Here is a 72089-nt window from a genome sequence, read left to right as displayed (position 1 = left end):
AATATGACCTCTTTAAATTTCTATTTACTCATTTGCTTTATCTCAGTTTTTATGATTGTTCTTCATTTTAAATTCAGTAATAAATTATTATTAATATTTGTATCATAGCAATTAAGACTTATGATTATGACAAGTATGAATACTTTACTATCTCGGACTGATTCTTTGTTTTTAGTTAAATTTTGTTCACTGATCTTTCTTAATGCATTTGGTCTTCATTAATGTCACAGTGTGCCTGCAAGAACATTTCGGAAGTTTCTGAAAACATTTTAGAAACAAATTATCTTCAGTGAAATTCGTTTAGACATTTTGGAATTAAACATGCAGAAGTGAAGATCTTTGCTTAAGATTTCTAGCAGCAATTTTTCCTTCTGATAAGAACTCCTAGTATGTATAGTAAAAAGGTCCCTAGGATATTGTATAATTTATCATACTCACAACAATGATCACTTAATCATTCTGCACAACACTGGGTGATTCTGTCTCCATTCTAACATTCGAACCTAAGGCAAGAGAATCTGAAGAGAGAGAAATGTATCTATTTGTCATTTCATGCACGTATTTTGAAACAAAATTTTTATAATGTAGTTACATGCATGTGTATCCACAAGTATGTCAGGTAAAGCTTCAGTCGTCTGTGCCTGTCTGAAAAAGGCATGAAATACGAAAGGTACAAAAAAATCTCTATGCTAGGAACTGGAGAAAATGTGTTAAACCAAAACTGGAGAAAATGTGTTAAACCAGCACTGGAGAAAATGCGTGCCAATATGTGTCTATAAGCATCAAACTGCAACAATAAGTTAACTTGCGTGGGCGTAATTAGCCTCCTGATCTAAGCTAAACAGAAGAATGACTGAATTGTTTACGCATTGCATAATTTTTTATACAAAAATTTCCCTTTAAAAGTAATATAATAGTAATACGGTTGATGTTTTTGGGCGTAAATGTGTTTTGGCCCTCCTCAGAACACATTTTACAGTGTTCTTTGCTGTCCAACAACCTGTTCTTACATATTGGGGCCAATGTCGCCAAATATTGCCTACTACCGCCCAAGGTCATCGCATTTGAATTTTGCTGTAACATAACGCTTCTATGTCAACATCATTTAAAAGATACCAAACAGAGCATTTATGGCCAACCAGTTTTTTTATATAAACATACATTGATGATATGAATTTCGCGTCACCGGCGATAATATTTCACAATAAAAATATCGAAAAAAAATTCGGGCAAAAAAAGCCGAAAATCTGCCCCCTAGGTCCAATTTTACGTCAGAAATCGATTTCCGGGGTCAAATTTACCCTAGGGGGAAGGCATTAGGGAGTTTTGTCACATTTTGCAACCGCATGACAACATTCCGAGCATGCGGTAAGAATGCGCTTAGCAACAATTATCACTTAGAACTTATAAAATGCTATTTTCTCCGCTTCTTTTGCACATCCTACCCTAACAATTACTCAGAACTATAACAGAATGATAGTATGTGAAATTCAGACATTTTAAAGAACACAGAGCACAAAAAAAAGCGAGAAAATACTGAATTTCTAAAGTAATATGGTTGCTATGGGGAGTAATTTGAGATAACAAAGCAACATATTATTTGATTCATGTTTTGACTTATAATACAAATGCAGTTTATTACTATATGCAGGTTTTAAAATACTATTTAAATCGTCTTTTCAAGCTCTATCGTTTGGTGGTATTCCAGGGTCTTTAGTCCAAATACTTGCTGAGATATTTAATGTTTTGCTTTTCCCGACAATATTGTCGGGTTGAATATCCACCTGACGACAATGAGTTAAAGTGCGAGAAATGCAGGAGACCGAAGATATTGATGATTATTTTCGGATTTTTGAAATGACGGCTAAAACACAGAAAATTCCTCGGTCAGAATGGTTAGGAAGTTTGGCACCACGTTTAAGCGAAAAAGCTAAATCGATATTTTTGGAAATTTCAGAGCTAGATGCCTGTGATTATGATAAAAGTAAGGAGATTATACTGAAATCCTACCAACTTAATGTAGACCATTATCGGTTTCAATTTCGTTATGCCGAGAAAAAACCGGATGAAGATTTCGGGCAATGGGCTCATCGGACGAGGCGGTATTTGGATAGATGGATGTCAGTGGCTAAGGCAACTGGCGATCCTGAAAAGATTTTAGATCAATTAGTTATTGAACATTTATTACATAGTGTCGGAGCAGAATTACGTGTTTGGTTAAAAGAAAAAAAACCGGCCACAGCTGAGGAATTGGCGATGTTAGCCAATGAGTTTGTACAAATTAGGCAGGGTTCTATAGTAAGTGGCAAAGTTGAACAAAGGGGAAAATTTGACAAGTCTAAAGTTAAATGTTACTCCTGCCAAGAGAAAGGGCACTATGCTTATGAATGTAAGAGCCGGAATGATGACCAGGGTGGACACTTGAGTATCTCCTCTACCCCAGGTTATAATAATTATGATCACATGCATACTAAGGGGCAACTAAATGGGCAAGTCATAGACATGGTTATTGATTCAGGGTGTTGTAGAACCTTAATACATAAGAAGTTGGTTGAAAATAAATGCTATACGGGTGAATTTATGACTGTCTTGTTGGCGAATGGGGACCGGACGAATGTTCCATTAGCGTGGGTGGAAATTACCAGCCAACACGGAGTTCATAAAGAGTTAGTTGGTGTTATGGCTAATCTCCCTGTAGACTGCTTGTTAGGTCGCTCCTCGTTTGGGTTGTCGTTAAGTAAGGAAGATTTATTAAAACAATGGGACCAATGTGTGGGGTCTATGGGTAAGCTCGTAGACGTGACTGACGGGCAGGCATTTGTTCTTACCCGTAGGCAGGTTGCGTTACAGGAGGCTCAAACGCGACTAGATCAATGTATAGACGAACAAAATCAATTAGTCGCTGGGAAATTATATTGGGAGGAGAGTATGGATAGTAATAAACAATTAGACGATTGTAATTTAAGTGAGCTATTTGAGTCTGGGTCCAGATCTAATGATCCTGAAGATAAGCCCAATAAAGAAGGCGAGGTTCCGACTGAATCTATTGAAAGGAAACGTAATCTCCTTAATCGCAATCGTGCTCTATTAATTCAGGATCAAGCTGGCGATGTAACTTTAAGTAATCTAAAAATTTCAGAAAGTGCCCCGATAGAAACTGAGGGATTTTTCCGAGAAAATAATGTATTGATGCATAGGAAATTTATGAAATATCCGCATGATGGATTATTTCATGTAGATCGTATCGTTGTGCCGGAGATATATCGACCGGAAATATTGAGACTTGGCCATGCCATACCTTTAGCTGGCCATCTGAGACAGGAAAAGACCTATGAACGAATAGCTATGCATTTTTTTTGGCCGAATGTATAGCGAAGTAAAGAATTACTGCGCAATTTGCCCTCAGTGTCAAATTGTTGAACGCAAACATGTCAGTAATAGGGCTCCACTTCATCCTGTAAAAATAGTTATTGAACCCTTCAAGAAAGTAGCCATTGATTTGGTAGGGGAATTGCCACGAAGTAAAAATGGGTATAGGTACATTTTGACCTTGATTGATTATGCCACCCGATATCTCGAGGCCACTCCACTCAAAACAACCCATTCAAGGGTGGTTGCAGAAGCCTTAGTGAGTATATTTTCCCGGCTGGGGTTACCAGAAGAGATTAGTGAGCTTAAGCAAGTGACGTTTTTGACAACACGAACGGCATGAGTAACTTCCGGGGACTGGATCTAAAACGGCGGTTTAGATGTGAAGTTAAATATTTAGCTAACACAAATGTGCACAATTACGGCATCTGTAACGTCATTGTTTACATTTTTGTATTTCGCCTTCACAGACATAGCCGTTTTCATAAAAATGCCGTCTTTCAAACAAACCAGGGATCTTTTGTACGTAAGTTACTACAAGAAACTAATAACATCCGACCAGTTATTGCTTTTACTGGAAGAGAATACGTCTCATAATCCAGAATTTGATCACGGACAGTACGAAAAGTTTGACCTTCAAAGCATCCCAGAACCTGAATGTTTATCTTATTTCCGATTCAACAAGGCCGATATCCCTATCTTGGCAGAAGAGCTTGGTTTACCTGATACATTTCACTGCTATCAACGCACTACTGCCGGAAAAATTGAAGGTTTATGTATACTTCTTCGTCGCTTAGCGTTTCCTTGTCGCTATGCTGATTTAATTCCTTTGTTTGGTCGGTCTGTCGCTGAGTTAAGTTTGATCAGCAATAAAGTTATGGATGTAATTTACAATGCTCATGGACATAGAATGACGGAATGGAATCAGCAAATTTTGAGCCCTGAAAACCTCGAAATCTATGCAGACGCTATACATGCGAAAGGAGCAGCGTTGGCAAATTGCTATGGCTTCATCGACGGCACTGTCAGACCTTTGTGCAGGCCAGGTCAACATCAAAGATATGTGTACAACGGCCATAAACGACTACATTCAATCAAGTTTCAATCTGTTACTTTGCCAAATGGTTTGATTGCGAATATGTTTGGGCCAGTTGGTAAGAATCTGAGATTTATATTTATGTATTCAACTTTGACATATATAACAACCCTGTTACTATAACATGGGGTGCAATATAATAATTAGCAACCGATATCCAATGCAATATGATGCAATGCTATACAATGTAAAAGAAAATACAATATACAGTGCAATGCAATGCAATGCAATAAGCGCTTTCAGCAAAGCAGACCATTTCGGGTAATCAGGGCAAAACTGAAAAGAAATACTTGACTTGTGACCAATGCTCCTTTGAAATTCACTGCACAGGTCAATGATTTCCTTTAAATTTTGCCCTGATTACCCGAGATGCTCTGTTTTGGCAAAAGGGCTTATACAATATAATGCAAGACAATGCAAGACAAAGTCACATTTGGTATTTATGCTCATAATTTGTGCTATTCTCTGACCATGCATTGAGCAACAAGGTAGCTCTGATTGTACATTTAGAGGGGAAAAGGCACGATGCTGGGATGCTTGCAGATTCCAACCTTCTCGCATCTTTGGAACAACGTGCATACTCAACTGATGGACGTGCAATGTGCCTGTATGGGGATCCTGCGTACCCATTACGAGCCCACCTACAAACCCCCTTCAGAGAGGCTGCTTTGACTCCACACATGATGGAATTTAACAAGTCTATGAGTACGGTTCGAGTGACGGTGGAATGGGCTTTTGGCGAAGTCACAAGATCTTTCAGGTGCCTTGACCTAAAAAGCAACCTGAAACTTGGTCTCAGCTGTGTAGGCAAGATGTATTTAGTTTGTGCATTGATTCAAAATGCACTAACATGCATGTATGGGAACCAAACATCAAAATTTTTTGAACTAAATCCACCATCTGTTCAAAGATATTTTTCATAATTCTTGATTGCATACATCAATTACTGTACAAATTTGGTTAATCATAATTAATTAAAATTAACATAGTACAGTTGTAAATTTAAAAGAAATGAACCTTTCTTGTTCACTGTTTATCTGCAATTTTATGGTAAAAAATACCTCAACCAATTATTTGGTAAATTTTTAAATCTAGATCCTTTGAAATGGCAGTATCTAAAAAATTATGGACATTTGGCCTCATGAGAAAGGTTAATTTCAGTTGTATATAACAATTAAATTAATTAATATAATTTGTACAATTAATATAATTTGGTAAATACATTACAATGAAATTGAGTATTTTAATATAAATATATAATAATAAAGAACAACAATTTTGTCACAACAACATTTTTGTCATCATATATATTGTTTAACGGTCTGACATTTTTTCTATAATATTTAAAATGAGATTATTTTGTTGAACCATCATCATGCTAAATTGGTTCATATTTTGCTGCTGTATTGCCATCTGTTGGGCCATCATCTCCTTGAAGTCATTGTGCTTTGTTTCCTCTGCATCTAACCTTTCTCTTTCCAGCTCCATCTCTTTCTCTTTCATCTTCTGATCTCTGTCTGATTGCTTCCTCAAAACTCCATCGTTTCATTTCCTGATCTTCTCTTTTTCACTTTCTTTTCTTCCATTTCTTCGTCCTCAATTTTCCTTCTTCTGGTTTCCCCTAATGTCTCCATAGCTTTCTTCCGGACATCAATGGCATTCTCTTTATCCTCCATCAATTTCTTTGCCTGCTCTTCACCTAGTGATGATCAGTACATCACTGAGTATCATATCTTACATGCTGGAGGGCAGAATTAATACAACCAAATATTTACTTTACATGAATCAATACCTTCTTTCACCCTTGTCTCTTCAGAAGTCTTTTCTTTCTCCATTGCTTCCTCAATGAGCAGGTCGAGCTCTGTAACCTCTGGTGATATTCCTGAAGCCCTCTTTTCAAAAGAGAGCCTGGTACGATGCTTCTTGCAGAGCAAAGCATATCTATCTTGAACAGACCGCCTATTCATTGTGTCTTTGAAAGAAGGATCTTCCAAGCCTTTCAAATTGTTGATCACTTGCTGCCAATAATCAGCTCTTTGAGATGTTTTTTTCTTGGCTTGGAAGGGATTTACCATCAGTACTTCCTTTAATAGCATGGTATCGTGCAACTTTGTCCATGCCATTGGAGTACTATAAAAAATTAAATATATACTGTTGGACATTATTTCAGCTTATTAAATGACTTAGCAGTCATTTATAGACGTAAAAATGGAAAAAAAATTCTTCACAGGCAGTAATACAGTATCAACTAATCAAGGTTCACCTTGTGCAATACAAATGAAATATTCAATAATTCAAAGACTCGCGACGTTTGTATCAGAACTTTTTGAACGAAAATAAAATGAACGTTTAGGTCATATGACTTGATTTTCATTCCACATTTTTCTATAAATCCATAATTATGAAGCTTCGAGCCTTGGCAGTACGTTTTACCTTTGAACTCCTTGAGTATTTTCGGATGCCATCACAGTTTGTAAGCTTTCAATCGCTTTCAGCTGAAAGTAGTAATATTACTTTAATAATATGTCGACAAATGACAATTTTTAGCAAAAAAAAACACAAAAAAATTGCTTTTACCTGTCACGTTTCTGTTGAAAAACAAGAACGCCAAAACACTCAAGTTGCCGTCTGTTACTTCGCCTCAAAAACTGCTCACGCCATCAAAATCGCCAAATTTACTTCCGGTTCACGTTACAGATTAAAAACGTCGCTTGCTTAAGCTCACTATTGTTTCTGATTAAGAGGCAAATTTGGTAGGAAATTTTATGAAGCAATTGTATGAACTTTTAGGAATTAGGCATATAAAAACATCAGTCTATCACCCGGAAGCTAATGGGTTAGTAGAGAGATTTAATGGAACGTTAAAGCATATGCTTAAAAAATTTGTAGAGAAGGAAATTGAATCCTGGGATAAGTATATACCCTTTGTGTTATTTGCATATAGGGAAGTACCATGTCAGTCAACGGGATACTCCCCTTTTGAACTATTATTTGGAAGAACGGTAGGAGGACCTTTGGCTGTAGTTAAGAACACCTGGGTTTCGCCAAAAATAGCGGGCGATTGCTTGAAATTGAGGAAATTGTTTATGAGAATTTGGAAAGAACCCAAGAGAGGCAAAAGAAATTGTATGATCGGCAAAGCACTCTGAGGTCCTTTGTGGTTGGGGATAAGGTGCTGGTGCTGCTACCTACGCCCGGAAGTATATTAGAAATGAAATGGAAGGGCCCCCTATCGGGTACCGCAAAGTTTAATAAGAAGGGTAAATGAAGAATTGAGTCAAATGCTGGAAATGGGAATAGTTAGACCATCTAAAAGTCCATGGGCCTCTCCTGTAGTTATAGTACCCAAGCGGGATGGTACAATTAGGTTTTGTGTTGATTATAGAAGATTAAATAATGTCACTAAGATGGACGCATATCCTATCCCTCGCATGGATCAATTACTGGAGAAAGTAGCCCAAGCTAAGTACATTTCGACTCTGGATATGACGAAGGGATATTGGCAAATCCCCTTAAGTGATGAGTCTATCCCAAAATCTGCTTTTATAACTTCCCAAGGGTTATTTGAATTTACCGTCATGCCGTTTGGCATGAAAACTGCGCCAGCGACTTTTCAACGTATGATGAAACATGAGGTATTAAGCGGGTTGGAAGCATTTGCGGATGCATATATTGATGATGTAGAAATTGACACATCCACTACTTTTGAACAGCATTTATTGGATTTGCGGCAAGTGTTTGAGAGGTTACGAGCAGCTCAATTACGCGCGAAACCTTCAAAATGTAGATTTGCTATGCCTATGGTAGATTGTATTGGCCATAGGGTAGGGGGAGGTGTCATCACCCCTAAAGATGCACTTATTGAGACGATATTACAATTTCCTAGGCCGGAAACATAAAAAACAAGTTCGTTCCTTCCTTGGACTTGTCGGTTATTACCGCCGCTTTATTCCAAAATTTGCGGATATAGCCGCGCCACTTACTAATCTAACTCGGAAATTTGAACCCACTAAAGTGGTGTGGAATAACAAAGTAGAAAATGCTTTTTTGAAATTGAAGCAAAAACTTACTTCCCCTCCGGTTTTGCGGTCTCCATGTTGGGACCATGAATTTGTTTTGAAAACGGATGCATCCGGCTACGGTATGGGAGCAATTTTAAGTCAGTTGGATAGTAAGAAAGAAGAACATCCCATTGCTTTTGCGAGCCAAAAATTGCAGCCACAAGAATTAAAATTAGCAACAGTAGAGAAGGAATGTTTGGCAATTGTTTGGGCCGTTGAAACTTTTCGATATTACCTTTTCGGTAGAAAGTTTAAATTACAAACCGATCATAATCCTCTTGTTTGGCTAAACCAAGTTAAAGATAAGAATCGGAAATTGCTGCGATGGAGTTTAACTCTTCAGGAGTACGAGATAGAGTATGAGCATAAGGCAGGGGAAAGGAATGTGGATGCAGATGCGTTGAGTAGAATAAAGTCTGGTTCTCAGCATAGGAATCTACCTTCCCGATGGGAGTTTTTTATTTGGCTGCTCCTCTCTGCCGGTATGGGGGGTTGTTGCTGATGTTATGCACTCGTTAGACGTCTCAACCTTATGATCAATTACTGTCGTATTTGATCTTTGGTGGGAAGGTGTGAAGAATAGTTGGATTATAATTACATGATAATTGAGTTGTAAATATGGTAATTAATTAGGGGGATATTAAAAAAAAAAACTCGGGAGAGGGTGAAAAATCAAGGTCAGAGAGTTGAGACAGGACAAGTCAGCAAACCGGTCCAAAGAGTTAAAAAGAATCTTTTGAGTGGAATAAGCGGAGTATTGGGGTGATCCCGTCTAGAAATTACTACGCTATATCTACGCTATATTTGATAAAGTTGAAGTAAAGCCTTGAAAGTCAAGTATATTGAAGCGACGGGGCTACTGAAGCAAAACCCTGAAGTGTGGTGAAGCTGAACGAGTCAGTGTTGCAATAACCAAAACCGATAAAAGAAAAACCGTAAGAGACGAGGGTTTCCCTGAGAATCGCTTGGTGATACATCGTAACCAAAGTGTTGGGCTAGCCGAAGAAACAAGACAGACACTCTCTGGAATTAGGGTTTGTTTGAAAATACTGTAGAAAAATAATAGTTAGGGGTAGTTAATTAGAATAAAAGATTTTATTAATCATTAGAATACTTTTGTTGTTTTGGATCAGCGTTTGCAGCACCTACGTCGACGATAGAAATCGTCACACAGACCTATATCCATCTTACCTGCATTGTCAAAGGTCTTTGGAAAACTAATCCTTCAGCAGATGTCAGCATACCTTAACCAACAAGACATCCTCCAAAAATCAATGGCAGGTTTTCGAAAAGGTCATTCTACCTCAACTGTTCTTTTACGAATACGAGACGACATCATCAAAGCTATGAAGAAAGGCTTTGATTTCTCCAAGGCATTTGACACAGTCGATTACTCCATAATATTATGGAAGCTCCATGCCATTGGCTTTTCGCCTTCATCCTTGAATTGGGTTTTGAATTATCTGACATCTCGAAAGCAGTTTGTTCAGATAAATGATAAACAGTCAGATCTTGAAAGCGTACATTTTGGTGTTTCACAAGGCTCAATCTTGGGTCCAGTTCTTTTTAATCTCTATGTTAACGATTTACAAGAATTGCCTCTGATTGCTGTTGCTTTCAATATGCGGATGATAGGACCGTGTACAACCATTGCTCGCCAAAAGATCTCCGCCCAGGTATTCAAAGTATAACTAACACTATACGCAATCTGCAACTATGGGCAACTGATTCAAATCTCCTATTAAATGGAGAAAAAACTAAACAGATGCTGGTAACGAGTTCACAAATGTCTAGAATACATGATCTAGGTGAGATAGTACCCCCTGTTGTTGTCAAAGGAAAGAAACTCAAAAGAGTCAAAACATTTAGGCTGTTGGGGACCTGGTTCAATGAACATCTTAAGTGGTCAGACCATGTAAAGAAAGTTGTATCATCATGCTACGGCATCCTTTTGATCCTGAGGAAAGTGAAGAATATGGCCCCTCAAAATGCAAAGAAACAAATAGTTGAAAGCCTTGTATTATCTAAGCTGGGTTACAACGATGTAGTGACCTACCCTCTACCTGCCTTCCTGCAGAAAAAAATCCAACGCGTACAAAATGCAGCTGCCAGCTTTGTTATCAACCAATATTCCACTGAGAAAGATATGGTGAAACTGGGTTGGCTTCCCACTCTTGAGAGAGCACAATTTAATTTACTTAAAAGTGTCTATAAGTCAATGTATAACCCCTTGTGGCCTAAATATCTGCCACTAGAAATACATGAAACATCAAGGTGTTTACGCTCCAGTGCTGCCAAGACAGTGCAGCAACTTTGTTTAATAACTTGCCTGCAAACATTCGATCATGTGTTGACGAACATTGTTTTAGTCGTCAAATAAGATCAATTTTAATGAATAATGCAAAGGAAAGACTTGGCTTTTTAGTTTTTTGATGTTTTTACCTAACATTTCCTACTCTAAATATAATAAGTAAATATTTTAGTAATATAGTTAAATTAGTTAGATTCACAAATGTAGAGCTACCCTGTAGATATGCTGTGATTAAATCATTATTATTATTATTATTATTATTATTATTATTATTATTATTATTATTATTATTATTATGTGTTCACTCCTCTACATGATAGCGACCTTTTTAACTGCACAACAGTGCATTGTTCTATTGTTTCCCGGAATATGTTCCTCGCTTAATGGAATAATTTCGTCCATTTAACAGTATATTTGTTTTTATTTCAAACTTGCCCAAGCTTGTCCGTCCAAACAATCCATAGATGCATTGCGAGTCATGACTAGACCCAGTACCTTGCTCGATTGGGAAAAGGCTAATTGCTTGTTTTGCCAAGATTAAACAGTGGTCAACAGAGTCAAAAGCTTTTGCAAAATGTAAATAAGTCATGTGAGTTTGTTTGTTGTAGTTAAAGTTTTCTCCAATCTTGTGAACAACCTGTAGCATTAAGGTGACATTTCAATGGATGAAGGATTTTACCTTTGTCTTCATTGTACAATCCACTTTTTATATAACCTTTAACTCTACAAAAAAAGCCAGCAAGGATTTAGTATATCGGCAGCGGTTAAATTAAGGAACAGTAAATTTTGTGACATTTCTGCAAATATACCTATTATTAAATTCACCAAGCTATGTATTTTACTTATCAAATTAGTAATTTACAGCCCTTAATTAAGTTTCGGATTAGCACTTGTATTGTTATTTAAGTTTTGTTTGCAAGGGTTAAAATATATCAATAAATATGCACACATACTATTAATATGGTAAATACCTGTCGATTAATATTGCTTTTACTCCTGATGTGTTCGCTCCTCTACATGATAGCCACCTTTTTAACTGCACAACAGTGCATTGTTCTATTGTTTCCCGGAATATCTTCCTCACTTAGTGGAATATTTTCGCCCATTTAACAGTATATTTGTTTTTATTTTAAACTTGCCCAAGCTTGTCCCTCCAAACAATACATAGATGCATTGCGAGTCACGACTAGACCCAGTACCTTGATCGATTGGGAAAAGGCTAATTGCTTGAGTTTTGCCAAGATTAAACAGTGGTCAACAGAGTCAAAGGCTTTTGCAAAATGTAAATAAGTCATGTCAGTTTGTTTGTTGTAGTTTTCTCCAATCTTGTGAACAACCTGTAGCATTTGTGTTATATCTGATCGGTTTTACAAGAATCCATGTTGACTGAGGGAAAGATATCTGATTACCTGACCATAAAGTTGTTTGCATCAAAACGCTCCACTATTTTAGTGGTAATGGGCAACAGAGATATTGGCCGGTAATTTTCCGCTGGCCCTCTCAAGCCTTTCTTGTAACCTGGTTTCAAATTAACTGCTTTCCACTTAACGGCCAGTCGTCCAACACACAAGGATAAATTAAACAATTCACAAAGTCTTGCTGCAATACCACGACTACATTCTTTAGGAATGGGTGCTGATATTCTGTCTGGGTCACAGCCTTTTGTCGCATCTAGATTTCTAAGGTGGTATTCAACTTCCTGCACACTCAATTGGAATTCGCCAGTATTCGTCACATTTGGGAGGTCTTCATGATTCACCATCATTGATATAACCACTGGGGATTGGGGACTTTTGAGGATAAAATTATTCATGGCCCAAAGTGAACACAATGTTTCACATAAGTTATTCCTGGGGGCTTCCACTGTCCATAATGACAGGTTATTTGGTGGATAATACAAAGAGTAAAAGGACTGATTGGAATGCTGTACACTAATCAATAATAACTTGTTTACTAACATTTGGTGGATACTGTTTGAATTTGACATTCTCTTTAATACTGTAGTTTAATAAAGTGGAAACACTGTTTGGTAAAGTGGAAACATAGTCAAAAAAAAGTTGTTGTAGTTTTTGAAAACCTCGTGGATATGATTTTTCATACGCTATTTCGACATAATTTTTGTTGTAAAAATAAACGAAATTTAGAAATTATCCAGTATCCTTAGTGCGTTAGAACTCACAACAGTCAAAATAGTTCGACTTGGGAACGGAAAGGAAATTAATATTGCGCAAAATATACACAATACATGAAAGATTTCAAACACATTCAAAACAGTGATACGTGGAAAATAAAGGATATTTGAGGAAGAAACATCAACCATTACCGAAAATAAAAGAAGCAAGAAGAAAAAGGAACTCAGAGAAGAAAAAGTTCAACGACGAAAGTAAGGGATTCATAATCGTCTTAAAAACAGAACTGAAACTATCTTGTTTAGAAGAAGCCTTTAATGAAGTCAAAGGAAAATACTAAGCAGTAAGGGAAATTCATTATCAAATTACCGATTTAATGTCTGAAGCAGAAGTTGACAGCGCTGATTTTGCCAGCGCTGATTTTGCCAATCATGATACATTTATTCAAGAAATAATTGTGGCATATGGTGGTTTACTTTTACAATTTGAGAGGTATCGAAAGCATGTTGTAGCACAAGCAGCATTGGAAGAAAAATCGAGTGTATGTAGTAGTAACACTGAGGTAAAACCGAAGTCCAACCTTGAAAGAATTAAAGTACCCCAATTCTCAGGTAACATTTAACAGTATTGGACATGGAAGAGAATTTTCAATGATACTATGCAAAGAAATCATGAAGATGGAGCAAGTCAATTAGCCAGATTAATTGATGCAATCCAACCCCCTCTGAAATACGAAGTTGAATGCTTTACCACCACAACTGCTATTTGGAAGTACCTAGACAACCTATTTGGTGATGACAAGGAGTTGATAATACTGATGAATGATATGAAAGTGATGAAGCCTCTTAAAACCAGGGATACTAAGTCAATTAGAAATTTTGTGGCAACGATCTAAGACTTGATTTTAAGGATGGAAGATGTTGGAGCTGCTGATGAAGCTAAGAGTCATGTTTTTGCTGATATCCTAGCCAAATTAACAATTGAAAATCAAAGAGCTTATGGACAGAGTATGATTGATACCAAGAAGACTGAAAACTTGGAATCGAAGTATGAATGCCGTGGAAGCCTGGACATCCCAATCTACCAAACAACTGGCCGACTGCCTATCAGAGAATGGTGTCGAAAGAAAAACAACTGGTAAAGAAAAGGAAGTTGGAAGCATTCAACAAGGAAGTGAAAGCTTTTGTCGACAGAGAAGTAGTCGTCAAGCTTCAACCTGATGCGGTAAAATCGGATGAACCTGCTTGGTATCTACCAGTCAGTGAAATCGAAAGCCCAGATTAGAGTACAAAGTATAGATTGGTGTTCGATTCGGCTGCAAAGACGGAGGGGTTGTCGCTCAATGATGCACTTGAGAAAGGCCCGTGACTTATGAATTCCCTCTTTGACATCTTGATAGGATGGCGACAGAAAGAAAACGCCTTTGCAGGAGATATCTCAAAGATGTTCAATCAAATTGCTGTCCATCCCGACGACCAGAAGTATCATAGGTTTCTTTGGAGAGATGGAAAAACCGATTAAGAGCTGGATGTGTATCAGTGGGTACGTCTCAGCTTTGGGGACAAGTCCGCTCCAGATCTAGCAACCAACACATTCAATCTTCTGGCCAACCAAGCTAAGGACGAATCACCTGAAGCAACGGATATCCTCAAGAGTAACACCTACGTGGATGACATTGCCGGATCCAAAGAATCTCCAGAAAAAGTTCAAGAAATCACTAATTCCATAGATGAAATCCTGGGCAAAGGCAAGTTTACAGTCAAATCGTGGAATAGCAATAGCGAAACCTTTGATCAAGCCCCCGGTGAAAGTTCAGTAAATTTATTGGGTCATTGCTGGAACAAGAAAACTGACAAGATTTCATTGAAAAAAAAAAGCTGTGAAAGCAGATCTCGAACAGTGCACGAAATGAAAAGTCCTCGGTTTAGTCTTGCAGCTCTGGGACCCCCTAGGAATGTTTGCGCCTGTTACTATTCGCTTTCGTACCGACCTGTAAAATCTATGGGCAGCGGGACATCAGTGGGATGAGACATTGTCATCAGAAGAAAAATCAAAATGGCTGAAAAATCTGGAGATCATGAACGACCTACTAGGAACCCAACTAAAGATGAAGATCAGAATGTCAAAGGGAAGTTACGAAAGGCCGATAGCAAAGTTATGTCTGATTGCAACACAGAAAGAACTCGAACAGAACTAAACATTTTTATGACATAGTTAAAGATACTAATTTTATAAATTTATAAATAATTTTATAGAAATTTATAAATTATCCGGTATCCTTAGAGAGTTAGAACTCACAGTAGATATTAATCTTTTGCTTTAAGTATATATTACGGTGTTTGAATGGCTTCCAGTTTCATTTGGTTGTGTTCATTAACAGGAGAATTTTGGTATCATAGGAATGGATTGTTTTGTCAGGATTATTTTTTATTGCTTTTAGTGCATCAGTTATAGCATCAGGTTCAAACAAAGCTTTGTTTTCTTCCACAATAGCTTGAACGTCAGGTTCATAACATTTGTACGTATATGTTTGATCGGAAATTAGGAGCTGTTTCGTTTCTCCAAGGAAAGTACAGCATAAGCAAATTATGGAAATATAACTCTAGTTCTTTTCTTTTATTTGGTGTATGATATCTTATAATAGCTTGAACCTTCCTACACTTCATAGTTTCATTTCTGTTCATTAATTTAATTTTGGGTGGAAGAGATTGTTCTGTATCTTCCTTCGAGTGATGGGATTCAAGCAAGTCATCATTTAAAACATCAGGTTGAGAATCCTAGTTTCAACATTCCTTTTATAAACATAATCTATTGACAACAGGAATCCTTTTCGTCTTAGGCTATAATGCTCAATTATGTTGGATTTGTAAATATCTGTGCTGTCGTGATCAAGTTCATCAAGCTCACTTGGAGTTTTAGTCATACAGTCTCTTTTCTCTGGTAAATCTGTACTAACAGAAACAGTCTTTGGGAATATATTTCTCAACCACAGTTCAGGCATACATCTATATACACATTCTTGTGAACTAACCTCTTTTGTAGAAAGAAAAGCAGCACCATTTTTTTTAAAGTGTCTCTGATGTTCATGTTGGATAATTTAGCTTCCTTTGAAGCGTTAAGTATAGCCTAAGAACATTCAGATTCATCCTTTGTAAAATATGAGCATACATATGTTATGCATTTGTAATGATTAAAAACTTGTTGTAGGTCAAAATTTGCTGCAAATCCCTTAATCCCAGCAACAGAATAATTGTTAATAAAACAACTATCTACTGGTCATTTAAGATGTAAGTCGAAATCAGAATCTGGTGAAATCGAGAGAGCCCAGTAATATTCATATACCAATTGAATCTAATATATCTTTTTCAGTAGCAGTTGCAATATAGTTTTCTTTTGACGATGAATTCATTACTTCGTCAATTTTGTTTTTGACTAATATTAGGATTTCTTTTCATCTATTAAATATAATGCATTTGGCTTCCTAATCCATATTCTCATTGAGAGGCTCAGCTATAATTGTTTGTTTGGTAAAGAACTGTCCAAAATTAAAACGACATTGAAAGTTTTTGTACTTTCTGTAGGTTTTCGAATAGTTATGTTTTTGATATGTTTTGACTAACTCGGGCTACTCTAGTTCATCTTGTTTATTAGGAAGGTTAGCCTGCACATGTTCATCAATAAATGCAACATAGGCATCCTTGCTCTCAGAAGTAAGTTTTGGACACTCAGAAGTCCATACTAATGCATCTAAGTAGGGAGATCCTCTCATTTGAAACTCAATTCGAAGAGCATAATAAGTTATTTTGCCTATTGGGTTACAATGACTAAGAAGGACTTCACTAAAAAATGTTTCTACTCGGTGTTGAAAGTGTTTTGCAACAACAACAGCATTAGCATTCAACATTTAACACCTTTCCACATACAATAAAGCTTCAACTTCTTCAGTTATATCTTTTCCTTGTGTTCTATTTGGGAACAGACATCTGGGTTTGCTCTTGCCCCAACATTCCCATTTGGGCCTGAAATAAAGTATTATTTATATGATACTGCACAATGTGCTGCATTGTAGGGTCTAGTTTTTTCATAGACTCTATTACAAAGTTTCCGAAGGCTTCAGACTCTCCCTCTTCAGGTTTAGCCTTTTTTTTTTCCTTATTATTTTGAGCAATTGAAGAGGCTAATCCCTTCATGACTTCAAATTCTTCCTCTGCTAGTTTCCTCTTCAGGGATTTGGGCCTTGGCTGTTGAGGTTGCTTTGTTGACCTGGGTGTGGTTGTATCATTTACATCATCGAGCAAGTCATCACCATCTGGGTCAAGATCCCCCAAAATGTCACCAGTCTCATCATTATCACTGTCAGCTACATCAGTTGGTGTTATGGGAGCTGTCTAATAAATAATTAAAGTAGATTATTAAATAAACAGTTTCTAGAAATACAGTAATACATTTGAAACACATACTTTTATGATATACTTTTTCCAAATTAGAGAAACTGACATTTACTAAGGTCTACAATGAAAACTTTATTTTTCAAATGGGTATGGTGAGGTCCAATTTTCATGCACAGATAGATTATCTAGATAATCTGAAGCTCTAAATAAATAAAGATGCAGAGCTAAAGAAAATATAAAACTATTTCTATAGGTCCCATCAACAGAAGAAGAGTGGCTAAAAATTGCTGATGAGTTCCAAGCACAGTGGAATTATCCCTGTTGTATTGGGGCATTAGATGGAAAGCACATTGCAATTGAACAACCTGCTGACAGTGGTTCAGAATTTTTTAACTATAAACACTTCTTTAGTGTCCTTCTTCTTGCCCTGGTCGATGCCAACTACAAGTTCGTATATGTGAATGTTGGAGCTACTGGACGTGCAAAAGATGCAGGTGTATTCGCGGATTGTTCTTTAAAGAAAGCTCTGGCAAATGAAACACTAAATCTTCCACCACCAGAAACTATTGCGGGTGTTTCTGGAAAGATTTGTTATCATATTGTAGGCGATGATGCATTCCCTCTGACAAAGAATATAATGAAGCCTTATCCACACAGAAAACTAGATAAATCAAAGCGAATCTTTAATTATCGATTATCAAGAGCCAGACGAGTGGTTGAAAATGCATTTGGCATCTTGGCAAATCGATTTAGAGTGTTTCTCACAACTATCAACCTCGGACATGAGAAAGTGAATGACATTATTCTTGCAACCTGTTGCCTCCACAATTTTATGGTTGCAAACAACATGAGCAACTACACAAGCTGTCAAGATATTGAAGATACCGATAATCAGCAGTTCATACCTGGTCAATGGAGAAGAGATGCCCAATTGCATGGAATACAAACAACATCAGTTAGAAATTCGTCAAGAAGTGCAAAAGAACAGCGAGTGGAATTGACAAATTATTTTGTGTCCGAATATGGCTCTGTTCCATGGCAAGACTACATGTGCAGTCTTTAAAAAACTATGTACTGTACTAGACAAACCTTCATATAAGTAAAACATATTTTACATGGATTTATGTAGTTTATATCATGTGTATTTTAATTAGTTTAAAAACAGGCATCCCAGCGGGCACACAACGTTGTTTCGACGTCGAATTTTGGTTGAATTAAGGTCGCGACGTCGATCAACCAAGAATCAACGTTGTTTCGACGTTGTTTTCACGACGTTGAATCAACGTCGCTGATCAACGTTGTTTCTACGTTGAACGAATGTTGATACCTGACGACAAAATTTTCGGGGGTGGTTGTATAAAGAAGTGATTAAAGTTAAGAGTATTTGAGAGTTAGTCATTATTTCATTATACAAAATAGCGATTGAAAAGTGATTAAGACTTTTATAGGACCGGTCCTGTCATCAATTATTCCGATTTACCCAACAGTTCAGCAGTATATTTATGAACAATTATTAATCGACTGAATATTTTTGTCCTGAAATAAACCCTTCTATTTGAGAATAATATAAGGCAATATATAGGCTGAGCCGCTGAGGTGCCCTTATAACTTATAGGCTTATAGATTATGCAAAGCAGAAATATCCCTTTATCTACTTATTTGGTATCTAATACCTTATATGGTGCACGGCCACGCGTAAGCCTGGTGCGAGTCGGAAGCGGCACAAACAATTTCAATCAAAGCGTTTTGTGTTGCGGCGTGTTTACAAATTTCAATTTTCAAGTGCTTTTTAATAAGTGATTTGGGCCTGAGGGTTTATATTTTATTGATTTGTTCGGGGGATAATTGAATTGGTGTCGTGGTAGTTGAATTGGTGTCGTGGTAATTGAATTGGATCATTGGATTATCAAACAAACAGGTTGGTGTCATTATTGTTTATAGTGTTTTGTTCGATCCAAGAAAATAATAAAAATAGCGCAAGAAATATCTTATAAGGCCATACTGGTCGCGCGGGAATACCTGTAGTTTTAATAGATAATAAAGGTGATCTTGGATAAATTTCCTTATTCATAATTTCATATCCTTATTTAAATACTGTTGGCGAACGGCATCCATTGAAAGCTTACCGGCAACACTTCGTCTCGCAAATTGCAATCCGTCCCATATCTTAGGAATCCTTTCATTTAATGTGTTACTTCTTAGTATTTCTTGATGCTAAGTGTTTTTTATGGTTATTTCGTATAAACTTATTGTGTGTAAACAAATAACACACCTGAAATTTATTGTATGAAAGACGACATTTGGCAGTGACTTTGTATTATATCCTACCCTTTGTGCCATAAGCTAAACTGCTAAAACTGCTTGCCCTTATCTACAGCACTGGTAAACTGTAGTTTCATACGTGTGTATAAGAAATTGTCCTTGGATATATATTGGGACAAATAATGTCGAGTCACATATCAATGAGAGATATTTTCTGTTTAATTTATAATTCAATTTTTCCATAGTCTTCTCTGAGAGTGCATCAGGCCTGTAGTTTATGTGAAATTGGTGTAGTAATGGGTTTTCTCAAGATCCCCATTTTGTACTATCCTTGCCCAGCAGGAATTAACCATTGAACAGTGGAAGGGTATTATAGGCATGCTTCCCCTGTATATTTTAGATACTGTGTAAGTATATGTAACATAATGGGAGTATGTTCTACAATAGAAACAACCATTTTGAATATTGTAGGACCTTGAATCTATGATATGGCTTATTGGCGTAGTTACAGAAAGTTCTCTGCTGAAGCAATTGCTCTTGCAGCGTCTGAAAATGAAGACAATCCTGAATCTTTAAGTCATGCAAATGATCTTTTGCAAAACAGTTGTAGTGATGAGTCATCAAATTATAGTGATACAGATAATCCTGAACTGATATATAGCTCTGAATCAAACTCTGATACTGATTTTTCAGAAAATGAGCATGAAGGAAATTTACCTCCTAATGATCCTTCACTCTCAAATACTAATGATCCATCACTCCCATCGGAAACATTGAGAGGGAAGCTTGCAACCTGGGCAACAAAAAACAAATGCCAACGCACTGCTGTAAATGAGCTACTTCAAATTCTTCGAGGGCAGGGACTTTGCCTTCCAAAAGACAGTCGCACCCTTTTGCAAACCCCTCGTGAAGTAATTACTTTATCTAAGTGTGGCGGGCAATATGTATACCTGGGGATTGAAGCTGGCATAACTGATATTCTTTCGAAAAATGCATCTTTAATAGAAAAGCACACCACAGTTGATTTGATGATCAATGTGGATGGACTGCCATTGTTTAAATCTTCCACTTCCCAGTTCTGACCTATTTTAGGTTATTTCAATAAGGTTGAAGTCTTTATTATTGCACTCTTTTATGGTAATTCTAAACCAAGTTCTGTGGATGATTATCTTGATGATTTAATCGAAGAGCTTGATAAGTTAAAAATTCATGGTGTAAATTTTGAAGGAAGGCAACTTGCCTTTAATCTGAGGTGTTTTTGTTGTGATGCTCCTGCAAGGTGTTTTTTAAAAGGTATAGTTGGTCACACGGGCTACATCTCTTGTGAGCGGTGTAAAATTAAGGGGTAATGGAATGGCAGAGTTGTGTTTAATGATGATGATGTTTTTTGCACCAAGGACTGATGTTGAATTTTCGAATTTTAGTTATCATCACCACCAAAAAAGTGCTTCCTCCCTAGCTTCACATGGTGTTTCATGCATTAAGCAGTTTCCACTTGACTATATGCACCTTGTATGTTTAGGTGTTACTCGGCGCTTGCTCACTTTCCTTAAAAATGGGCCAAAAATTTGCAAGCTGTCTTCCAGACATATACTGCAAATATCCGAGAGCTTGATGTTGTTACATGGAAACATGCCAAGTGAATTTGCAAGACAACCAAGGTCGTTGGTTGAACTTGATCGCTGGAAAGCTACTGAGTTTCGCCAGTTTCTTCTTTATACTGGGCCTGTTGTGTTAAGAGGCATTTTACCAGATAGACTATACCAGCACTTTCTTTCTCTGTCTATTGCTATTTCCATAATGCTTGACATGAATACTGCCAAGCGAACCTCGTATCTGCAGTATGCAAGAGAGTTAATAACTAATTTTGTGAGTAACTGCAAATCTCTGTATGGTGATACCTTTGTGGTGTACAATGTACACAACCTTCTGCATTTGCCTGATGATGTTGACTATTTCCATTCTTCATTAAATGAAATATCATGCTTTCCCTTCGAGAACTTTATGCAACAGTTGAAGCGACTTGTTCGAAGTCCCCAAAATCCTATTGCCCAGGTTGTTAAAAGACTAGCAGAACTGAAGCACTCTGTGCAAAAACACCAATGTGATTGGCGCTACACGCATATCTCTACCAAATTGAAGGATAGCTGTTTTATGGTGAAGGACAACACTTATGTTTTTGTTGTTGACTGCGGAGATCAGGGTGAAAGATTTGTCTGTGAGGTAGTATCAGAACGATCGACTCAGAGCTTCTTCCATATCCCAGCTGATTCGAAACTATTTAACATAGTGTATATTGATAACTCGTCACGAAAAGGAAAAAGACGCCTTGTTGAGAAATGCGAAATTCTACAAAAAGCTGTTTGCCTTCCATACCGGTCAGGATTTGTCATTTTCCCAATGCATCACGGATTGAAAGATACCGATAGTCCTAACCCTACTCCAGGTAAATTAATGCAGTAGACGTGTAATTATAACATATCACGTGATTATGTAATTGCCATATAAGTGGATTCCCCAGCTTGGCCTTTACTGCAAAATTTTTATTTTTGATGAAAAAGTACATTGCGTTTGACTTAATACTGTTATATCAAAAAACCTTAAGGTTTAGGATCCCACAGAACTATAATGTAAAGTAGGTGTTCATGTTGGTATAGCTTTATGATAAAAGACTCCCAATTTACGGGTCAAAACATTTCTTTTCTGTTAAAGCTTGTCATATACTGCACATGTACACAGAATAGTCTGTCTCTATAATCAAAAGTCAGTAGGTCCATATACTTATTTTTTTTTTCTCTTTTAAGAATGTGGGTAAGAGCTGTTTGGCAGGAGGGAAAAAAGCAACATGAAGGCGTTGTTCCAGATGTGTGGATTCAGAACAACAATGTAAGATGGCCATCTGGATTGAATGTAATTAAACCTCATGCTGAAAGACAAACACCGTGTGCAGACTGGAAACCTTTCCACTTATTAAAATAAAATGTACCGCAGGTCAGTAATTTTATTATTGATATAAACTATTTTCCTAAACTTTCCATTCCTAATGACGATATTGTGGATATTACTTCATGAAAAAAGAAACAAGTGGGCGGTATGATAAATAACCAAACAAATAACGTTGCAGCAACAGAGTCATGCATATATGCATTTCAAGGCACGTATTTCCAGTTGTTCTCTATTTAATTTGTATTTTTGTAAACCAGATGAAAAACAAGTTTGTGAAAGGTACGATTTTACGACCACTGCCGAAGTAAGTGATGGTGATGAGGATCATGAAGTATATAGGAAAGAGAATTTAATTCGAAGGAAAAAGAGTCGAAAAGGTTAGCAATTACAACATACATCTTTGTATAAAGTATTTTTGTATTTGGCGTACTTATTCTTTCTTGTATTTTGTAGGAAAACAAATTGTGCATTCGTCAGACAATAATTCTGATAGTGACGGTGCAAATGCTAACTGTATGTATCAGAGTCAAAATCTAATCCATCGAGTATACTTTGTCCTTAATTATTATATTCTATTTTTTTCGCTCTACAGTATGCGTAATAATGTAGTGTTGCAGTTGTATAAAACTTTTACTAGTTTTAGTAACAATAATTTGCCGAAGGCGAGGTGATTATCACTTTCAATAATCACCTTTGTACTTATACTAATGAGGCTTATTTACTTGTCAGCTATTTCAGATTTCCCACCTCCACCAAAAAAATTTATTTCAGCAACGAACGATTCGAGCATCCATTTCACGTCGATGATTCCAAGAACACCACTGTCAAGATCGAGAAGCCCTCTTCGAGAAAAACCGAATAGCAGTAACAGACTACGGAACAAACAACACAATGAGCTTGTCACAATGAACAAACGTAAGCTAATCATTGCATTTAACTTTTTGTAAAAAATAGATACTCTAGAGATCTTCATTTAATATACTACAGATTTTAGAACCAAATTTTCTTTTAAAATCTTATTTCTACTACTTTGTTTCTACTAATTTTAGACTTCTCTTCATCATCATCCAAAGCACATTCTGCATCGAACTGCAAAAGAAAGTCAAAACCCAGAATGCGTTCGAGATCGAAAACAAGATCAAGGTCGAGGTCCAAACCTTCTCGGTCAGAGGAACAAAGTTTATCTGGAAAGAAAAAGACCCCAGAATACCTTAGATCCAACGATGGACCATTACTTTCGGAAGCTGCAGGTAAAGCAGTAATGATGTCATGATTGTATGCCGAGGCATTAAAACTTACTTCGTTTGCTCTTGGTATTTATTTACGTGACAATCAATATTTTCGTCTTAAAGTTTAGAGCACTATTCTTAAGCCTTATTCCTCGGACAAAACGCCTCTTACGCAGCCTGCTAAAAAGCTTGTTTCCTGTGCTTTTCAGATATTCTGGCATCAATATTCCCTGATGCAACAAGAAGATCACGATCAAAAACCAAGTCTAGATCACGATCAAAAACAAGATCTAAATTGACTTCCCGATCAGAAAGAAATGACAGAACGAGATCACGATCGACGACAAGGTCAAGATCCAGAACGAGATCCAGATCAAGGTCCAGACCTTCTCTGTCAGTACCAGGGGTAAGAAGGGAAAGTTTGGCTGAAAATACTATCCCAGAAAAACAGCATGAGCGAAGTTTTGGTATTGAAAACACCGTTGCTAGGAGTAACAGTGGATTCCCCATATCAGAAGCAAGTAAGTACACATGCTCTAAAATATGATCACCCTAGTCCTCTTGCCAAGTTGCCAAACGTGTATAGCTATTCCATGGACTATAATCCCCATTTTTAGGCATTGAAGAGATTTAAATTAGAAACTGCTAGAACATGTCTTCACTTGTGAAAATCGCTTGAGTTTTGTTGCATTGTTGTTGAGTTTTGTTGCATTGTTTTTTTCAACACATAGAATTTCAAAGGAGAGTTTTGCAGCTATTAACCGAAATTCGTAACTCGGTTGCCCAAGTGGGAAAAAGATGTTCTCCTGCCAATTCTGCAGTTCATATCGATCAGGCAACGAGCTTGGAGGAACTGATCGCATTAGAAAGCAGCCTTGCTGATAAAGACACCAGAGATGTATTGGTAAAAATAATCTAAAACCTGTGCATGAATTGTTGACTGGTCAATGTAGTTAACTAAATATAAAACTGACAACAATGATGGAAGAGCTTATCAATAATTACGGAAAAATATCTTTGTCTTTGACAATCCTCCATTCTTGTGGTCGTTTATATAGTCCTAATATACTTCTCTTATTGAAGATTTGTATTAAATTTACTATGCCAGAACTCAACTTCTGCTTACTGTAAAAATGAGTCCAAAAATTAATACTATTTCTCTAATTAGTCATGCGTTTTAATAAATCGTTATCAATTCGACATGTTTAGTTTTTGGCTCTATGTACATGCCATGTTACACATGGTCTGCCTTAGCCATGACATGCCTGACCAATTGACCATTGTTTTTCAGTTATCACGAATCATTGATATCGGAGGACTGAACGTCAGAGAGAATGTCCGCAATGTAATGCACAGGTATTAACCATAGAAGTATGACTACCCAGAGTGTGCTACACTGCTAACTAGTATAATGTAGATTGAAAGTCTCTGTTCTCAACATTTTCAATATTTTTTAGATTGATGAATAATGAAGTTATGGCATCAATGAACATGAAGGGAAAGGGTTCGAAATATGCGTTTGGGTCTACCAAAGTATTTCAAGCTGTTGTAGGTATGTGAAACTGTTCTCTTTGTGGTGTATGTTTCTGCAATATATATACCGCATTCGTAAGAATTTTTCAAGTAAACGTTTGCTGTTTTGTTGTATCTACTTCATTTCATATTAATAATTAGTGATTACTGATTTGCTTGCTTATCAAAAGAAATTAACATGACATGAATTATTTTTATTATTTCTCTAAAGAAGAGTTTTGGATGATTTTGTGTTTGTTTTTTACTTGTTTTGCCCGCACGATCGCTACTTAATCATATCGCATAACTTCATGTTGCTTGCCAAATAATGAAACTTTATCGTTAATATTGTGCTACGTATTATTCTTAGAATGTGTGGTTAAAAATCAAAAAACGTCAGAAGCGGAGGTGAAGCAAGCTGTACAGCAACTGCTGAAATACGCACCAGATAGGCAAGGAGGAGGTGGACGAAAAGACACCGCTAAAATTTTGAAAACAAAACACTTAAATAAAATTTACTTGGCGATAACAATTATTATATAGTTTTTTAAGTATTTATATGTCTGTTTTTTATTGTATATTGGATTATTTTGTAATACGCATTATTCTATTGTATTAAAATGAAATAAAGTAGCAATTTTATTACCGAAATATGATGCTTTTTCTGCTGTCTTATGTCTCAAGGCTGGTTTCCACTCAGCCTGCAGAGCTATATGGATGCGTCGTAAATATTGACGGTGATTTTAACTTTGATAATTGTGGTCCTTTCAACGTTGAAATGACGTCTTTTTCCGACGTCGTTTTGCGACGTCGTAAAACGACGTTGATCCAATTTGCGTTTTCAACCTTATTTCGACGTCAGATCGACGTCGAAGATCGACGTTGAATCAACGTTGAATCGACGTAACTTTGCCCGCTGGGATACCTCCTCCATGTTAGATGTTGTTGGTCTGCTAGCAACATATGCATCTAAGAATTGAAGTTTATCAAGGATCCAGGACGTTCGTTTTGTTGGGTTTCGCCGTGCACTGCCTGATGGCGGTGGTTTTCGTGCTTTTGTAAAGCTGTTTCTCAGTTGTCTAAGTTTACTTTTTACCCAATCGACTGTTGTACGAAAAAATAGAAAATATACTAAATTATAACCATATTATTTCAATGTATCACGATGTATGGTTGCCGAAATCATCGAGATGTTCATATCAACGTTGTGTACTTGTGTTCATATTCAGTATAAAATGTTAATTTACACACCGTTTTGAGAAACTTTTCGAGCAATTTCCTCCATGGCTTGTTGTCAGCTATCTCTGTCTTTAAACTCTGTTGACTTTACATCATATAAACAGGGGTAATCCGGCCATATTTCAACTAATTTCTCCTCTGATAACAGCTCACTTAGTTGCTCGCTTGTGTTTGACACCATATTGATTCCGCGATTTCTTCTCACGTGAGAAAACAAAGCGTTCTTATTGGCTTATTTTCGTTGATGTGTGAGAATTTTGCCTCGTGTGAAGAAAAATATACGGAATTTCGATCTGATAGTAAAATAATTTGGCAGGTTCTGCTTTTTCTCCTTGTTTACAGTACCTCTTTCCAGGATTATATTCTTCAGAACACAAGTTACTTCCAAAATCACAACTGCGAGACATAGCTCCGAGTATTCCATTGACTATGTTTAGTGAGCAATCGCGTAGAGGTTGACCGAACACGCTTTCAGTCTGATTCCATGGCATAAGAAGCCGCTTTTCTCAATATTGTTGAGAATCTTCATGCCCGTAGGCATAAACCACCTCGTACATGCCATTGTCGTATTTGTAGTTAAAGGAAACGGTGGAATTTATAAGAATCAGCCGTATAAAGATAGATAAAATCAACAAAATAGAGCAGCTGAAAAAAGCACGACCACCCATCATCACCACCCACAATACAGGAGTAAAAGCAATATTAATCAACAGGTATTTATCATATTAATAGTATGCGTGCATATTTATTGATATATTTTAACCCTTGCAAACAAAACTTAAATAACAATACAAATGCTAATCTGAAACTTAACTAAGGGCTGTAAATTACTAATTTGATAAATAAAATACATGGCTTGGTGAATTTAATAATAGGTGTGAGAAACTGTAGTATGCTACTCCAAACGTGACAAAATATCAAGTTCATATATATACAACAATTAATCCTTTTTTTGCAATAATTCTGATTATTTCACAGTCAAAATGTTATTTTTTATATCAAGTACAATATTTTACAGTCAACGTGTTTGTTTTTATATCAAGTTGTGCTGCATGTTTTCATATCAACTCATTGTATTTTACATCAAGTATTACACATTTTTATAAATCAAGTTTGCTCATGCATATTTATATATCAAGAAGGGAGAAGGCATATTTTGATCAGGATATTAAAACAGGGGGAGAACCAAACGGGGAAATAATTTCGTCCGCCCGGGGGAGGGAGAGCGTTAACTATTCAGCTTTTTCCCGGGGGGGTGTTGTGTGTATTTAATTTCCCGCCAAAAACAGGGAAAACAATAATTAGGCGGAAAATATGGCCGAACAAAATGCGAGCATCGAGAATATTGTCTGACGAATTTTGAATTCAGTTCAAGAACTACCTCAACAAACAGCTTCAGGGAGTGCCTCCGAAGGAACAGGGAGCCGCAGAAGCGAGTCAGTGAGTTTGACGACAGCTGAGGAGGTTAACAGAAGATTTAATATTCCTCGAGCGGCAGGATCTTCATTCAGTTCGCAGTCTTCGCCTGTTGTTTCCCTGGCGCAACAATATAATCCAAGCCAGAATTATGGCTACACAAACTATAACGCCAGTAACAGAAGGTTTGTGCAGTTTAATTTGTTAGATTTCTAGGTCTTCTACTAAAAAAGTTACGGATTTCAGGGGTTCCATGATCGAAAATTAATTAATGGGTCTTTGGCTTGGCATTGCCCACAATATAATTTTTACACTTAATTTAAAAAGTGGTCTCAAGCATATATTTTTGGAAGAAAATAATCTCGGAAAATTCAGGGTAAAAATCGCCCCTAACTTGTAGGATGCTGTTGATGCATCCTTGGAGAAAAGCCAAATATTTCTATCGAGTGGATCAATATAGTTTTTATTCTAAGGACAATGGGGAAAACCTTGTCTGTGCAGAATCTGAATAACTAGTTTTGAGTTCTTTGTATTTAAAGGTGTAATAATTGATTATCATTATGCATATGATGCAGTTACAATTAGTTGTAGCTTTTCCCTTGCATCCATAGGAGGTAAATAACCAAGTGAGTGACAAGCAATAAATTTAACCCTACAATAATATATAGAGTGCAAAGAAGACTTGTATCAACGCCATATACACGCAATCGAAGGAGTGCTTCCAACTCATCAACCACCACTACATCAAATGTAGTGACCACAGTCATGAAGGAAGTTATTTTGCTGAAAAACCCTAATGAGACTGACGTTCCAAAATATGGGAAAAAATCAGACATGCACAGAACAGGTTTCATTATGGATGCTGTCCAAATTGATAAAAATTGGTCTGAGCAGGAGCTGAGAACTAGACTTGGAAGCATATTTGCAGATAAACTCAAATCTACTGGGTAAGTACAGTAATTGACATGACTTGGTAGGGGCTGGTGAAGACCAGAAGATGGCCATGAGGTAGCAGTATACAATCAATTTAGAAGGATATGTAGTAATACCACAGACAAGTAGTTTCTGATTAAAATATAATTAATTCATTAAGGCAGCTTACAATTACAATTTCTTAAAATTTTTTGCCTATATACATTACTTGCTAGGACGTTTAATGGAATATAAGTAGATTACTTTAACTTATTTTTCATTTGTAGCTTTGATTTTGTGAAGTCTATTGGGAAAAACCTCAATGATATCAACCTACCAAAAGGAACAGAACTAACAGGAAAAATATTGTTGGGTGTTGTGAAGCAGGGGCTAATATATTTATTGCCCAAAGAGGCACTGGTAAGTGATATACAGTATGTACCAAATAAGTTGCTGTCTTTAAAATGTTGATTCACAAGGATGAAAGAGTGAATTTAATGCAAAGAGTGTTTAATTAAAAGTAATATTAAGTGTTTGTTTATTTAGGATGAAGAACAGTGGAATGATGACCTGTGCCATGATGATGAAGATAGCAGTGATAATATTTTATTGAAAGAGACATTAGGTGACAACAGTAGCCATAGCACTACTAGTGAAAGTATATTGCCTTATCTAGTCAAAGATGATGCATCTTGTGATTTGACAGACAACTGCAAAGAAGGTACAGTGCTATACCAATTTAAGTCTGAAACAGCTGTTTAGGTTATCATGAGATTACAACTTTAAACCTCAACTCAAAGTTTGAAAGTTCATTTAATAATTATTATTTTGCCTGTTGAATAGTTGGTAATCTTGGCCAGCTGATGTTAATCTTTCCTAACATGACTAAGGAGCAAGTGCAACAAAAATATGAAGCCTGTGGCTTTGATATTGATCTTACAATATCTGTTATCCTAGATGGTACCAGCAATAATAGTAAGTGTATTATATATAGTCAGTGGCGTAGCCAGCCTGACGATTTAGTCATGCTATGCAAATTTTATGTTATTAACATTCTTCATTTCTTTAGAAATTTATTGTTTCCACAGTCATTGAATACCAAAATATTAGCATAGCATGACTAAATTGTCGGGCTGGCTACGCCACTGTATATAGTTGATCTACATGTAAATGAAACCATAACGGTGTTACTTCTTAATTCTGTTTAACAATCATGGTACTGGCTAGTTTGAAGCTTGTTCAACATTGATTGAAGAGCTAAGTCAAAGTCTTATTTAATTAAGCTACAAAACCAGTGATTAACTTGTGAACTGCCATTGCTATTTCAGGTGTTGTTCGTAATGTTGTTGATAACCTGGCTGGCGACATTGCACAAGATGACAATGTTACGGAGGACATGCCATTGAACATCACACAAATGTCACCAATACATGCAATCACTACATTTAGAGATAAAGCCATTGACTATAGTGCACTGGAACAGCGAATTGTAGCCAGCCATGATTCATCATTGATATTACGGACAATGTTCCGACTGATAAAATCTGGAAATTTCAAGGTGCGAGCAAAACCAGAAGTTGTTTTCTCAGATGAAGCTGGAATCGATGCAGATGGACTGACTAGAGAACTCTGCCATATGATAATGGCATCTTTGAGGGATGGCAAAGGTGGTATTGCACTATTTGAAGGAAAAATTGACCATTTGATACCTATCCACAGCCAGGAATATGTTGCCTCCAAGTATTTCATATATGCAGGGAAGTTGATTGCACACTCGGTCATACATGCAGGCTTTGGTCTGGTGGGATTATCAAAAGCCATAGTAGAGTATCTAATTGCTGAAGATGGCATGCAAAGTTGTCTAACTTTCTTGTCTGTTGAGGATGTCCCAGATCTTGATATACAGGAAAGAATTAGAGAAGTAATATGCAATTTCCTGTACTCTAACAGATATAAAAGTTAATTGCATAAGTAAACACTACTTTGCTCACAGTACAAGTACAAGTACTACATCTAAACGTTTATGTTAAGCAACAACATTTGGCATACTTTTTGTATCCTGCATCGATTAGCCTGAGCCAGTCAAACAAATTTGTATACTTCTTTGTAGATTTGTCTGGCTTAACTATGTTCAGTACATTATGATTCTAAAAAGTACAGCATCCTACAGTATAACAAGTTCTAAGACGTGTTGTATCATTTAGATACAGGATGCAGAAACAGAAGAAGCATTGAGTGATGCAGTTAGCAAAAATGATTCTTTGTTGCTGTTGGCACAAGCAGGATTCAGCAATGAGCTAGTCACTTTAAAGAATAAGCACAGGGCTTGTCAGTGCTTAATAATTCATGTAGTATTAAAAACAAGAAATGAAGAGTTGCAACAATTACGGGAAGGTTTGGAGAGTGTTTCCTTATTGCAATTTTTGCAGATGTGTCGTAGCTGCACTAAATATGTTTTCCCTTCGGTGAATGATGTGAAGCTTAAAGCTTGTGATGTTTTTAACATCATAAACAAAGAATGGCTGAGGAGTCTTGTTGGTGAAGAGAAAAATGTCATGAATTGGTTTCAACAATATATCAAGGAAACAGAAGAAGGTGGAAGCAACACTGGTAATGCAAATTTGTGTCAATTATCCTCTGGTGTGATTTTCTGTGGAAAACAAACTATCGATCTATAAATTTAAACAAATCATGAGTTAAGGCTTACACAAAACATCAGTAAATTTCACAAGAACATTGGTCCTTGGTAGTTATTTGTCAGGTAATTTTTATGTAGACTACATGTTATGCATTTTAATTGTAGGAGCCACTCCATCAAACCAACAAAACGATGGTGTATTATCTGGTCTTCCAACTTTAAGTGAAGTTGTACAGTTCATCGCTGGGCACCCATACCTCCCATCATCCATGTTGAAAATTTCATTCTCATCCAGTTCTACAGCTATCTACCCTGATGCTGATTCGTGCTTCTTTAGTGTTCAGCTGCCTCTCTGTCACAGCAGTTATACTGAGTTTCGAAAAGCAATGAATGTAGCAATATTTTCACAATACCAGGGATATGGACGAGGCTAATTTGTACAATTCAAGAATGGAAACGTACCATTTCAAAACTTACATGTGTTTTCAAAAATAACAAGAAATGTTTTGTATGTGAGATAAGATTGTTTTGTTGGCAGACAGGACTCACATGAGCTACAATCCTGGTCAAAACATTGACGACACTCAGTGTTAATTGCCACTACAGTCAGTAGTCACGGAATATATTTCAAAATTCTCCCCCTTTCCCCCACAAATCAATGTTGGGTGATGTGTAAGAACTCATTCAAGTATTCAGCATGGGCTCAACATTGATTAGGGGGGCGAGGGGGGAAGTCGAGACAGAAATGTTGATGTTTTGCATAAAAAACTACAAATCATTTTGAGTGTAGTCAATGGTTTTTGCCAGGATTGTCTGAAAATATGCAAATTGGCAAGATATATATTTCGCTGGCTACGCGTCAATGTTTGCCCAATTTAATACTAAGGAGGTCAAATGACGTCATATACTAATGATTTAATTAACTACCTCATCAATCTGGTTTACTATATCTAACTTTGAGTTAAACATGTGTGGCAAGAGTCTTCCTCCAGAGAAAATTGCATATCTGTGCCTATTACTCAATGAAAAGGATTTGAGTGTTAGTGAAATAGCTCGAAAGCTAAAGATATCACGTTCTTGTATATATAAATATAAAAAGGTTGGAATCTCTAGTGTTCAAGGGAAGAAAATAAACAAAGGAGGTAGACCAAAAAGATTGAATGAAAGGGATAAGAGAGTCTTAGTAAGGACAATTAAAAAATTACGTGAAAGAGATGGCACTTTTACGTCTAAGAGACTTGCTAGAGAGGCTGGAATAGATCTGACAAAAGTTAGTATGCGTACAGTTTGCGGGGCGATGAATAACGCCGGTTTTAAATATTTGCAAGCAAGAAAAAAGGGCATTTTAAAGAAAAGCGATTTAAAAAAGAGACTTTCCTTTGCCAATAAAATGAAGAAAGAATATCCAAACAATGTATGGGAGAGAGACATAAACTTTTTTTTAGACGGTGTTAGCTTTGCATACAAACGAAATCCATTTGATCAAGGGAGTTCGCCTAAAGGACGAATTTGGAGAAAGCCAAGTGAAGGTCTTGATTTTGGGTGCACAGCAAAAGGGAAGAAGGAAGGAAGTGGCTATTAAAGAAAATTAGTAAAGCTTATGGTGGCTATATCGCATGGGAAAGGTGTTCTAGATTGCGAACAGTATGATAAAATGTCCGGTTCCTACTTTCAGGACTACATAAATCGCAAGTTTCCAACTTTGTTTCAAAAAGCTGATAAATGGCAGTCTAAACTGTGGATTCAAGATGGTTGCCCTTGTCAAAATAGTAAAGCAGCGAAAATGGCTATGAGAGAATCAGGGTCAGATTTGCTTTCAATACCACCTAGAAGTCCTGATATAAATCCGATCGAGAATCTGTTTCATCTTGTGAGACGAGAACTCGACAGACAAGCAATCAGCGGATGTATAGTACAGGAGAGCTATAATGAATTCGCCACGCGAGTTATAAACACGTTCAAGTCTTTTCCTCTCGAGTGCATTGATAATATAATAGGGTCAATGGATAAACGAATGAGCATGATTATAAGTAGAAGGGGTCAAAGAATTAGGTACTAAGTAGCTGTATATTTGACTGATTAATACAAAGTAAACATATATTGCATATTTGCAGGTCGAATTATTGAACTATCAGTGAATATAATAAAAAAAAAATTATTTACAGGAGTATATACTATAATGAAGTCGATATATTATAATTACAAAATTCAATGCGGTGTCGTTTTAACGGCGCACCAAAGAGCGCGCTAGAAAAATGCAAAATATCATTCAGAACAATAAAAGTAGAAGAAATCAATCGTACTGTCTTTAAGCTATTTACAATGCTATTAACTGTGATGTATTTTTCGCGCAAATTCTTTAATATTTTCAAAATCACAAGGGTTCACCATTTCTGACATAAAGTAATTGAATCATCATATCTTATATCACTGTACGGTGCACCAATGGTGAACCGTTGAATAAGTGTGTTTTTTTAATGCACTCGCTAACTCCTAATGTTTGTTTTTAAATAATACAAGTAGGCATGTTGGTTTTTTAAATAGCGACATGAAATAAACACGTACAAAGCACCTTAGTATATTACGCTGTAAACTGTATTCTATAATATCATTAGCATGAGATATAGCTATTCGCGTATATAGAGTTGATTTCCGGATATTGCGGCATTATTGTTTTACACATTATGCTGTTCGTTGCATACTAGAGTTGCAAAGCAACGAGGGCAAGGTTTGATCCTCATCGGTTGTTCTTCTGGGATCTGATGAGTGAGTGAAAATAGCTTCCAACGAACCGACATCATTTCCGTCTCCCGCTCATCGATTGTCCCCCCTCTGACGTATGTCAATCTACTTTTGCTTGTTGCAAACACTGGCGTATCAGACTCCAATAAAATATCTTCAGCGTAGTGGGTTTTGGGTGCAGAAAAGTGTACAGGCTCGCCCTCGAGTAACAGAAGCAGGTCATGCCAATTAGGAATCAATTTTTCATTCCAACGGAAATCGTTAAGAAAAATGCACTCGGCTTCTTGGACGCCAACCCATGCGAAGGTGCCAGTAGCGGGATTATTGAAGGTGTGATAAAGCACATTTAAGGGCCTGAGCAAAAAGGTTTTGCCCCAATCAGCCGGGCCGACGAGCATGACATTTCGATATTTACCCCGTCCCTTTTGTAACAGTGCGAAGATAGAATTGGCAAATTCAACTACATTTATACCGTTAGCTGCTAAAACTTCTTTGGCGCATTGCAACCAACGACCTTCACAGTTCTCAGCACATTCGTGTGTCCTTGCTTCCTCAAGTAACTGGATGCGTGTTTTCCTGCTTCTTTCAAGTTTAGCTTCCGCATTCAACATGTCCCATGTAGTTTTTAATATATGGGCTACAACTTTTGGTTGTCTGTTCATGATGAACTCCGCAAGATCAGATTTACCCTTAGCTTTTTGCTTTTGCGCAAGAGCAAGCAATTCTGTACGAGTCTTAATGGACTTCGCTTGCACTATTTCAGACACTTCCAAAGACGTCAATCTCTTCTTTCGTTTTCTCGACCTTTTGGACGTTGATTCCCCGTCGTCGCTGCCTGATTCATCTCTGATACCATTTGCTATTGTCACACTAGCAGAATCGGTTTTCGGTGGCTCACCATTCGTCAAGTCCGGATGACCAGGACTTTGAATATATTCTTCGTCAGACTTAGTGACGTATTCCCAGGCACTGTAGTAGTTGTGATGTGACGAGGAAAAATGTACTGAAACATGAAAGTTGTCTAGCAGAAACCGTTTAATTCTTAGCCATCTTTGCCTACGTTCAAGCTTGATTGCAATATGATAGTGCTTGCCACCATCTTGACAATTTTCGAGACAACAGCACCACTGCAAAAGTTTATTGTCCTTCTTAAATGCCAGAACTAATGCTTGGGCAAAGTCACTTCTTGAAGGAAAGATTGTTAGGTCCGCTTGGCTATATGTTATCATATAAACTTGTCTAACGTCGCGCGATCGTAGTGCTTCAGTCGCCATTACAAATAATTTATGACTATTACACGATAACATGTAAAACTGTTTATAAATATGACCACGTGCGTAGGTGTTGACAGTTTAATGTTTAAGGAATATACCAGAGCCACCTTAATAGTATGTTAACTTTTGTAACATTATACTTGCAACAGTACAATATTAACTTACGACAAAGGAGAAAGTGAGAAAAGATTGTTGGCTGTTTATATGAGACCAATTTAAGAGATTAAATAAATCATTCTTTTCAGACAATCCTGGTCAAAACATTGACGACACTCAGTGTTAATTGCCACTACAGTCAGTAGTCACGGAATATATTTCAAAATTCTCCCCCTTTCCCCCACAAATCAATGTTGGGTGATGTGTAAGAACTTATTCAAGTATTCAGCATGGGCTCAACATTGATTAGGGGGGCGAGGGGGGAAGTCGAGACAGAAATGTTGATGTTTTGCATAAAAATCATTTTGAGTGTAGTCAATGGTTTTGGCCAGGATTGTAGTTTAAAAATGCATTAAACTAAAAATACTTGGTGTTACTTAGCATGACAGTATCATTGTGTAACTGTCAAAATGACAATGAATAATGACATTATGATTTGCCATTGGGTTGTTCCAGAAAAATCCATACTCCCCCCAAGGAGGAAATTTGTGCCGTCCAGAGGGGAAATTTGTTTCTGACAATAGTAAGTGTATCAGAACATCCGAAGGGGATAGGGGGGTTAACTTCAAATTTCATCCGTGGGGGAGGTATGGATGTTTTCTGGAATGATCAATTTTACATTTGTCATATTTAACATAGCTTCTATTAAAGTGTTTCATTATGTTTGTACATAAATTTAATCAAGACCATTTATTCTTTCAATTACTTGCAGAGCTGCAATATACGAGGTGATTCCATTCTCATTTGAAGGAATAGTGCTAAGTGCTTGTTGAATAGTTCTCTCATCCTCCACTGAAAGTTCTATAGTAGACTGTGGTACAGTTACTACAGGTGGATGCAAAGTAGAAACAGGACCTTCTTCCTCAATGCCAAAATCTTCAAAGTTCACAGAATTGTTGCACATGACATCTTGTACTGCAGTAAGATTTGAATATCTCCTTTCCAACATTCCTTGCGACCACATTTGTCGTGGACTTAAGTTTGATTCGGTACTTACTGGATGATCATTCCACTGAGCAATTAGTTCACTTAAAGAAGCATTAATTAATGGAAGGGATACTATGTGCAGGCAGTAAAGATGGGCTTCATTAGTTGGTATGAAATTCCCTGTGTTTTCAAGAAACAGGAATATGTTGAGAAATCGACTCACCACAATACGATTAACTTCACGCCAAAGCCTTTCTATTCTTTGATTATGGACAGAGTTTCCAGTAATTATGCTACCTCTATTTAATCCTCTTGTATTTAACATAAATCTTGCCACATCTATGTTTTCTAGGCCCATGTCACTTCGGACTCTAGAGGGAATGTTGTACGTTGTTGTTGCCTGCAGAAAGAGTTGTAAAACGGTTTCTGCTCGGTTATTGGTGGACGCCCTCAAATAAACTATTAGTCGGGAATAACCGTCAATACCTCCGTGTATAACAAAACGATATGGTTCTATAAGTTTGTGATCACCATCAATATGCCTGAAACAAGATAATACATACATGATTAGTTATAGGGTCATACCGAAGTTATAGGGTCAAGGCGTCTCAAACTTTCCAGCACTCAACGTCGTTGTACCCTTAATCCTCTTGATCTTAGTGCTCCTAGGACCAATCCAACTCCTGATTGTGGTGTGATTGACAATATTTCCTGCACAAGAATATCTAATTCATTGTCTGTTAGGGATGAAAAGTTGTGTTCATGTCCGACAGACATACCAAATTCTTGTCTGCGACGGTTAAGTGTTCTAGAAGACACTCCAAAAATTCTGGCAATATCTGTCCAGTTAAAACCAAGATTGTGTCTAAGAATCTCTACTTGCTCTTGTGTTATCTCTACACGGGGCCTGCCAACACAACTGTTACCGTTGCGTGCACCAAGTGCTTCATTGTTTTCATGTAAATCACTTTGCTGAAAATGTTCGTCATTAAAAAGAGGTTCAAGTCTTTCTATTCTCAATCCAATCACATTAATAAGTGTTCCCATGTCCTCGACAAGTTGTTCGGTAACTTCAGTTGAGTTAAGTCTATATTCTCTTAGTCGACTGTACATTAAACCTATAGTACGCTGGTATTCTTCTAAGTGTCTAGTGCAAAACTCTGCTGTATCTCCACGGATATCATTTGCGGCACTCTGCCGAAGAAGATCAAGGAGAGCGTTAAAAAATTCGCCAACATCTGGGATAAAAAAAAATCTGTTGTGGAAAGCCGCCATTTTGAAAAAAGCATCAACGTTCTACCCCCCCCCCCCCCGAGAAAAGGTTTATGTATCAATAGTTAACGCTTCTCCGTCCCCCGGGCGGACGAAATTATTTCCCCGTTTGGTTCTCCCCCTGTTTTAATATCCTGATCAAAATATGCCTTCTCCCTTCTTGATATATAAATATGCATGAGCAAACTTGATTTATAAAAATGTGTAACACTTGATGTAAAATACAATGAGTTGATATGAAAACATGCAGCACAACTTGATATAAAAACAAACACGTTGACTGTAAAATATTGTACTTGATATAAAAAATAACATTTTGACTGTGAAATAATCAGAATTATTGCAAAAAATGATTAATTGTTGTATATATATGAACTTGATATTTTGTCACGTTTGGAGTAGCATACTGTAGATCGCATATTTATATTTTGTTCACGTGAACACTTATACACTACATAGTGGATATTTATAGAACAATTAGTTTAATTGTATGTCCTGTCAATCATGTAATCATATTGGATATTGTACGGTTTTGAACAGATAGTGTACAAAAATTGTGTGCTCGATTGAAATATATATAGTGAGAGAGTTGTTTAACGAAAACGATTAAATTTAAAGATCAAATATACGAAGCGAACCCTGAACGGTAATTATTACGTGGCGCCCAACGTGGGGCAGGCTTTTTAAGAATATTAAAAGTCTGCTATTCGAATAAACTAGAAAGGCTACGAGCACGGCGAGGTCGCCATCGCGGCATGTCTACCAAACTTATGAAAGAAGCGACCGAGTTGCTGAAGACTCCTGAAACAGAAAATATTGAAAGATGTGAAGTTATAGCTGCTCAGCTTAAGGAAAAGGTGACATTATTAGTTAAAATTGACGAGGAAATTTTAAACTTATGCGATGTAAGCGAAATCGAAACGGAGATCGAAGAATCAGCTGGGAAACGAAAAATCGACAAGCAAATAAACGCTATTAAAAAATACGATGTTATTTTGAGCGTAAACGATGCAAATGCGACTTCAAGCTCAACTACAGAGCAGGAAAATGCGACGAATACAAACAAAAGTTCAACGAGAACAACGACGACGAGCGTGGGGAATGAAAACGAAGGAAATACGAGTTTAAATTCAGGAAACGATTCACCTTTAAGACAGCAATCAGCAATGTCAGCTATTGGTACAAATATTTCAGCAACGTCATTAGGACATTTCACATCAAGTTTACCAAAACTACTGAAGTTGGAACTCCCCAAATTTGGAGGTAAAGTGATTGATTGGTGTTCTTTTTGGGACTTATACAATTCATCGATTCATAGCAATCAAACTATTTCGAAAGTTAATAAGTTTAACTATTTACATTTGTTACTCGAAGGGCAAGCAGCGCGAGCAATAAAAGGTCTTACATTGACCAGTGCAAATTATGACGCTGCGATAACAATTCTGCATGAAAGATTTGGGAAATCTCAGCAGATTATAGCGGCTCACATGGACGAAATTTTGAAGGTACAAGCCTGTACCAATGGCAAAACAAATCAGTTGAGATATGTTTATGATCAAATAAGAGTTCATGTCCGAGGCTTAGCGTCTATTGGGGTTTCTTCACAACAATACGGAAGTATGTTAATCCCAATCATTATGTAAAAATTGCCCAGTGAAATCCGTCTCGAAATTTCCCACAAGTCGACTAGCGAGGTTTGGGAAATTGATGAGCTGCTTGACACAATAAAAACGGAAGTTGAAGCACGGGAAGTAAGTGAAGGAGTTCAGTCAAATCTTCAAGGTAAAAAATCGGGTGCCCCACTCTACTCCCCTAGAGTACCCTCTGCTGGTGCATTCACTGCTCAAGACCGAAGTGGTAAACAAATTCAATGTGTTTACTGCAAGGAATTTCATTTTTCGGCATCATGTGATCGTGTGACCAACCCAAATGAACGCAAAGATATATTGAGGAGAGACAATCGCTGTTTTGTATGTTTGGGAAAAGGTCATCGGAGTTCCCGGTGCGTGTCAAAGAAAAGTTGTAGACATTGTAACAGTCGACAGCATCAATCGATATGTGAAGCCTCTAAGCCCCCTAATGATGTACCACCTTCCTTCTGAGTAGATAAATCAAACGCATCCCATGGAAACGAAGAGTCAATTCCAACAAAAGATCCTCAAAACACTAATACCACCACTGTGATAAATGGTAGAGACAAAATGACTCCCCCCGAGAATTCTATTGGGACAGATCAGGCAACTGGTGCAGATAATTCAATGACGACTACAACCAAAACCCGAAATAAAGTCCTACTACAAACAGCAGTTACATATGCGCAAGTAAAGAATGGTTCAAATTCAAAACCAGTTCGTTTACTTTTAGACAGTGGTAGCCAGCGTTCTTACATCACCAACTCATTGAAAAAATGACTCGAGCTGTCCCCTATTCGAACCGAGACCCTTAATTTGAATACCTTTGGGAATTATCACTTTACAAAACGACGATGTGATGTAGTCCAGTTAGTACTGAAAGGAAACAGTGGTCGCCGAAAAATAGACGCACTTTGTTTCCCAAATCTTTGCTCTCCTTTGACAAGCACAATCGACCTTAGTTTATATCCCCACCTACAAGATTTACAGCTTTCAGATTCCAACATCATCGAAGGCGTAGAGACGTCAGAAGCAATATTGATATACTCATTGGTGCGGATTATTACTTTGATATTCTTACGGGTGAAATGATACGTGGTGAAAGTGGTCGATTTCACACCAAGAGAAGACGAATCCGAACTTTTGAGTTGCTTACGTAGGTTCTGGGAAATTGAATCAATCGGTATTGCGGGGGAAGAAGCTAAAAAAGAAGAGTTTTTAAGGGATATAAACTATCTCGAGAATGATGCAAGGTACGAAGTTAGTTTACCGTGGAAAGACAAGTGCGTTCCAAAATCGACTGGGTATAGTATGTGTTTGAAGCGACTTTATCAACTCAAGGCTCGTCTCGATAAAGACAAATCTTTACTCGAACAGTATGACAACATAATTAAGGAACAATCGAAAAGTGGAATTATAGAATCTGTAGTTGAACCTGGACAACGCAGCCATTATTTACCTCATCACGGAGTACAAAGTGAAGATAAAGAGACTATAAAATTGAGAGTCGTATTCGATGGTTCAGCAAGATCGTCCAAAGATGACGTGTCTTTGAACGATTGTCTTGAAAAGGGGCCGAATTTAGTCCCACATCTGTTCGATACCGTAGTAAATTTTCGTGGCTATCCTATCGGACTTCTCGCCAATATTGAGAAGGCCTTTCATCAAATTGCAATTGCTACTGATGATCGAAAGATGTTGAAGTTTCTTTGGTTCGAGGATATCAATCAAGATTCCCCAACTGTCAAGGAATATGAGTTTCGACGCCTGCCATTTGGTTTAACCTCAAGCCCTTCTATCCTGTCCAGCATTATAGCTCATCATCTTTCAAAATATAAGGAAATCGAGCCAGAAATAGTCGCCTTGCTACTTGAGTCCCTGAATGTGGATGATTTTGCTGGAGGGGCTTATGATGACGACGAAGCACTGGATATCTATCGAAAGTCTCAAGATCTAATGAGTAAGGTTGGTTTCAAACTTCGAAAATGGCATTCGAACTCTGAATACATTCGAAATTGCATCTCAGCACAAGAAAATGCTATCGAAGGCTCAAAGGACGAACTGCCTAAATCAAAGTTAAAGCACAGCAGTTGCAATACAAAGAATGACACTGAAGAAAGCTTTGTCGAAGATTCGTTATCATGCCAAACATCACAAAATCCCCTGGCGTCTAAGCAGAATTGCGTAAACATTCTTGGGACAAGTTGGAATGAGTACAGCGATGAATTTTGTTACGATCTCAGTGAATTAGTTGAATACTCTAATTCCCTTCCCCCCACTGAACGGTCTGTGCTCAAACTTTCAGCCAAGGTCTTCGACCCTATCGGTCTTTTCGCTCCATTTACAGTAACCATGAAGATATTATTTCAAACCCTCTGTTCTGGTAGCTTAGATTGGGATGACGAGTTAGACGGCAAAACATTAGCAAGCTGGAAGTCTCTTGTGAACGATCTACAAGCCCTGAGTGATATACCTGTGGCACGCTGTTACTTCCACCATACAGACGAATTGTCTCGAAACCATGAGATTCACGGTTTCAGTGATGCTTCTGATCTTGCGTTCGCTGCTGTCGTTTACCTTCGCACAGAGTATAGTAATGGAGATGTTGAATTGTCCTTGATCGTGTCCAAGACAAGAGTTGCATCTATTAAAAGACAAACTATACCGAGGCTCGAGTTGTTAGGAGCAAATATACTAGCCCGATTGGTCGACACGATTATCAAGGCACTCACGTCAATCAAGTTAATAACCAATGTTGTCTTATGGACGGACTCGTTCACCACTTTATGTTGGATTCGAAACCATAAGGTATGGAAGACTTATGTTCAGAACCGAGTAAACGAGATAAGAGAACTAACAAGCAACTACGAATGGAGACATTGCCCTGGGGAATTGAATCCTGCTGATCTGCCATCTCGTGGTTGCTCGGGACGTGAACTAGCAGAAGCTGAAACATGGTGGAATGGTCCAAAGTTCTTACAGACTTCACGGGAACATTGGCCACAGGATCCTCAACCTCCAAGTAAAGTCAATGACGAGGTTCTAAGCGAAGAAATGAAAAATCCAACTGAAATCGTACACTTGTTGTATGATAGATCGCTAAATGATTTTGTCCATATCGAAGAAATCATTGACCCCAAGAGATATAGCACTAAGATAAAGTTGCTTCGCGTAACAGCACGAGTAATTCGATTCATACGAAAGATTAGTAAGCAACTACGCACAACGTCAATTGAATTAACCGCTGATGAATTAATAGAAGCTGAGAAATTATGGATAAGAAGTATTCAATCTATCGCATTTGCCGAAGAAATCAACAGTCTTCATCACATCGATCGCAAGAATGCATGAGCGCAACAACTTGGGTTGTTTCTTGACGAGGATCATATTATTCGTTGTGACGGTCGAATTAATCATTCTACGATGCCTGACGAAGCAAAACAACCGATACTTTTGCCATCGAAGCACGAATTTACGAACATGGTTATCCACGAAAGTCACAAATTAGTACATCACGATGGAATCAGGGAAACCTTAAATTGCGTGCGTGGAAAATATTGGGTTTTACAAGGACGAGAAAGAGTAAAGAGTGTCTTAAGACAATGTGTGACTTGTAAAAGATTCGAAGCGAAGCCCTTTGCTGCAGAAAAGGAACCTGTTTTACCATCAAGTAGAGTAAGCGAAGAACCTCCATTTTCAAACACAGGCATTGACTTTGCAGGCCCCCTGTATTCTACAAGTAATGGGAAATCAGAGAAAGTATATATTTGCTTGTTTACGTGCTGCTCCACGAGAGCTGTCCATTTGGAACTTGTTCCAAGTTTGAGTGTTCCTTTATTTCTTCAAGCATTTCGACGATTTGTATCTCGAAGAGGTTTACCTTCACGATTAATAACAGACAATGCTAAAACATCTAAGAGCGCATCAAAGGAGGTAAAAAATATCTTGAGATTGGTAGAAATTCAACAAGAAATGGCTTCGAAGGGAATAAAATGGGATTTCATCATAGAAAAAGCACCATGGCAGGGAGGATTCTACGAGCGAATGATTCAAAGTACTAAGAGATGTTTAAAGAAGATTCTTGGACGATCTTCGGTGGATTTCGAATCTTTAAGAACACTTTTAGTTGAAATCGAAACGACTATAAATAATAGACCGCTCATGTATATGTATGACGACGAAGAGGGAATCTCGTACCCACTAACACCTTCACAATTAATCTATGGAAGACAGATATCACTGACACCTAGTGATCGACAGTTCGATATCATCAGCACGAACAACGTGTTGACCAAAAGAGCAAAGAAACACCGACGCTTACTCGAGCAATTTACAACTTGATGGAAAACAGAATATTTACTGAGTCTACGAGAGACCGCTCGCGTACATAAAGGTCCATCACGGGATTTCGTAGCGGTTGGCGATGTGGTTGTTCTGAAAAATGACTAAACTTCCCGTGTGTTTTGGAAGTTAGCGCGTGTGAAAGAGCTCATAAAGAGCAAAGACGGTGTAACTCATGCAGCAAAGGTTTGCGCGTTAAACTCTGGAAGATCTCGAGTGATCGAACTACGTCGACCTATTCAGCATTTAGTCCCCTTAGAGTTGACATTGAGACAAGATACAGAAACGGTACAGCACGAAGATGGTATAGCTGCCCGTGTTGAAGAAGTCTCAACCAATCAACGAACGAGAAGAACTGCTGCAGTAGTTGGAGAACTTTTACGAAAGGGAATGATTTAAGTACATTATATTAAGGTTAACAAGTATATTTTGATCACTCTAGTGTGATCAACGCCGGGAGTGTGAGAAACTGTAGATCGCATATTTATATTTTGTTCACGTGAACACTTATACACTACATAGTGGATATTTATAGAACAATTAGTTTAATTGTATGTCCTGTCAATCATGTAATCATATTGGATATTGTACGGTTTTGAACAGATAGTGTACAAAAATTGTGTGCTCGATTGAAATATATAGTGAGAGAGTTGTTTAACGAAAACGATTGAATATAAAGAACAAATATACAAAGCGAACCCTAAACGGTAATTATTACAATAGGTATATTTGCAGAAATGTCACAAAATTTACTGTTCTTTAATTTAACCGCTGCCGATATACTAAATCCTTGCTCACTTTTTTCGTATAATTAAAGATTATATAAAAAGTGGATTGTACAATGAAGACAAACGTAAAATCCTTCATCCATCCAGATGTCACCTTTAATGCTACAGGTTGTTCACAAGATTGGAGAAAACTTTAACTACAACAAACAACGTGACATGACTTATTTACATTTTGCAAAAGCCTTTGACTCTGTTGACCACTGTTTAATCTTGGCAAAACTCAAGCAATTAGCCTTTTCCCAATCGAGCAAGGTACTGGGTCTAGTCATGACTCGCAATGCATCTATGTATTGTTTGGAGGGACAAGCTTGGGCAAGTTTGAAATAAAAACAAATATACTGTTAAATGGACGAAAATATTCCACTAAGTGAGAAAGATATTCCGGGAAACAATAGAACAATGCACTGTTGTGCAGTTAAAAAGGTGGCTATCATGTAGAGGAGCAAACACATCAGGAGTAAAAGCAATATTAATCAACAGGTATTTACCATATTAATAGTATGCTTGCATATTTATTGATATATTTTAACCCTTGCAAACAAAACTTAAATAACAATACAAATGCTAATCCGAAACTTAATTAAAGGCTGTAAATTACTAACTTGATAAATAAAATACATAGGTTGGTGAATTTAATAATAGGTATATTTGCAGAAATGTCACAAAATTTACTGTTCTTTAATTTAACCGCTGCCAATATACTAAATCCTTGCTCGCTTTTTTAGTATAGTTAAAGATTATATAAAAAGTGGATTGTACAATGAAGACAAACATAAAATCCTTCATCCATCGAGATGTCACCTTTAATGAATTTGATTTTGGACATACAACTGAAGTTCAATTGGATATCAAAAATCAGAATGATGCATGCTCAGAGAAAGAATAAAGAAGCAATTACAAGATTGTAAACCTGTACCAACTCTTGGTACTTGGGCAAAGTTCAACTCTCCAAAGGAAGCACACCTTACCGCTGTCAAGCGAGTATTTCGTAATCTGAAAGGAACAATTACATTCCACCTGCAGTAAAAAACAAGTGACAAAGGGTATTCCGATGCCGGTTGGGCTGCAGACTCAGAAGACCAAAGATCAACTTCAGAAAATATGTTTCTAATGACCAACGGGCTCATTCAGAGACTAGATATGTTGGATCTCCTACCACTCTGCTATTAGCACGAGTTTCTCGATCTTGCCTTCTACTTTAAGTGCATATATGGGATGGTAACCATTGACAAAAACGTTATGCCACAAACTCAAAACCATGAAAGAACAACAAGATCAACTGACACTAACTGTTTTGATCTGAAAGACATATTCAGATAGCGAACTTGTTGTATCTGGGTCATTTGCCCAATCTGCATCTGAGAAACCAGTGAATGAATATTTTGAATCTTTGCTTTCAAATACCAGTCTGTTTGAACTTCAAACTGATAAGCTTCTTTTCTTTGCTTAGCATGGACGATCATTGGAAAATAGTGGAATATTGTCAACATGGATTAATAGGATAAGGAATATGATAATTCCATTCTGATCTTTGACTGATTTCATGTACAAACATGGATTTCATTTGCTCATATTTACATAACTTCACAAATGTATCAATTGCATTGTTCCAGCAATGTGTGGATGGTTAAACCATATATACTTTTCTTGGGCATACAAGCACAATTTGCATAGTTAATTTGAATAATCTCTTATCTACGTAACTGTCTAGTTTTTGCCTATATAATTCGGCCAAATTTCCTTGTAGGAATAGCGTTTTGATGTCCATTTTATGGATTTCCCAATCCTTGGCTTTTTGCAAAGCAAGTAATGTTCAAATCATTGTATTACGCATGACAGGAGAAAAAACCTAAGAGTAGTCGATTCCTTCAGCTTACGCATAGCCTTGAACTACTAGTTGAGCTTTGTATCTTTGAACATCACTGTTTTTGTCTCTTTTCACTTTAAACACCCATGCTTCCTACAATGTTCTTTTCTTTGGGTAACAGGACAAGTTCCCAGGTGTCATTCTCAATTCGTGGGTTACATTCGGAATCACAAGCTTGTTTCCATTCTGTTGAATGTTCTCCAGAAAAGGCTTTGTTAACATTAATATCTGCTGTTAAATCATACACTATGTAGCATTCCTCATCAAATCTATTAGGAGGTATTTACGTTCTTCGTTCTCCAATATTGAGGACTTAGTTTGTGAATCTATCTTGAAAGGTCAGCCTCCAACCAGAATTCATTCAGCATCGTTGCATGAGACAACATAGATCTAGTTGTTTCGATGATTGTGCGGTTCATCCTCTCTACCACACACCATTCTGCGCTGGATTGCACCGGATAGTCACGTCTGGCAAAAAGTGCGCTGAATTCGCCAGAGGAGAATGTCCAGATTTTTCGCTTGTAGCAAATAATCTTTTGAGAAACTGGTGACGAGTTTGCGCAAGAGAAATTTTGTTAAATTGCGTTTACTCGTGTGCAAAGAGGGTTGTCATTTGATAAATTGTTTTCTCAAGGGTAACAAGCGGATAATTTGAGCTTTCTAACGATACCAAGTGTCCCTAGGCAACTACTTTGATCACGCGCTGACAACCGCTTACCCTAGCATTGTTTTGGCCTAATGGCGCCTTCGCGTTGGCCGTGCGAAAATGTTAATTTTTGTCATTCGTTATTTTTTTTTTCTCTGGACTTTTGCTCTGGATTTTATTATGCGAAGGAATAGATAAGAGCTCGTTCTATATACCTATCGTTTTTGTTTTGGCATCTTTGGTCTGGTTAAGTAAATATGCCTCGCAGAAAAGGGAAGCATTTTGACGTCGCTGCGTATATGGCCGAAAGTCGCAAGGAGAAAGCCAAACTAATAGAAGCGACCCTCGCTAGGGAAAAGAAAGTGGATGCTCTGAGAAAGAGGCTAGATCGTCTTGATAAGAAGGTAAGTAATATTTGGTTATAAATACTACGCTATATCTACTTTTGTTTTAATAAAATCTACGGCATTTTGACTTTTGATGTCATTGCATTCTTCGAGTTTGAGGGCTTGACTCAACTGTTTTTGCCCTTTAATAGAACTATGTATTATTATTGTATAAATTTTTATATTAGCAATCTGTTCTAGAGATATCGTCTTAAACCTAGCCTTCTGGTTCTTAGAAATGGTTTCATAAGGTGCAAATGTACATACAGTCGACAAAATAGGTCCATAGTAATGATATTTGTCAAGATATTTCATTATTACTGTATGCACTTGGATAATATCATGTATTATTCATGATCAAGCATAAGTAAATCCTAAAATCTGAGTTGGGCATGATGAAGGTATAACTTTATGTACCGTCAATTTGAAAAAAACCCTATTCCCATTGCTATAGCCTATTATGTTTATTGTCAACTTACAGTCTTGCTCTGTGTTATATATATAATACTTGTATTTGCTGCAATTTGAACTACCAATAATATTGAAGACTCATTAACTCTACCTTAGTTGATAATTACAATAGTTCTGTAAAGGATAGTGGCATTACAGATTGTTAAATGAATTGCACAATGGTGTATTTTCTAATACAAAATGAGCCTTTATTTCTTATTCAAAGGTAGCAGGTTATGTAGAAGAGATAGAAGATAAGGAAGGAATTAGGGCAGAATTGAAAAGTGGTGAGGCAATCGGTAGCTATAGAAAGAAAGTTAAGGATAGGAAGGCAGGTTTTTTAAGTGAGAAGGCAGTTAGAATGAGAAGGAAGAATCCAACTACAGGCACGCATGGAAATCTTAGTCAATCCACCTTAAGGCAAAGATGTCAGGAGACAATGACCGCAGCACTAGAAATTCATGGGGCAACACAAGAAAACAAATGTCCAGCGACTGTTGGTTTATTGGAGGCAATTGATGCAAGATCAAGTGTGAAGGATATAACAGAAGCAATGAGTAGTGGTAGTGGTAGGAAGTTTAGAAATAAGATTTTTCCAAAGGTATATAAGCAAGATCTTAGCAAATTTGAAAGCTCAACTGAAAATATGTTAAGATCTATTGCTCTTTATTATAGTAAAGGCGTTATGGGTAAAGTTAAGTATAGGTCTGTTTGTAAAGCGCTTGCGTATAAGTGTTTGGTTCCCAGGAAGAAGGCTGTTCGTATTGAGGTCTCCAACTGCCCTATTCCCAAGCTTGCCCCTTACCAGAAACTAATGTCTTACATTAAATCTATAGACATAGGTAAGTTGTACAGTGTTAGGGATACGCTTTGTGAAGATTTGGATGACCAAGACAAAGTCAATGGCTGCTACCGAAACCTGGAGGAACTTTTGTTGAAACTGGCTGAGTTTTATTTGTGCAATGATTTCTATGAAATCCTTACTTTTGGTGCTGAGCCTTATACCTTTTATGTCGCTCTAGGTGGAGATGGTGCTCCCTTCGGGAAAAATGACAACTCATGTTCTTGGCTGGTCAGCATATTGAATATTGGAAAGGGAGTTTTAAGTAGCAATTTTTTATTGTTTGGTGCAAACTGCAATGAAAATTGTGTGCCGGTGATGAGATTTATAGCTCGTTTAATTACAGATATCAGACGAATTGAGAGCACCACATACACATTAGCATATAAGGGCTCTCCTATTAATGTGAAATTTTACATTTCAGAACTACCAAATGACATGAAGATGTTGGCATTTCTTGGTGGTGAGCTAAGTAATAGTGCAAAATATTATTCTTCATTTGCAGATGTGTCTACTGATACCCACAAGGACTTGAATGGAAGCTTTGGAAAGGATAAACTGTGTACATGGAAGCCTTGGAAGTATTCACAGAGATTGGAAGTTGTAGCTGCAGTTGAAAAACTGAAGAAAAAGGTAAGTGCACAGAATATCTCTGAGGCAACCAAAAGGTCAAAAGTTACTAAGTTTATAGCTGAAAAGAAGAGCAGGCAAGAATTTGTTCCACTCATTGGTAAGCTCATAGATCGAGCACATGTGGATCCTCTGCATCTGAAGAATAATCTTTGTGCCTTAGTTCATCGCCACCTCCTTAACAAGGCTATTTCAATGTCAAAGCTTCCCGATTCTGCAACATCATTTAACCGTGTTTCCCAGCAGTCTCCCTTTTTTAGATTTGTTTGCGCATTAAGATCAAAGTGTTCACTTTCTAGATTAGCTAAGAAAGTTCAAAAATGGTTCAACGAAACTGGTGGGAAGGGAAAAGATTTTGATTATAGGTTTACGGGTAAAGATTCCAGGTTATTTTTGCACAATCTTATGTTCTTAATTGATATTCTAGAGCAGGTTGCAACAGGTATGGGCAAAAAAGTTCTTCACATTCATGCTTACCTTTGCCTTTGCTTGCGTGATTGCGTTTCTTTACTTAGCAGGGTCACTATATCTGACGAGGAGGTAAGTAGACTGGAAGAACGTTGCGCTTCTTTTTATCGCGGATATAACCTGTTTTTCAACATCAACAGCACTATTTGGACACTAGGCCATATTGTTCCTTCTCACACAAAAGACATGAAGGGTAAGTATGGATTTGGACTTGGTCTAAACTCGATGGAAGGTAGGGAAGCGAAGCATATTGCTATTGCAACATATGCCCGAAATACCGTGTATCAACACCGATGGGAGCAAATATTTCTTCATGAATATATTTCTCTCATTTGGTTGCGGGAGAAAGGTTACCGTACTAACACTATTTCCCATTCAAAACTTTCTTATGTTCCTAAGCACGTCAAAAAGGATGGATATTGCTCTTGTGGTTTGAATAAGTTGGAAACTGATACGGAATGCCGATTTTGTAGCGACGGTTTGCGGGATAAAATTAAGGTTAGTATTGAAAACGGAAACGTTGTGGTCTAAAATGCAGTTGCCTCTGCCATGTGTTCCGAAGTTCGACCACATTACCACATTCAAATTGAATTCTTAAACTATTTGTTGTACTCACCCGTCATGCATTGGTACAGCTAGTATACGACATTCAAATTGAATTCTTAAACTATTTGTTGTACTCACTTGCCTGTTGCATGCATGATCATTATATATAAGGCATGGGAACTGTGGGCAAAGTTGGTATACATTGACCTCTAATAATAAAGCTATTATTTATACTCGCGCGTGTTTTGGTGTCTTCGTCGTCAAAACTTGATAACGTACAGTATGTTTACAGTTCAGTAATATAGTGGCTAATGGTTAGGACAGCACAACATCTGATTATTACTGCATGGTGTTTACAACTTAATTCCTTTTCAGTTTTACATACAGGGCGTCGTCCTGCAAATTGAAATATACAAGAGAAAACAGAAAACCAGTACAAAAACTATTTCGATGTTTGATGTATGTCTTAATCCATTAGGTTGAGTCTACTATGATTACGCTGTAAATATACAATCCGAAGTCCGAACAGAAAGTTCATTTAGAGCCAAGTATTTTTTTCGAAAATTTTAATTGCGGTAGTCTATCATTTATTTGGAAAGTGATTGTATTTCTCGAACAGTATTCTTCCACAAAAAAATTTGGTTAGAGGAACACTAACACATTAGCATATGGCACCTAAAAGTAATGCCAGTTTAGAAGTCCCAAAAATCACGAGATATGTAGCTTTAGACCGAAGTTTTATTTTACGTCCGCTTCATAAAATAAATGAAAGAAACTGTTGAAACTTAGAACATACTAACTAGACTAACATAGGCATAGCTGGACTAACATAATTGTGATTAATGTAAACGTAATCGAAGGCACTTTGTCGTTGATGATAATCGATTATACTAGGCTCTGTTATCCTACCCAGAGAAATTGGTTTTGTTAGTCGACACGAAATTAAGTATTCCAAGGGCAACGTTGATTCAATATTTCGCTTGCCATGGAGAATTTTGTTAGACGAGTAAGCTAGGCTGTATGTAAGTAGCACTTAAGAGGCAGTTTTACTGTGTATTTTCATTGACGTTCGTTAATATCACAGTGGTAGTATTAGCTATGTATTGACGAAACAAAGCGTCAGTTGCAATGACGAGATTTTTAAAAGTACTCTATTTTTATTGCCAGCCATTTTTATGCTGTTTAATACTTTGGATAAATTTATCTTGTTCTAGCAGAAGAATGATATCAGCGGGATTGATCTGTTGCTCGTTTGTATTTGTTCGAGAAATTAGGGCCTCAAAGGAGTTGCAAACACAATGTAAAAAAAGTCTTACAACTGGCAAAGTCGAGATTTATAAACATGAAATAAAATCATTGATGAGACCGTGATAACTGCAATAATCATGTACGATCGCCAGAAGGACACAAACGTAAATGGAATATTTGCAGCAAAGTCAATCAAAGAATTTAGATACAATTTAACGAAATTCCTAAGTGGGAATCACCTATATACATATATATATATGTATATGCTCTGACGAATACGATCTGAATTGTTGGAATAGTTTGGCAAAGTTTGGATGGAACTTTTTGCTAGTACATGTAATAACAAAGCCACAGAAAGCTGTTGACAACAATATAAACTTCTTTGGACAAGTTTCAGATTGGTGTATTATCAAAGAAAGGAATGGAGAATGTGGTTAATATATTCCTAGTTTCCTAGTGGAGTTCAAGGAACATCTAAGTACGCAATATTGAATAATGGACTATAGGCACTAATTTCTCGAACACATGCATGCACGAACAACAAGTCAATCCATATGTAGTTCACTCTTTTGCAGTTTTATGGTAAGTTTAGCCACAGTAACAGCAGAAAATTTGAGCACTAAAATTAACAATTAATGTGTAATTATGGGAACAGTATGTTATCAAACTATCAGTTTGTACAGTAACAAAATTCATTGTTTCTTTCAGGTTGCCAAATGCATATGTCAACCAAAAATATATGATTGCCACTTAGGTAGTTAACTATAGAAAAGATATGTTGTGACAGTAACTTGATATTACCATCAACACACTCCACTGTGGATTAATTTTTTTCTTACTTTATGCCCTGTTACATGGTGCATTTTTTCTTGTAAATTGCAATGCAATTCTCTTTTAAGAGATGTAATTTAGTCAAGAGTTTGCAAAATGTATAAGAAACAGCATGGAGTGTAATAAAGACAAAAATTTGGTAGTTGCCAAATTTACATAGATCTCTTAATTAAAAGAACAATTGCATTGCAAGTTGCAAGAAAAATTGCACAGTGTAACAAGGCCTTTAGTTTGATCTTGTTAATATTCAGAATACATGATACTGATTTAAACACATTGCCATTTTGCCTTTTTTTGCCTATACACTGCCCCACATCTTGCTATCTTCATGCATACATCATTTAACTTAATTAAATTAGCTTGTAAATACACCACATAAGTATTTATATAATACTGCAAGGCTTTAGGCTCGTTAACCTAGGCCTTCATCTGTGCAATAAATGAAGGCCCAGGCTAACAGACTAAGACCTTTGTAGTATTAAATACTTATGTGGTGTACGTACCTACAAGCTATTCTAAATATTGATGTCACCATGCATGCAAACATACAAGAATATTATCATTCAACTTGTTACTAATCAACTTGATTATGATTTACTTGACTTATTCATTGTGACATCTTTATAACAGGTTGTTGTCATACATGCATATCTTTGCAGTACAAATGCCTGCTCTAAAAATATTTTGGTTAGGTATGTAGGGGCAATTTTTACCCCCATCAGGTTTATTAGTGCATTTTGGGCACTATCAATATGAGAAAATTGTTTTCCATTTCATTTTGGATTCAACAAGTTTCCTGAATAGAAGGCATTGGCCTTGTAAATGAATTGTTTGTTTTGCTTTCGGTATTTGGTATTGTTTGAAAACTAGCCATTGGGAATTTTTTTTCATGCAACACTGTATTATCATGATTATGAGATGGTCCACCATTAATAGCCAACATTTCTTTGGCAAATAAACTTGTCTGAGATTACAAAAAAATGCTAGTCTCAGTTTATGTGAACAAAAATCAGTGAAACATTTCATAGTTAATTAGGGGAAGGCAAAAGGCAATTAGATTTTCACTACCATTTGACCTGCATCATTGTAAAATTATATATGCCAATATTTAAGAAGGTAAAAGTAAAAACTTTGTGTACATTTGTACAAACATGGATTAATTTCCTCAAGCTAGGGTATGAAAATTATTACTCCTAAGGAATCCTCCTTCTCATAGAACAATGAAATATCTGCAAATAAGAGCATCACCTAAACTGGCTTCACTTTGACACATTCTTGCTCATTGGCATATAGAAAACTACAACAAGTATTAAAAGAAGCAAATGTCAAGTGTGCTGAGGGAATCCACTCACATTCCATTCTCCAAAGTTAAACCCAATGACTAGTTTTCCGCAACCCTTCTTGTAGACAAAAGCAAAGTCCTTTACATCCGAAACGATTACCGTGGCACAATGTCCTTTTCGGGCACCTGCAAGGCTTCGCCTGAAATAACCAGCCACAACCGGCGATGAAAAGTTCGCAAGTAGAACAAACAACTCGTTTACAAGGCGCACACTAGTGAACGAAATCACTTCCGCCTTCTTGTTGTTGCCGTGGAAACAAAATGGCTCGACAAAGCCGTCTAAGCCGCGCACAACATTCCGAAGAACAGCGAATATTTCATAAGGGATGTCCCTTGAAATTTCCGCGTAGAATGGATGTCGGATGCTACGTCTCGCTCCAAGTCGCCGATGTATGCTTTTAAGCCATAGCTTAGCCTCGTTTTGTAAGATCGACGCCAGATAAATTGGACGTATTAGTAACGCAGCAACTCGGCTTGTTGACTCGCACCCTTGTTGGTTAAATACCACGGAGTGCAAACGTTCTAGCTGCTGCACTCCGGTATTTACAAATAAAGTGGAATTGTCACCCTCGGAATTAGCTACTAAACCACGCAGAGCATGTTTAGCTCTTTTATTGAAACTTTCACACTCTATAATTGACTGATCTTGTGCAATATTGGCAATAACTTCATCGGGTGTAAAATTTAAATTCCCCGCGGTCGCCATATTGACAAATTAGCAATTCCGCATGTTTATCCGCTGACCTAAATAAATGGCGACCTCTGGCGAATTTAGCTCACTTTTTGCCAGGCGTGAGTCAGTTGGTGAATGATACCATTCCTCTTCAGAAAGGATTGCAATTTTTACATTTGCAGACATTTTCGATGTAGCAGAGAACAGACATGCTGTCAGTCCAGAAAACTGAATCATAAACAGGTAATTCTAATTCTCATTTTGCCATTTTGTCAAGTGGAACAGAAATGGTCGCTGCTAACAGTTCTAGTCTTGGTATGGTCATTGATTTGAGTGGAGCTATCCACGGTTTTCCAATCACGAAAGCGCAGTGGATCTTCTTATACTGATTGACCGTTTGTACATAAAAAACGGTGCTGTAACCACCTTCAGTTGCATCAAGGAAATGATGTAATCTACTGGACACAACCAGACCAAATTCAACTGGTTTGTAACAATGATTGACCAAGAATTCTACTAATTGTGGTAATTCTGCTAACCATTTCTTCCAACAAATCAGATGTTCCTCCGCAATAGAGTCCTGCTGATCAAGAATAATTCGAACCTGATGCAACATGGCATATCACTCATGATCAGTACATGACCTTAAAGTGTATTGTTCAAATTGGATTCTGTTAGTTGTCTGTTGAACAAAACGTCTGTACTTAGCAGAAGTTTTTCTTTTGTCGGACGGAACACTGGGGGATGTGGCCAAATGCGTCCATCAGATCGATCATATTTTTCTTCCGGTACTCTTTCTGCATAGCCCATACTAGGTAAGTTTCCAATAAACTTGGAGTATTTCTGGAACAACTCTTGATTATTTAAAAACTTTTTCTTCAAAATTTTAAGATGATGTTATGCTAACAGTTTATTATCACGTGGGCATGGCTCCTCCTTTGTCCAAGGTAGGACAATGTCATAGTGACCATTCAATCGGCTTGTTTCTTCCATGCTGTAGGATTTGTGGTCGTCCTGAGAGAATTGTAGTTGCTATGCTATGATTAAATTCCTTTATTGCAGAAATGTTAGAATTGTTGGGCTAGTTTAGTGCCAACCAAGTGGCCTGTTCAATGCCCATCGCAAAATTATCCTTGCCAATTAATAAGCCCACTTCTGTGTTTATACGCTCCAACCATATTCCATTTAAGTGTGGCCACTGATCCACGCCAGCTTGCTTCAGTATGTCATCTTGAGCTATTAGCATTGAATGCATCATGAACACTGTTGGTAGGTGGAGGAAAACATTGTCATTGAGATCATCATACACTTTGAGTCTAACAACAGTACTTTTTGTTTCTTTGTTGTTCTTTGTCATAGTTGCAGGATCCCACTGAAAAACACTTCGGTGATGTGGGTATCCTGGTTAAATATGAAGTTAATAATAATAATAATGACAAGTTGTTAGTGAGAATTTAGTTGTTTAGTTAAACCCAACTGATCTTTAAGCACCTCCATGCAGAACATAGTGTTTGAATCATCGTCCAAAAGAGCATATGTTAAGATATAACATTCTTGTTGTCTGGTCACCTTGACTGGAAGAATTGATAGGCCAACTGTTAATCTGGGCACATCTGTGAATGTGCATGATCACTTGTTGATGGGTTTGCAGAGCTTTACGCACAGCGTACCCAACTTGCACTTTGGAAAGATCTCACCATGCGCATTTATTCCGTACAACAGTACAACACCACCACAGCCATTGTTAATTCGTTTCTGGACTTAAAACTGAGAATAGCATTCTTGAAGAAGTTTTATCATTGCCTTGTTGGTCAACGTATGCCGCAAAAGGTACAAAAGTTGGTCGCGTGCGGACCGAGTGATTCAGGGAAAACATCATGGGAATGTGTCCTGCTCAGAATTGTGTCGTCAGAACATATCGCATCCATTATCAAAGAAAATCACTTCTATGTGTCAATGATAAACAAGTTGACAGAACTTGTCCTTATCAATGACTGGTTGGTGCAAAGGATGGACTCCGACCTTGGCAAGACAATCCTGCAGGGGGGGTGGCTTTTGACAGCCGTCAAGCACAACCAGCCAAGATGTATACAGAACAACAGTCCATTCTACATTACCACTAATGCTGTCCCAAACTTCCGAGAGGAGAATGAAAATGTGTGTCAAATCATTGCTTTCGAAACCGCAATGAACACCAGGCATGGAAAAATCGATACACGATAACGCAATGGACTGTGTTGTTTGGATGGCAAATGAGATTAACGACCACATCCATCATGTGCCAGAGAAGGAGAGATTGTCTGAAAATATTGACGCCCAAGCATCCGTCATAAATGACAACATCACATGGTAAGAAAACTGTTTTAATATAGTAAAATAGAGAGCATTATTCTTGAATTTATATGCATTCCTGGGTTCAAAATGTTTGTGGACTAAACAAACTATGAAAAAAATAAAATGATATTCTATATAACTTTACACACTTTGAAATCGAAATATAACAAAAAAAATTAATTTAATTATGGTATAGTTTGAATAGTTTTCAGCAACAATATTTTCCACCCACTGTAGATTGGTATTCGACTCAACCGTTGTGAACAACATAAGTGCGAAAGACCTAAAAAAATTAACAAGCCAGCGCCACCTGCTCCCTCCTGCGCTGTCCATTCTTCCTTTTCAGAGAATGTGGCCAACTCGACAATGCAAGACAACTACACTGAAGTTTGCCGCTGGCTTCTTCCTTATTGTCAGAAGGAGAATTGAGACATGTGGAGGAGAAATAAAAATAATCCAGTGATAGATCTTCAGTTAAAAGAAAATGTCTTGACAACAAACTACAGTCTGATGAAGAGGATGAAAACGAAGAGGTGGAACAAGATGAAGAAGAAGGAGAAGGAAAAGGAAACAACGAATGGATACACAAACCGGATGATGGATGGGTGCTCAACAACAAAGTTTACCTGGCCAAAGTGTACGAGGACATCAAGTGGAGGTTCGTGAGAGATCATCCTGTACATTTGTAAATCTACATGTTTTGTTCCCACCTTTTCTTTGTTTATGTTCGCAAACTTTTTTTTTCATTAGGTCTCAAACAGAGTGCTTGCCTCAACAACCTACAATAGCATTCGCCGCACAATGCAATTCGGCCAAGAGGAAGGAAAAGGATTTCACAATACAAAACCAGATCCGTACATTGATACGTGGATGCTGATCACCGGTCGCCTTTGCAAAGTACTCAATGTGGAAAGTTCATGTTGAAATTTGTACATGTGGAATATTACATATTCAGCGTACGCAAGTATCTCGGATGTCACACCACGTATGGCGGCTGCCCAAATGTACGGACGAAAGAATGCGTAGTGGGTATAAAAGTCTAAGCTGCAGAAATCCTCACGGAAAAAGAACCACATCATCTGGCTGTGGTCAGTCAAGGAGAGGCTGCACAAAAGAAACACAGTCCACCTGGGTCTCATGGTCTGATCGTTAAGCGCTCTGCACGTTGTCAGTAAACTCACATAGTTGAAAACCTATATATTTTGTGTGAAAATTAGTGTCAACATATGTAAGTCCACAAGCATACAAGGACGTAACAAACAAAGGTTTTTAATCATTAAAAGTGTGTATTATAAATCTCGTACCATCACTTTGAATCTCCAGTATATCTGCATGTATACTAGCCCTTAATTGTAAACTACTAATATGATTATTTAACCATTTCATCTTGAGCTCTTCTGGACTATCTGATTTATTTTTGCAATAGTCTTCAAGTAGCATGGGCGTAAGGAAGAATGGGAAAATAAAACAGTTAAATAGAATAGAATTTGAAAAGAATGCTGTAGAAATATTGGTTTCCATGATTCATCTTTTTCTTTCTACCTGAAGTTATTCTTTTGCACATGTACAGGTATACAAATTTCGGCAATGGTGTCTAAGTAGTATGAATTCACATCAGAATAAAATGTGAAAAAGGAATATTTGGTAGAATGAAATAGAATCCGGCATAGCCCGGTTCAGTCTGTTGAGGCTTCTATTGAATTTACCCGGCTTCCATTGAAGTTAGCCTGTCTTCTAAGCCCGGCTAACCTCAATAGAGCCCAGGCCAGGTCAACTAGAAACCAGGCTAACTTTATTAGAAGCCAGGCTAAATTCAATAATATAGTCGGGCTAACTTCAATAGAAGCTTGTGTTAATAGAAGCAGGGCTAACCTCAATTGAGGCTAGGTTCCATATTTCAAGATGAATGCTATTCGTGTAGCCTATATAAAATAGTGCTTGCTAAAGCTAATGCACATCTTGCACACGCATGAATATTAAATGTAAAAAGAAATATTTAGGTGGAATGGAATATAGAATCTGGCATAGCCCATCTTCTATTGAAGTTAGCCAGTCTTCTATTGAAATTAGCCCGGCTTCTATTGAAGTTAGCCCGTCTTCTATTTAAGTTAGCCCTGAATTTAAAGCCTTGCTACCCTCAATAGGGCCCGAGCTAACTTTATTAGACAAGAATCAAGAATCAAGATTAAATGTAAAAAAGAAATATTATGTAGAATGGAATAGAATATGGCATAGCCCGTGCAGTTTCTATTGAAAATAGCCTGTCTTGTATTCAGGTTAGCCTTATAAGTTAGCCCTATAATAAGAAGCTTAAGTGTCTGCCAGCCTTTTGCTTGCCCGGTGCTCCATGACACAACAGCAGACAAACATTGACTGGAAAAGTGTCACAGGTGCATTTCGAAAACCCCGAAGACTTCACCTAGAAAGAGATAAAGAAGGATTCTTTCATTGCCCAACCCCAAATTGTGATCATCAAGCTTTTACCAGTCAAAGAGGATGCCAAAAGCATGTGGAAATAAAGCATCCATGGTACACATACTTTCAAACGAGGCCTATCCTTGGACGAAGCCATGAAATAACATCTGATATAAGGCAGTTCGATGGCAAGCAAGGCAACACTGCCATGTTGTGCTACAGATTCCGAGTTAGGGCAATCATTTTGTGTTTGGCTTCAAAGCATGAACAGCGGTGGAAAGCAAGCTGAAATATTGGTTACCAGAGCATTTAAATTCGTAAAGTACTGTTGCGAACAATCAGGCGAAGATGAACAATTCGTGTTGTCAACAGTCGAACTTGTCGATTATTTTTTATGTTCTTCCAGATTTTTAACAGACTTTCTTGATCATTTAGAAAGTGTTTGGCAAATGGGACAATCTGGCCACCTTGGCTATGTGAACGGTATAGCAGATTTCTTAGATTTTCATTGATTTCATTCACAGGCTGGGCATGTCCTTTAAAACTTCTCTGTCACGAAGTATATATAATGTGTGCAAGACAATGTTTGACAAAACAGATGCATTCTCACTGGACAAATTCAGAAGCTTACCGAACCACTCAGCATTCTGGTTTTTCAAGCTATAGGGAAATACATTCATCCAACAAGATATAGGCAGATTATAGAAAAGGGAAGCGCAAGCAACTTAGATGTGCAAGAACAACGATTTGTATGGGAGGACCTGAAACACAGCTCAAACATAGCAAGAGTTCATTATCAGAAGCTGCGATCTTGTAATGTGCTTTAACTCACTGTCGACATATCAGATGACATTTCGAAGTGGTTTGCTGATTATAACTTGCGATTCCTGTTCGAATACTTGACCGATTTTAACAAAAATAGGCACACTTTAAAGAAGAAATTGTCCTCAGTAGATACATGTTTTTTTTATATCAATATGTTGTCAATTCGCTAAGATATTCACTTTAAAGAGCATGTGCTTTTTATATTATTCAATATTGCACATCAAAGCGGCCTAATCCTTAAAATATTGCCCAAAATTCAAACGAACACGGGTTGCAGTGGTTTAGTTCACATATTCAGGATTATTTTGATATCTTTAGCGTCAAAATCGAGCCATTAGAAGATTTTTGCCGTTTTTTTATATAAACATACATTGATGATATGAATTTCGCGTCACCGGCAATAATATTTCACAATAATAAAAATATCGAAAAAAAATTCGGGCAAAAAAAGCCGAAAATCTGCCCCCTAGGTCCAATTTTACGTCAGAAATCGATTTCCGGGGTCAAATTTACCCTAGGGGGAAGGCATTAGGGAGTTTTGTCACATTTTCCAACCGCATGACAACATTCCGAGCATGCGGTAAGAATGCGCTTAGCAACAATTATCGCTTAGAACTTATAAAATGCTATTTTCTCCGCTTCTTTTGCACATCCTACCCTAACAATTACTCAGAACTATGACAGAATGATAGTATGTGAAATTCAGACATTTTAAAGAACACAGAGCACAAAAAAAAGCGAGAAAATACTGAATTTCTAAAGTAATATGGTTGCTATGGGGAGTAATTTGAGATAACAAAGCAACATATTATTTGATTCATGTTTTGACTTATAATACAAATGCAGTTTATTACTATATGCAGGTTTTAAAATACTATTTAAATCGTCTTTTCAAGCTCTATCGTTTGGTGGTATTCCAGGGTCTTTAGTCCAAATACTTGCTGAGATATTTAATGTTTTGCTTTTCCCGACAATATTGTCGGGTTGAATATCCACTTGTCGACAATGAGTTAAAAGGAAGATCCTGCATGGAAAAGTTACACAGTCCAGTTAAAGCAGTCAAAAGTTATGGACATGAGCGTGCAGCAACTGAGACACAGCCAGTCCAACGTTTATTGCCATGAAGTCAAAGATATGGAAACAGCTATAACCAGTCGAGTATAGAATGAAAGTTAATCTATTTGGAGCAGTGTCATCCCCAAGTTGCTGCAGTTTTGCAATTCAGAAGACTGCCAAGATGACAAGAATTATTTCGATGCAGAGGTCATTCAGAGGTAACTCGCAACTTCTGCATGGATGATTGCTTAAAATATGTGGGTTTCAGCTAACAAAATGCTTATCTAACTCTCGACGAGTCCTCAAAGCTGTTCCTGAAACAGAAAGAGCAGCTACAGTCAAGAATCTTGACTTAAAAGACTTGCCAATTGAAAAGCTTTCGGAACCCATTGGAATATTGGAATGGATGTCATTGGTTACAACGTCACAATTAAATCTCGTCCATATACTCAGCATAGTATTCTTCCAACAGTTACCTCCATTTATGATCCTTTGGGCATGGCAGTGACATTCATTCTACCAGCTAAATAATTCTACAAGAACTGTGTCACAAAGGGATTGGTTGAGACAAATCTATTGCGGTGGAACATCTGATTTGTTGGAAGAAATGGTTAGCAGGATTACCACATTTAGCAGAATTCTCGGTCAATCATTGTTACAAACCAGTCGAACTTGGTCTGGTTGTGTCCAGGGTTGGTAGATAGCTGCATATTTGAGGCCAAACGACATCACACTAGTTCTTTGTTTCCTTTGTCTTTGCCTTTTGTTTTCTTTGTTTTCTTGATAGCACTAATGACAATTTGGCCTCAAATATTTGCATATCTACCAACTCTGGTTGTGTCCTGTTGATTACATAATTTCTCTGATGCATCTGAAGGTAGCTGTAGCACCATTTTGTATGTACAAATGGTCAAATGGTACAAAATAAGAAGATCCACTGTGCTTTCATGATTGGAAAATTGTAGGTAGCTCCACTCAAATCGATGGCCATACCAAGACCAGAACTGTTGGTGGTGACCATTTCTGTTCAACTTGACAAGATGGCAAAATGAGAATTAGAATTACCTGTTGATGATTCTGTATTCTGGACTGACAGCATGTCTGTTCTCTGCTACGTCGAAAATCAAGGTAAGCTTTTACCTACATTCATGTGTGAAGTTGAAGCAATCTTAAATGGAAGACCACTTACAAGTGTCTCAAGTGATCCAAGAGATTTAGAAGCACTTACCCAGAATCGTCTACTTTTCTTACAGGCTGGTCCAGACCACCTGGTATGTTTACAAAGAAGGATTGCTACTTGTGATTATGGTGACACATGCAGTACATAGCCAACCAATTTTGGATATGCTGGACACTTGAGTATTTACCTCTTCTTCAAAGCAGACAAAAATTAAACCATGCGAATAGGAATTTTCATGAAGGAGACATTGTGCTGGTGATGAACGAGACAACGAGAAGTTCCTGGCCTTTGGCAACAATTACTATACTATATCCTGATGTCAGAGTCAAGTAACGAAAGTTAAATTACAAACAAATGACGAATAAATACTAGTTATTTCAATTTTTGAACACACATCTATGATGCAAAATTATATAATGAAACTTGCTTATGTGCTTATGTACATGCACTTTATACTGCAAACACGTCTCCTACAAAGGATAGAAGCTCCTCCAAAATCACTTACCTCTTGCACAAGATCCGGAACACAACTGAATGCAATGTCAATAACTCCTTCTTTCAATCCATTTCCTTAAGCTGTTTAGCCAATCAAATATATTTCTCTCATATTCCCATGTGAAGCATGCATTAAAGGGAAGCAACATTGTTGTCCATATCCAAAGAATGCCACCTTTTGGGCAAAAAGAAAACATGAACTTGTACACAGCAACTTATGTACACAGCAACGTTCATACCGACACAGCAGAAATTGGTGTTGGAAGTCAAATATCTCATCAGTTGCTCACATTTGAATCCCAGTATTCAGAAACTGCTGTCAAAGAAAATACTATCAAATAAGTTGAAAACAAGTTCAATTTTTCTTCCAATATCGGTTTTGGAAACTTTTGAAGGGTCTTCGTATGCATCTGCCACCGTAAAATGGCCATTTTGAGACATTTTCAGATGATTTGTTTTTGCCGTGTGCAAGCTTCAAATCTTTTGTGCAAGAGATATTTTGTTGAGTATTTATAAATCTTTTAGCTTGCCGAATTTAAAGTCTAAGTATTGAGAATTACGGCTAAGTCTACCAATTTCCGCGGTGTCGTTCATACCTTCATTTGGTGGATCAAGATATTATGTAACATTCATTGATGACTATCCCTGAAGAATTGCAATCCTTTCTGAAGAGGAATTGTATGCTTCACCAATTGACTATCCGGTACAATCCAGCACAGAACGGTAGAGACGATGAACCGCACAATCATCGAAACAACTAGATCTGTGTTGCATGGCAACATGAACAACATGAAGAGATATGAGTTATTTCAGCTAATTGGTTGTAAATTTTTTGAGGTTTTGGCATATTTCTGGAGTAGAAATTCTTTAACTTTAATGTGCAAAGTTCATTAAGTTTTGATAATTATTCTAATGCTAAAGTTCAGATCAGAATGAAAGAAATTCCTGTAAATGTAAACCAAGATCAAACTGAGGTTATTGATCAAGAAGTTGCAGACAATATTGAAGCTAACCAACCGGCTGATGACAAACCAGCTGATAACGAGCAAGTGAAAGAAACCTTTCAAGATAGATTCATGAACTAAGTCTTCAATATTGGAGAACGAAGAACGTAAAGACCTCCTAATAGATTTGATGAGGAATGCTACATAGTGAATGATTTAACAGCAGATATTAATGTTAACAAAGCCTTTTCTGGAGAACATTCAACAGAATAAAATATGGCGTTCCATTGCGTTCCATTGCAGACAAAAATACGAGGTAAAATAATTCAATTCTAATTCAAATATTTTGGAATAGAAATTGAGAAAACGATAATCGAAGTTGAAAATACGATAATCGAAAATACAATAACCGAAGTTTAAAATACGATAATCGAATTCCAAAATACGTCAATTGAAGTTTACTTTTTTATTAAAGTCGAGAGGAAGTAAAAAAAATATATTTGATAGGATACGGAAGTTATCAGGATGAAACCGAAAAAAGGGATTTACTGCTTGGGGGACAAAGTTCCGTAGGTATCTAAAAAGGCTTGCATTTGTGTCTTTTCATGGTTTGAATATGCACGTAAAAATGGCGCATTGATGGCTTCCAAATTTTGAATAAATTTTTTACTCTTTTGGATGACTTATTGAAAATTCAGAGAGGCAGTTACACTCTCAAACCTGCTCCAAATACCTCATACGCCGTCTGGACGAGTATGAACGAACTGTATTGACTTTGCTATCAAGGCTGAACGAAACTTATCAAAATTTGCCTGATGTAATTCATTCTTTTCAAGACATCAAGTATCTTCAAAATTGCTTGGGGGCACTGCGTCAAGAATTTAAAGGTCGATCCAACAATACGCAAGATGACAACTGCGAGGAAGAATACAGAATAGGCAGTCGCTTAGAAAATACAAATGAAGGACGAGGACGGCCGAGGGTAGAGATTACACAATCCCAGCTTGAAGCATTACACAATGCAGGAGGCTTTCGTTGGAATGACGTTGCACATATGTTGCAAGTTTCAAGCAGAACATTGCGCCGACAAAGACATGAATTCGGCATGAGGGTTGAAGGGAGGTTGAAGGTTGAAGAGAGTACTCTGACATAAGTGACACCAAACTTGACAATGTTGTTCAAGAAGTGATGCCTTCTAACCCGTCTGCAGGATTAAGGCTTGTTCAAGGATCACTTAGACAGCAAGGCCTTGCTGTTCAAAGATTAAGGATGCTTCATTCTTTAAGAAGAGTAGATTCAGTCGCTTCTACTTTACGAAATGCAAGGCAAATAATTAGAAGAAAGTATAACGTCACAGCTTCAAATTCACTGTGGTGAGTGTAGTATAACTTCTTTATTTTTACTTTTAATAGCTAGTTAGAGCTTTTGTTAGAGCTATAGTAGCTGATTTCAATTTAACTGTGTTAGTGGGATAGATTCCTGTAGGATTGTGGCACCCTCCCTCTTACCATGTAGAAATCATAATTTTCAAACATCTGACAAAGGTAAGACTGTTGACATTATACTGTGGAGGTGTACTTAGTGACGATATAAGTAAGCAATTACTATTGTTAAGAAAGAAACTGTTTTATGGTCAATGTGGATACCTCAAAACATTGGTATACACTAAAGCAACAGCAAAATGTTTTGACACAGTGTCTGCACAGGTATACTTAAGCTAAATGTTGGAGTTTTTTTCTAGGCATATAGATGGAAACCACAAACTCATTCAACCTTACAGAATTGTTATCCATGGAGGCATTGATGGCTATTCACATTTAGTTGTTTTCTTGCAAGCATCAACTAACAATGCTGCTGTGACTGTGTTGAATCTATTTCATTCAGCAGTTGAGAGGTACAACTTACCATCTCGGGTTCGTTCCGACCTTGGTTTGCAAAACATTGAAGTAGGAAGATATATGCTTCAGCAAAAAGGGATTAATCTTGGAAGCATCATTACAGGCACATCAGTCCATAACCAGCGTATTGAACGACTTTGGCGTGATGTCAATAGAGTTATTGTTTCTCGGTTTATGAATATTTTTTTGTTTCTTGAGGGGAATCATATGCTAGATCCATCTAATGAAGTGCACTTGTTTGTCTTTCAATTTCTATCTAGACTTGATTAACCAGGCATTGGATCAATTTTGCTCACAGTGGAACAATCATCCTGTGTCTACTGAATGTAATTTTCCTTCGCAGCAGTTATGGATCAGGGGAATGATAACTCAGAGCAGTTCATCATCAACTGCTGTACAAAATGTAGTGCAGCATTCAACTTTTGGCATTGATGAAGATGGTTCTGTCCCAGAACAACAACAAAACTACCAAATTCTGGTTCCTCAGACTTCAGTAAACATTACAGATGAGCAATTACATCATATTAGAAAAGAATTTCAGGAAGTGAGAGACAATAATGGCATCACACAATATATTACAGCTCTTAACATAGTCAGTGCTAATTGTTAATCAAAGTTGAGTTCGTGTATTTTAAAACAAAACATGCTTATAGTGGTCTTTCCCTGGCAACAAAACTATAACAATAAAAAAGAATAATAAACTCTGAATGCGTGCATGTGACAATTGATTATAAATGGATTGCACCTTTGACCCCAAAATTATTATTGATTGTAAACAATGTGTGCATCTGTATTTAGGAAAGACGGAAATCAGCATGAAGTAAATTCTTCACCTTCTTGCCAAATTGCTACAGACATGCTTGAGTTAAATCACTCTTGGTCAAGAGTCTCTAGCATGGCAGGCAGACATAGCTTCATCAAGCATGTAGAGGCAAATATTGATGTAGATGTTGAGTTGATATCCAAATTAACAGGTGTAAATGGCACTGAGCTGATGCCAGTAATGAATTTTAACAGGTTTCCCAATTCTAAAAAGATGTAAAATTATATTAAAATATATGGCTGACTCTTTTGCCTTTTCCTAGTTTAAAATTTAGTTTGATAGGGGATTAACATAGTTAGTATTAACTATGATTAAAGTACCAAAGCCAATTAGAAATATTTTGTATTTGACGCCTTGTCTCAGATAATTATCCACTACGTCATATGTAATGTAAATGGCAGTTATTTCACGTACCCTGTTGACTAGCATAATTTATAAAACTAGCTAGCATCGCATACATTGTAGCATCTTCCGGCTTGAATGAGATACATTGCAACACAGCAGATGCGCTCACAGCATTCTCTTCGTGCATGAAAACTTCCTCAAACTGGCTAGGGTTTTCCTAATTTCTTCAACGACTCCTAGCGTTTGGAGACCCTTGGCAAAATTGTCTAGCATTACTGCTCTCTTCACAAGTACATGATACAACACCATGGCTTCAGCAATGACAATACAGATGTCAACCTACACACAAGAAAGCAAATGCTTGATTTGCAATTACAGATAGGCTTAACAGTTGAGTGACACAGTATTAGGTATGTCACAAGCAAAAATTCAATGAAATTAATTCCCACATTGATCTAATTTTGTTATCATGCAAGCAGATCAGGGGCAGCAAAATAGCGGAGCACATATGCTGCGCTGCAGTAGGCAGTATATGGGTTAGAACTGGAAAGTAATTGTATTGTACATACATTGGGTAAGGTTACCAATCCACTATCTTGAAGAACATTTATAAATGCTTCAGATGAATGCAATTCTTCAAGTTCATCCTTTTCCTTAGCTGTTATCAACTATATAATATAAATAACAAATTAAATAACAAATTATTTAACAGTTATAAAAAAAGAATTAGATTAATATCAACTCCAACATATTCACAGGCTCTGCCTAATTTTAAGCAGTGGCAATTTACATCTCCCTACAATCCAATTTGTGGCCCTGAACAAATAATTAACCAACTTTTAATAAACTTTCAACATCACACTGTGCTTTACCTTGTCCAGCATGTCACGTTTTTCTGCATCATACACATCGCATATGGAAGCATAAGCAGATGCTTCCTCTATGTCCATAGTTGCTATGTAATAATAACGTGAAAAGCGCCAAATATAGGAATCCGCCGCAACCGTGTACAAGACTTTGTGCCACCAATTTTCCTAAAATCTCTGGAATTCCAGCTGCCAGACAAGATTGATCATATTTAAATAACAATCTGCTATGCGGACCTTCAAAGATACTAAACTATTAGTTCTGCAGCACAGAACTTTTCTTTCACAGTGGAAAAAAACACTTGTAGAACTCCTCCTGTGTCAATGGCTGGTTGACCAAGAAATGAAACACGAAGAGGCCTTGCAGGGTCAAATGATGGGTTTTTATAGAATGCCACAGCATCACTTAGGATATCATCTTGATCGACAGTCAATTTACATAGCTGGCCTGTGACTTTAATAGATTTCAATGTGTTCATTTTCTGTATGACACTCATTTCTCTTCCAATGTCTGTTTCCAAGAGTGCCCACTCTTCATCAAAACTGTCTTGATCGTCACTCTGGTTCACATCAGTACTAGGCACAACTACAACTAAAACAAAAAATAAAATTAAAATCAATGGACCACAAGTAATAGTTTTCAAAATAAAATTAATAATTTCTTTCAAAAATTTCATAAAGTTCTTTTAAGAATGATATATTCCCTTTCCCTGGGTAGAAAAGTTACATTCACAGTATTACATAGACTACCATTCCTTTAGGTGCTGTAACAACCTAAAAGCTAACTAGATGCTTTGTTGTAGTAATAATAGTATATTAATTATGTAACATATTGTACAGTATACTACACAGTCTACACTAATTAACCCATTAACTATTGTACTTATAAACCAGACAATTTCATTTGTCAGTGGAAAAGCACTAGCTGTCAGTTAAGTAATTCATTAAAACAAAAAGCTATACAGTATCTTCATCCCTGTATGAATTTTCAGAAAGAATGGCTTCAACTGCTTCATCAAGGATTGTACTTCTAGTAGCTGCCAACTCAATAGCATCTTCGCTTATGTCTGGAAAAATTGAACAAAGCCTACTCTTTGTTTCAGATTCACATCTGGTTCTCTTTGATCTTAGTGGCTAAACGATTTAAATTAGAATTAATGAAATACTGCAAACTGCACAAAGGTTTTGTCAGTGGTTAACTACTGGCCTATAATAACATATATTAAGATGTTCTAAGAACTTCAAATATCTGCTCTGTTTCACTTTCTGCTGAATCCGAGGCACACAGTGACCGATGTCTTGCAAAGTTGGTTATTGATGTCTGTAACAATTCCTTATCAAGGTCATCATCTTTGGCAATATTTTCATCAACCTTTATCCCAATGAAAAAATGATACCTCAGACATAGTGACATAGTGAGAGGGGTCAGATGCAAAGTGACTATTATGGATGAAGATATTTTATTTACTGCATATCACCATATCAATGTGTCAAATATTTTGTGATCAGCATACAGGCTTTCTAAGCACAAATACAATAGTTTTTGGCAAGGTATTTTAACTGCTTTCATAAATATTGTGGTGGTATTTTAGCCAACCATTTATCATGTAAGGGTTATCAGTTTCTCTACTTTATTTCCAATGTAAATAGTCTATTGTGTAATATTACAATAAATGTTTGTCCTTACTAGTGACATGTGACTGCTTTAAGTTAAATATCTCATCCAACAATCTCAGCTCCTAAGGGGAATGTAATCATTTTATCTTCAAGTATGCCAAAAATGTAAATTTTGGAACATGCTCTCAAAAACTGAACAATAATGTAGTCTAATGCTGTTCTACTAACAACTTATAAACCTATTGAGGTAAAATATTCACTAATATATCGCTAATAATTGCCATATAATAAATAACATTATTGTACCTCTTCATGAAGGCAGGCCAGGTCTTTAAGCCCTCTAATATAAATAGGGCCATTTCCAGTTATATGTTTTAATACACGACCAGAGAGTTCTTGTCCCTCCTGAAGCATGATTGAGAGAACATCAGTCCAAACACTTCTCACAAATTCAAAGCTGAAAAATAAATACAAAATAATTGAAATACTGAATAATTAGTGTTTCTGAATTTTGAGACTAATTTTAGTTTTCTCGACTTCGATTCCAAAATATTCTACTTCGATTCCAAAATATTCGAATTTAATTATTTTACCTTGTGTTTTTGTCTGCAACGGAACGCCATAATGGAAACAAGCTTGTGATTCCGAATTCAACCCACTAATTGAGAATGACACCTGGGAACTTGTCCTGTTACCCATTTTGAAGGAAAGAACATTGTAGAAGGAAGCAAATGGGTGTTTAAAGTGAAAAGAGACAAAAACAGTTATGTTCAAAGATACAAAGCTTAACTAGTAGCCTGCGTAGCAGGCGTTTTTAAATGGGGAGGGGGAGGAGAGCGCAAGAATGTTGAAGAAAAGGGGGAGGGAGGGAAGGGAAGCCTGCTCTGATGGCCTAGGTATTTGCATTTCTACGGCCAGTGGCGGCCGTAAAAATTTGGTTGGCTGACACAGCTCATTAGTATTCAGAGTTTCCTGATAGTATCAATCAGGAGGCAATATGGCGGGTTTTGAAGATGAGCAAATAGACAATCTTCTTTCGAGAGCTCTTAAAGAACTTGGGAATGCGACTGGTCATTCTTTCACATTAAAACGGGAGCAAGATATCTCAGTTAGAAATCTTCTGTCAGGAAAAGATGTTCTAGCCGTCTTACCTACGGGGTTTGGTAAGAGTTTGATATATCAAACCTTTGTGTGAGCCTGTGACTTCAAATTGGCAGGAGAAGCATCTATTCTTCTGATATCGCCTTTGAATAGTTTTGTTAGAGACCAGCTAGATGACATGGAAAGACAAGGTTACTCTGCTGTTGATACATCCACAACATCTCTTGAAAATCTTCTCAAATGCTCCTTTAAAATAGTGTTTGCTTCCGCAGAGTTTGTGAGAAACCAATCGTTTAGAGATCTAATCAAAGATCCAAGTTCTCCCCCTTCACCAAAACGTTGTTGCTATCATTGTTGATGAATCACACACAGTAGAAACATGGACTGGCAAGAGGTAATATAAAACAAGCTATTGTTGATATTGCTTTATACTTGTTCAAAGCATATGGAAGTTTGGAATATATTTTAGGTGTACATGAAGTTTAGAATATAGTTTAAGTGTACATGACTAATATCTCTTTAGATTTTGACTTGCTTCTTAAAAGAATGATATCAAGGCATAAAAAAATATTGTTATATACTTATTTATTTAGTACTTTAACTAGATTATTATCACATTTAGAAAAAACAAAACAAAAAACAATCATGCATTCAGAGATGCTTATGGTGAACTGGCTGTTCTCTGTTCTTTATGCAGAGAAGGTAAAAACCACTAAATCATGGCATACATATCAGTTCTGTTTTCACAAAAAGTGTTGGTTATGTTGTGTTATTATTTAAAGGTTGTAAATAAAAATTCCTTCTAAGTTGTTCAGTTTAAATTATGTGTTATATTATTCTTAATGCATTTTAGATGTACCAGTTCTTGCTCTAACAGGAACTACTGATAAGCTAACCCAGGAAAACATATGCAAAAGCAACTGTGCCTTAAATCAGACTGCACAAAGATTTTCACCAGTCCCAATAGAGTGAATTTATGGTTTTCTGTGACAAAAGTAAAGAAAAAGGAAATGGGCTTAAAGCTGGACTGGCTAATTGATGAAGCTAAACAAAAAGGAGTGCATTTTCTAAAAACAATTAATTTTTGTAATACTCTGAAAGAAATTGCCAGTGTTGTCAATTTGCTCCTCTTAAAACTTGGTGAGCATGCATACATTCCTGTTGGTTCACATGACAGAAGTGATTTTATTGTTGGAATTTTTCATTCTGTATCATGGCCAAAGAATAAAGAAAAACTACTGAATGACTTTAAAATGCAAACAAATAAAAAAATAATTATTGTGGCCAGCAGTACCTTGAGTATGGGAGTGAATTTTCCAGACATTTGATATGTCATTAATTGGGGCCCGGCAAGAAACCTCTGGTAGAGCCAGTCGCAATGAAGAGTTGTCCCATGCCATTACTATTTACGATGGCCTTCAACTATCCCACTGTGAAGACAAAGTGAAGGAATTTGTGAGAACCACAGGATGCTACCATGCTGCTATTTACAAGCCCTTTGATCCATTGATATACCAATTAACCCAGGACACAATTGGTGTTTACATTGTGCATTGGAGTGTGGCTGGGATGATTGTAGAGATGGGACTTCAAAGAAAAATCCATTTGAGGATAAACTGG

At 37.1% G+C, this 72089-nt stretch overlaps 6 protein-coding genes across 6 annotated transcripts; all 6 read left to right on the top strand.

The window, feature by feature from the left end:
• The first annotated feature begins 4201 nt into the window (after positions 1-4201).
• Positions 4202-5610, top strand: LOC114534776. Its single transcript, XM_028556247.1, has 3 exons — positions 4202-4523; positions 4976-5272; positions 5561-5610. The coding sequence occupies exons 1-3, from the start codon at positions 4247-4249 to the stop codon at positions 5608-5610; spliced, it is 624 nt and encodes a 207-aa protein (XP_028412048.1). The 5' UTR covers positions 4202-4246.
• A 2066-nt stretch (positions 5611-7676) lies between these two features.
• Positions 7677-16297, top strand: LOC114534775. Its single transcript, XM_028556245.1, has 3 exons — positions 7677-7725; positions 10203-10800; positions 16252-16297. Exons 1-3 carry the CDS (start codon positions 7677-7679, stop codon positions 16295-16297), a joined length of 693 nt encoding a protein of 230 aa, XP_028412046.1.
• A 24527-nt stretch (positions 16298-40824) lies between these two features.
• On the top strand, positions 40825-42864 carry LOC114534774. Its single transcript, XM_028556244.1, has one exon. It carries the CDS (start codon positions 40825-40827, stop codon positions 42862-42864), a length of 2040 nt encoding a protein of 679 aa, XP_028412045.1.
• A 129-nt stretch (positions 42865-42993) lies between these two features.
• On the top strand, positions 42994-43854 carry LOC114534773. Its single transcript, XM_028556243.1, has one exon. The coding sequence runs from the start codon at positions 42994-42996 to the stop codon at positions 43852-43854; it is 861 nt and encodes a 286-aa protein (XP_028412044.1).
• A 3558-nt stretch (positions 43855-47412) lies between these two features.
• On the top strand, positions 47413-50461 carry LOC114534771. The gene is made up of 2 exons (XM_028556242.1): positions 47413-47559; positions 48218-50461. Exons 1-2 carry the CDS (start codon positions 47413-47415, stop codon positions 50459-50461), a joined length of 2391 nt encoding a protein of 796 aa, XP_028412043.1.
• An 8790-nt stretch (positions 50462-59251) lies between these two features.
• On the top strand, positions 59252-60146 carry LOC114534770. The gene is made up of 3 exons (XM_028556241.1): positions 59252-59516; positions 59662-59807; positions 59943-60146. Exons 1-3 carry the CDS (start codon positions 59252-59254, stop codon positions 60144-60146), a joined length of 615 nt encoding a protein of 204 aa, XP_028412042.1.
• The last annotated feature ends 11943 nt before the right edge of the window (positions 60147-72089 follow it).

Source organism: Dendronephthya gigantea, unplaced genomic scaffold (genome assembly GCF_004324835.1).
Source record: "Dendronephthya gigantea isolate DGI-Jeju-01 unplaced genomic scaffold, DenGig_1.0 000106F, whole genome shotgun sequence".
Classification (NCBI taxonomy): domain Eukaryota; kingdom Metazoa; phylum Cnidaria; class Anthozoa; order Malacalcyonacea; family Nephtheidae; genus Dendronephthya; species Dendronephthya gigantea.
This window is presented reverse-complemented; position numbering and strand designations above follow the sequence as displayed.

Bases quoted from the DNA above. Each gene is read 5' to 3' on its own strand.
- LOC114534776 (XM_028556247.1), top strand. From the start codon at position 4,247: ATGGATGTAATTTACAATGCTCATGGACATAGAATGACGGAATGGAAT. The intron at 4,524-4,975 runs GTAAGAATCTGA...TTGTACATTTAG, and splicing joins GAATATGTTTGGGCCAGTTG to AGGGGAAAAGGCACGATGCT. The intron at 5,273-5,560 runs GCAAGATGTATT...TTTTAAATCTAG, and splicing joins ACTTGGTCTCAGCTGTGTAG to ATCCTTTGAAATGGCAGTAT.
- LOC114534775 (XM_028556245.1), top strand. From the start codon at position 7,677: ATGAAATGGAAGGGCCCCCTATCGGGTACCGCAAAGTTTAATAAGAAG. The intron at 7,726-10,202 runs GTAAATGAAGAA...ATCTCCGCCCAG, and splicing joins CGCAAAGTTTAATAAGAAGG to GTATTCAAAGTATAACTAAC. The intron at 10,801-16,251 runs GTGTTTACGCTC...TGGTCATTTAAG, and splicing joins GAAATACATGAAACATCAAG to ATGTAAGTCGAAATCAGAAT.
- LOC114534774 (XM_028556244.1), top strand. From the start codon at position 40,825: ATGTGTTTGAAGCGACTTTATCAACTCAAGGCTCGTCTCGATAAAGAC.
- LOC114534773 (XM_028556243.1), top strand. From the start codon at position 42,994: ATGGTTATCCACGAAAGTCACAAATTAGTACATCACGATGGAATCAGG.
- LOC114534771 (XM_028556242.1), top strand. From the start codon at position 47,413: ATGCCTCGCAGAAAAGGGAAGCATTTTGACGTCGCTGCGTATATGGCC. The intron at 47,560-48,217 runs GTAAGTAATATT...TCTTATTCAAAG, and splicing joins TAGATCGTCTTGATAAGAAG to GTAGCAGGTTATGTAGAAGA.
- LOC114534770 (XM_028556241.1), top strand. From the start codon at position 59,252: ATGACACAACAGCAGACAAACATTGACTGGAAAAGTGTCACAGGTGCA. The intron at 59,517-59,661 runs GCAACACTGCCA...GCGAACAATCAG, and splicing joins GCAGTTCGATGGCAAGCAAG to GCGAAGATGAACAATTCGTG. The intron at 59,808-59,942 runs GCAGATTTCTTA...GGACAAATTCAG, and splicing joins TTGGCTATGTGAACGGTATA to AAGCTTACCGAACCACTCAG.